The sequence below is a fragment of the Pelecanus crispus genome, chromosome 5 (assembly GCF_030463565.1).
Source record: "Pelecanus crispus isolate bPelCri1 chromosome 5, bPelCri1.pri, whole genome shotgun sequence".
Taxonomy (NCBI): domain Eukaryota; kingdom Metazoa; phylum Chordata; class Aves; order Pelecaniformes; family Pelecanidae; genus Pelecanus; species Pelecanus crispus.
In genome coordinates this window covers 60,225,462-60,295,542 of record NC_134647.1, presented here as the reverse complement: position 1 = coordinate 60,295,542, position 70,081 = coordinate 60,225,462, and the positions used below count along the sequence as shown (strand labels likewise).

Below are 70,081 nucleotides of genomic sequence, written 5' to 3'. Positions count from 1 at the left end.
TCGGGAAGCTGGCAGCTCACGGCTTGGACAGGCATACTCTTCGCTGGGTAAAGAACTGGTTGGGTGGCCGAGCCCAGAGAGTTGTGGTAAATGGTGTTAAGTCCAGTTGGCAGCCGGTCACGAGCGGTGTTCCCCAGGGCTCTGTTTTAGGGCCAGTCTTGTTCAATATCTTTATCAATGATCAGGATGAGGGGATCGAGTGTGCCCTCAGTAAGTTTGCAGACGACACCAAATTGGGTGGGAGTGTCGATCTGCTCGAGGGTAGGATGGCCCTGCAGAGGGACCTGGACAGGCTGGATCGATGGGCCGTGGCCAACTGTATGAGGTTCAACAAGGCCAAGTGCCGGGTCCTGCACTTCGGTCACAACAACCCCATGCAACGCTACAAGCTTGGGGAGGAGTGGTTGGAAAGCTGCCTGGCCAAAAAGGATCTGGGGGTGTTGGTAGATAGCTGGCTGAACATGAGCCAGCAGTGTGCCCAGGTGACCAAGAAGGCCAACAGCATCCTGGCTTGTATCAGGAATGCTGTGACCACCAGGAGCAGGGAGGTGATCGTCCCCCTGTACTCGGCGCTGGTGAGGCCGCACCTGGAATACTGTGTCCAGTTTTGGGCCCCTCACTACAAGAAAGACATTGAGGTGCTGGAGCGTGTTCAGAGACGGGCAACAAGGCTGGTGAAGGGTCTGGAGAACAAGTCTTATGAGGAGCGGCTGAGGGAACTGGGGTTGTTTAGCCTGGAGAAGAGGAGGCTGAGGGGAGACCTTATCGCTCTCTACAACTACCTGAAAGGAGGTGGTAGTGAGGTGGGTGTTGGTCTCTTCTCCCATGTGGTTAAGATAGGACGAGAGGAAATGGGCTCAAGCTGCACCAGGGGAGGTTTAGGTTGGAAATTAGGAAAAATTTCTTCACGGAAAGGGCTGTCAAGCATTGGAACAGGCTGCCCAGAGAGGTGGTGGAGTCACCATCCCTGGAAGTGTTCAAAAAACGGGTAGATGTGGCACTTTGGGATATGGTTTAGTCTAGTCTACCCTTGATTGGTTTAGTGTGGACTTGGTAGTGTAGGTTAATGGTTGGACTGGATGATCTTAAAGGTCTTTTCCAACCTAAACGATTCTATGATTCTATGCATTAGTGTAGTCCAAGGTAACAACAACTTGCCCTGAAGCTCTGAAATGATAACAGATGCATTTTTACTTTCATCTTTTCAAATTATTAATGCTCAAGATGAAAGTGCAGCATTCCTTGTGGACATTCACTTCGTTAAAGAATAGATGCACACCACCAAAAAAGACCCAAGCCTCAAGCAGATTAGCAGAGAAAGATGCTAGAGCAGAACTTATGACAGGGACACTTGCCATCAACAAATAAGCTTTTCAGTTTAGGGATCTTCAGTGTAACACATGATGCCTAGGAGTTAGGCTGATATGGTGAGAACTGTTGCTGCCGGTTGATGGTGAGTCTCTGCAGGCGGATGGTTCGTGCTGTCAGCTGCTTTCTTCAAAGCTGCCACTGCTGCTGCAGGAATGAAACCTCATGGTGCTCATGGGATCCGACACGTAGCCTGCAAGATGCAGAGAGAAGTTCATGTGTGGGTCAATGTAACAGCAGTTCTCCCCCACATTTCCCTGCAGTGACAATGTCAACAAAATAATGCGCATATCATTTTGAGATAAATGGGCACAGATCATGCTGATACCTTTTTGCTGTCTGCAAATCTCCATTCAATATCATCTGCTGAGGAAAAATTTAGATAGGAAGTAAACAGACCCTGTCATTCATGCAACGAATTCTCAATAATCAAGCACAAAGAGTCTTTGGGGACTGACATAAAAACATGAATCTCAATGTTTTAATAACACAGTGGAAGTCTGCCATTAAAGAACACTTTTTGCCCTTTCAACTAGAGCTTCAGAGGGATCAAAATGAGCATTTTGGTAAGTGTTTTTAAAATATTTTAATTCTTGACACTACAAAACAGAAAGCAACTGCTCTTGCCAGCACTGCATTGCCAATGAGCTGCTCCAACAATGCCAAAGAAATCGTTTCTCCCTTTACATGGTGTCATTGGTCAGCTGGTCCCACGTTTCTTATTTTACTGTACTAACATGAAAAATCCAGTGGAGCCAACTCAAATTGCTTGATAACTAGGCACTATACAGAGATACTCAGATGCTCGGGAAACAAGAGAGCAGAGAAACTAGAACACGAAAACTTTCTGGGGTGCAGGGTGGGGTGGGAGAAGGGTTAGAAAACATTGCTAAGGCTCCTGTGTGCCAAATTCCTATTGCCAAACATAACAGACACACAGATGCACAAAATTAAGACTCTGGTGATTACAACAGTACTGACCACGGCATCCCTAAGCTGTAATCCCTAAGCTGTAATCCACAAGCAACCTTGGTTTATCTCCTAATCATGACACACTATGCTTTGGAAGCTGGCAGCAAAGCTTTCCTTAAGGGAATCTCACTCATATCTTAAATATGCTGGGCCTCAATGCTGCAACTGTTCTGGCACATGCTGAACATGCCCTGTGAGGTGAAGGCAGCGTGTGTCATTGCTGAAGCCAGAGCCATGGTGCGTCACTACGTATGTGAGAGGCAACGGTCTGCAATGGGGCACGTGACAAGAGGAGGACATCCTTTTGAGAACCTCTCCAGCTGTGGTGACAATACTTTGCACTGTGCCATGGTACACTGATCACGCTGGGTGGGAGACTGTCCACATGCTCCACCATCGCTTCCATCTGCCTTACTGCTGCTACAGAGTGGAGAACCTTCGCTTTGATAAATGCTTTCATGTTTCCAGCCCCCTTGACCATATCCTATGTTTCTTTCTTTTCCTTGTAGTGCCTGTGAGTTTCATACCAGCCAGGATTAAGGCCACGAGGATGCTTGGCTTGCCTCACTCCCAGGGGCCCCTTCTTGCCTGCCAGTGATGCGTCTCTTCTCAGATGGATGGTGCCCTTTCCAAGTGCCAAGAGAGATGATGCTATGCTACGCCACGCCACAGCCTGGGCTTGCACTGTCGCGTAACTACTCGGTGAGTGCATGCACTTCTGTGTGTTGCAGGACAGCGGCTGTGCTGCAAGCCTTGCCAGGGCCGCCTTTGCAGTTGGGAAACTTTTGTGACTGGTGCAGCAGCATCGTGAGCTTGTCTGCCAGCGTCTGAGAGCTGGAGTGAGCAAGGAGAAGCCAAAGTCAAAGTTAAACTCCATGTTTACACCTATCTTAAATTTTAGAGGATATAGTTTTCTTTGGGCATTGTGTATCGCCTTGTGTAATTTCACTGCTTTCAACGCACTGTTTAACTCACAATTTGTGAAACTTTCCATGAAGAGCAGGTCCTTTGCTTTCACTGAAGAAGTCAGGGCTGTGTTTATTGGTAGAGTTCCTATTTTCAAATACACTCAATGAAGAAAATTGTTCAGTCAGAAAGGCTCTTGCAGGAATGGGAGCAGGGTGTTTTGGGGGCTTTTATTGAGAAAGGAAAACAGTGAATGTATTCTTTGTTGTTTATAGACTGCAAGTGCAAATGAGGATAATGGAAAACATTAGGCAAAAAGCAAATAGAAAGAAAAAAGATCAAAATGGACATCAGGTCTTTCTGAATGGCTAAGTTTGTAATTTGTGCACCAGATTTTAAAAAATGCCCGAGTAACCACAGCTGTGCTAAAGCTGATGAGAAACAGAAACAATCAACATTGCATAATGCAGTGTTGTACAGAAATACCTAAGCTAACTTATTTAGCATTTGCTTGGGCCTGGAAATGAGTTGCGTTGATACAGTGCTCCACTGAGGTGAATTCACCCTGCCTGAGAGTGTGCTAGCACGGTCAAACAGCTTCCTTATCCAAAGCTGGGCTCTGCAGAGTTCTGCTGGGCTCTGTGGTTTCTCTCCGCAGCACAGCACAAGGCTGGCTGTGTACACTCCTGAGGCCCCTGCATTGTGTAGTGTCTGCCTGGGCTGTGCTGATTTCAGCAGGAATACAAATACATGCAGCAGTCGGCATTCACAGTGTGTAACACAGGCCAGGACCTGCCATGGATGCGTGTGTTCCCTTTTCCGGCACGTTTCCATGATCCCTTTTCAGACGCTTTCCCATGTTTGAGAACTCTGTTCCAGCCATCTGAGCAATACAGTGTCCTGCTTCAGCAAAATGATCGGCATCCATTGTGGTTGGAAGCCAAGTTAGACTTGTCTCAGACAAGTCTAACAGAGAACACGTTATTAGCTGTGATCAGCATGTGTGATATTGGTAAGAGTATTTTTAAGGGTTTCTGTTTCTCTGAAAAGGATAAGTAATTTAGCAGATACTCTAGAGGTAGCTTTTCAGCAAGAATACAACTAGCTAAGAAAGACACATTGACAGAAATCATCTATGCATGTTAGCACTGCCCCAAAGCTGTCTTACAACACTTGCCTCCTCAAAAAGCTTATTAATGGAACAAAGTATTTTCAGTAAAGGTTTTTTATTATCTTACTGCATCTAAATATTTCATTTCCTGCAAACTCAATTTAATAGGGAAATACTGAAAGTAATTTTCTATTAAGTCTATGAAGTCTGAGGCCCTGATTTGCTCCCAGTGAAGCTGATGGGAAAACACCCAATGGGAATAGGACTAGGCCCTTCATCTCTAAAGAGTCAAAGTCTAATTGCTGTCATGACATGACAGAAAGTACCTGTCGGTGATATGTAAAAAACCTCCCACAAATGAAAACCCCTCTATTCCGAACACAGGAGCAATTGCTAAAGTGATATGAAGCAGAAAACAACTGACTGCATTTAATGAGTGACCACAGCAGCACATTTAGAGTAACGCAGAACTTTGTTCTAAAAAGAGCGTACGGCAAACGCCTTCACTGCAGCACCGCACAGCTGCAGTCACATTACTGGCTTGGGCAGAAGTTACAGTCTGACAAGGGCAGCACATAGCCTGCTGCATTCAGCAAAACCTGCTCACGAGAAAGGGACGAGATGACATCTCGCTCGTGAGAGATGCTGTGCTGACACTCAAGCTAGACCTCTGGAAGGTTTGTCTGCAATATGCAAAACCAGCAGCTGACAGCACACCTTACAGGTCTGTCCATACAGTCATGTGGACAAAACTATGTGTGCCTAGGTCCTGGTAGAAGCAAATGCTCTGCACACGCACATCTTAGAGTATTAAACAGCAGCTGGCCAAATTCTGGTGTCCATACATCCAAAAATCCAAAGTTGAAGGTGGTCGAGATTCACACCAATAGTGCGTCAAGGGAAAAAGTACACCATTTCAGTTTTACACTATTGTGTAATTATGAGATTATATTTGTGTCATATCAATAACCTTGTAAGAGGTACTTTGTAATACATCATCCTTTTTCTCGAAGGATTGGGAGGATAAAGGGATAAAAATAAATTACAAAACAAATATCCTATGTTCATGTTGCTGAGGTTAATCTACATAGCGAGGTCAAATGATCTAACAGCCGAAAAGCACAACATACAAGATTCTGACTTCCCTTCTCATTTCTTAAATACTGTACTAGCAAAGCTTTATCATGCATTTGAGTATAGCAGTTTAAAAATTAATCACAGACATTTTTCTTACACTTGCAATTCATGCATTAAAAAAAAAAAAACCCCGTCTACCTGTTAAAGGGAACAGGAAAAATTAGAGTATTTCCTCTCATAAGAGTCAGCAACAACCCACTGTGTCCTGCTTGGCCTGAAATTTGCTGATGGAAATTTCAGCAAGCTCTGCTTTGCTAAAACAAATACTAACAAAGACAAATATTTTGGAAGAGATTTTTTTGTGCATGTGTGAGAATGTATGCATATAGTAAACTGAGCTATGAATTCAGTTATAGAATTTTGACCCTGTAACCACTTCTTTTTTGGGACAGACAAAGCAAAGAGATGTATGCAGAGAGCAGACTATTTTGAAAGCATGCTAGAAAAAAAATCCCACTATATATATTTTTTCACATTTCAGGGGATTTTAAGATATTAAATTAAAAATGCAGTATAAGAGATTCACTGTTACACTGGTTTCAGGTGTCTGTAAATGAAAGGCTGTTAGCACAGCAAGCTGGGCTCAAGGCAGTTTTAAATTCAAGACAGTTTTTTTAAGTCAAGACAGTTTTAACTGTCTTGAAGGAGTTATTACATACAAAATGAACCTGCTCACTGGCATGTTTACCTGAACACATCTACATTTAATGGAAACAAAGGAATTCATTTTGGTTGCTTCTGAATTGCTGACCAAAACAAAGCAAGAATGGCCATAGCTTATGAAACAGTTAATGAGGACAACACAAAATATTTGTTAATCACAACTGACCCATTCTGAAAGAGGTATTACAATTAGTGCATTAACGTGTATGTCGGGCTCTAACTGTTGAAGAATGGGATAAAGACCACATTATCTTGCATCTGTGTCCTGCAGGAATGTTGCTGCTTGAGTAAGCATAATCTCAGCTGCTGCCTGACACAGAACTTTTACTAGGCAAATACCTAGCTTCATACAGTGATTGTTACTTTGGTATTAACAAGGAACATACTGTTTTCATTTAGCCCAGTGTAGTCTGCTAATGACTAGGTCATCACTGTCCAAAGACCAGCACATATTCTGCAGAAATTAAGCTTATTTTACTTCTGGATAGGAGGGCTTTTAAATCAAATCTAGTCTCCATTTGATACCTCGCTGGCAATCCAACAAGAAGGGAAAACAAAGAGCAGACAAAAAGCTGCAGAAATTAAAATACTAACAGTAATCTTTCAGGAAAGGAAGAACTTGCTTAGAAAAGCATTATTTTCACTTATTCTGAATAAGGAAAGGGCTTTGAAAAAATAAGAGTCACTGTATCTTAGATTTTCAGAAATTGCTTTTTGAAAGACAGTCTTCTGCTACAGAAGCAACAGTAATTACTGACTTCCTGTTGGGCTATTGTGATGTGGCGATTATGTGACTCCAGACAGTAAGAAATTATTCAAGCTTCATATTAGCTGCATTTACAACGACACAGAGAATTTGGTATTAAGCTTAAAAGCTTTCTCTTCAAAACATGTCTTAAGAATTTAGTGAGCAGAGAAAAGTTTATTTTGAAATGAGAGTGTCAATTCATCTCAGTAACGGGAATAAAACCACTACAAATTTCTTCCTATTTTACATAATATGTTTTCTGTGACATTAAGAACACTACATTAAATAAATGTAAAAGTTACATTGTATTGTCCTCTTACCACATCATCCTTGATACACATTTCGTGTGTTACCATGAGCCACGTGCAGTTTTTCTTCTGGATCTCACAGCTGTTTGTATCCTAGTAATGAAGAAAAATGATTAAACTAGCACTACAGATGGGTGATGTTTGATCTTGTGCTTGTATAAAAAAAGGGTCCTTCAGAAGAAGTAGCATCGCTTTTGAAAAAGCATGTTTTCTTAGCGTACGAAAATATATTTCCATAGGACGAGTTTCAAGCTGACTTACCTATGCTTATGTATGTTCGCAGTCAGAGAAAGCTGTAAGACTGAGGTCTAGCATTAGCAAGATTTATGTCCCAGCAAGTGACATGAAAAACTGGAGTAGCGACAGCGAACTGCTGAAGGCTGCCTTCAGCACCAGCAGCCTTCTACCGTACCGCCTCCCAAAGCCTTCCACACGTCAAATGGATTTGCTTTCGGAGCTGCCACGCCGCCCCCCCCGCACACTCCCGAGGGGAGCGGGGCACGGCACGGCGTCGAGGGTCTGCGCCGCAGGAGCGGGAAGAGTCACGAGCTTCCCTCGCCTCACCGAAGCGGCCGTGAGCAGGCAGAACCCGCCGCCCTGACGGCTGCTGAGGGGCACGGCGGGAGCGCGGCGTGCCCGCAGCCCCGGAGAGGCACCGCCGGAGCCGCTGGCAGCCGCCCCCGCCTCGGCCCGGCCAGCTGCAAGGGCCCCGAGAGCCGAGGCTTCGGCCGGGGTCCCCCAGAGCTCTGCCGCCGCGACGGGACGAGCGGGATCTCCGGGACCCCCAGCCCCGCGGCGGCGGCGGGGCGGCCGCGGCACTCACCGCGGCGCCGCCCTGCGCCAGGACGATGCGGCCCGAGCAGGAGCTGGTGGTGCAGAACTGGGCCCGCCCGTTGAGGAGCTGCACGACGGGGGCGGCGCGCTCGTCCAGGGCGCCCTTCCTGCTGCCGTCCGCCCGCGCCAGCCGCTGCGCCTTCCGCTGCCAGAAGGCCGCCATGAGGGGGCCCCGGGCCCGCAATGGCGGCCCCCGCGCCGCACCTACGGCGGCCGCCGCGCGAGCCTGACGGGAGCCCGCGAGGGCCAAACCTCCCCAGGCGACGGCCGAGGGGCGGGCGGCCCGGGCGGGGCGTGGGACGCCCGCCCCCCGGCTGCCTCCGCCCCCGCCGCCGATCGGCCCGGGCCGGCTTTCCGCCGCGGGGGCAGGAGCGCTCCGGAGGTAGGCGGTGAGCGCCACGGCTCCCCGGCGGTCACCGAGACTCGGCTCTGCCGGGGGCGGCGGGGCGGGGCGGGGCGGGGCGGGGCTGGCGGCGGCCCCGCGCTGCCCGTGCCGGTTGTGCCCGGCGCGCGGGGCCGGGCTCGGCAGGCCGAGGCGGACACGGCCGCCGTGCTCCGGGACGGCCCTGCCAGCGGCAGCCCCGGGGCCTCCGGCGGCGGCGGCGGGGGCGGGGGCTGACCACAGGGGCGCGTCCGGGGCGGGACCTCCCCGCCGGCGCGGAGCGGGGGGGCGGCCGCGTTTCCCTGCTGAGCGGCCGGTGAGCCTGCCAGGAGCCCGATCAGGCCCCTCTCACCTGGCTGTGCGCCTGCTGGCGACGGAAGACCAGGCTCCGCTTCCCGACCGCCCCGGGGCCCGCGCTCCCGGCGGCTGCTCCGAGGCGGGGGAGGCTCTGAGCGGCTCCGGGCCGCCGCGCCCGCGCTTCCCTCCCGTCCCCTCCCCTCCCCTCCCGTCCCGTCCCGTCCCGTCCCCTCCCCTCCCCTCCCCTCCCCTCGGCTGGCCGGGCACTCGCAGAAGCCCGTCTTGGTGCCCGCTGTCCAACCCCAGCTGGCCGTGGCCTTCCCGACCCCATCCCCGCCTGCTGGGGGGTCGCCTCCCGGGTCCCCTCTCGTTGCCCACCCCGCTTTCTGTCGGGGGAGCTGCTCCTGTCGCCGGCCAGGCCTGCTTGCTGGTGTGCTTGTCCGGAGGGACCACTGAGCTCGGAGAGGTTGTCCTTTGACTCTCAGCCAGCTTCTCTGGGCCCCCCCCGACCCCTGCGGGGCTCTCCGGAATCCCGTGGGATTCCCTGGGGGGGCAGAGCCTGCCCTCCTGACCCACAGGCCGTGGTCCTGGCGTGCCCTGCTCCCTCCTCCCGGGTCCTGAACTCCACCGTCTCCTGGTTGCTGTAGCCAAGGCTGCCCCCAGCCTCCGCATCCCCCCCACTCCTTCCCTGCTTGTGGGTACGAGGGCACCTCTCCTCTCCACTCCTCCATTGCCATGCCAGGATGTTGTCACCAAGGCGCTCGGGAAGCCTCCTGGATTGCTTGTGCCCGCCTGTTGCCCCTCCAGCAGATAGCGGGGTTGCTTCCAGTTGTCTAGAGAAGGCCTCATCCTAAGGATCAGTCATCATGCAGCAGAACCGTTTATTAAAACCTACGGGTCCAGTTTTTTTCTGAGCAGAATAGAAGCCGCCTTTTAATTTGGTTTATAATCGCTATGTATAAAAGTGACCTGTACTTCAGAGACTACTTTGCGGTGTAGATTTTTGTCACGTCCCAAGGGAAACGTTAGTAGTGTATATCCTTGTGACTCATGCTCTTCCTGAATTGAACAGGTAACCAAAAATGTGAAGCCTTACAGACTTACTAGCTAGGAGAAAAAAACCAGTGATTAAGCCAGGTACTTTTAAAAGCTGTCATCATCTTTGGGAAAAAGCCTACCTCTGGCTACAGCCCTGAAGTTCTTTAGCTGGAGTTGGCCAAAAGCATGATCTCTGGGTGTCTTTAAGATTCCTGTATGCCTTTTTGTTGTCCTGTGATTATTTGCTGCGTACCCAGTAAAGCTCCTCTGTCTGAATCTATCAGCTTTCTGAAAAATTGTGTATAACTTTTCCTGTAGTAGGAGTAACTTGCTCGCGGTGTTTTGTTAGAATATTTCACAAATGAATGCAGTTGGAATAGTCACAGCTTCATGTGTTGATAAATTGTCATTGCTTCCATTAGCGCATACAAGGCTGTGAGCTGTAGCACCTGAGGGCTGTGGTTCATGGTCTCTGTCGCATACAGCTGCAGTGGGAAAATCCAGCTGGAATTAAGGGTTGGAATCTTGAATGTCTGCACTTCGGTTTTTCCTGGCTTGTTTTAATGTCCTATGTTATCTTCTGGTTTTGATAGCTGATGAGTAGTTTTTTGTTGCTTTTTTTACATACAAGTTTAATAGTAAGCCGGAGCAGTGACTGGGATGTCACTTGGCTAGATTACCCAGTCAGCCAACGTACGACAGGCTATTTTGCCAGAATATAATAGTAAATTGTCAATGTTTTTCCCCAAAGTACTGTACATCTCTGCATATGTGATAGCAGTGCAGTGCTCACAGGAGCTGCTGTAAAAATACTTCTACGGCTAAATTATTTGCATGTTATTCTCTTAGTACCCATAAAGTCTTGCAAGTGGTAGGGTTTATTGCCTGCCTTTTGCAAGATTTGGGAAAAAAACCCTAAACCAAACATTCCCCCCCCAGCTTAAATCAGGAGTGAGTCTCTTTTTAGTCAGTTGCTTGACAGGTGGTTGGTTGATTTGAAGATGCAAAATAAATTATGAAGACTATACAATAATATTGTTTTTTTTTTTTCCCCCCAGGTATTCTGATGGCTATGGCAGCCACAAGAAATGTGATGAGAGCTGTCAGAGTTTTTGAATTTGGTGGCCCTGAAGTTCTTAAACTCCAGTCAGATGTCTTAATTCCTGATCCAAAAGAAAATCAGGTGTATATGAGTTCTGTGAACTGAAATAATGATATTGAATGATAACAGGTACACTCAGAACAGGATGAAGAATACAAACCAAAACTTTTCATCTTGAGTATGTAGTCTTTCATCAGTGTATTCATACTACCTGAGACATCACGTTTAACAAATGTGGGCTTTTTGCTGTTATATGGGCTACATATTCCCTATAAAGGATTTCCTAAGACTAGCTTCAGTTCAGCACTGAATTTTGGCTAACTCTGTTTAAGAATGTAGTTGAAGTGCCATGATACTGTGCTGTGAATTCAAGTTCTAAATCTTTTTAATTATTGCTTAAGAAGCATCTTTTCTTTTAGGTGTTAATTAAAGTCCATGCCTGTGGGGTAAATCCTGTCGAGACATATATTCGTTCTGGAAATTATGCTAGAAAACCAGCTCTACCCTATACTCCTGGCTCAGATGTGGCTGGTGTAATAGAAGGTGTTGGGGAACATGTGACTGCATTCAAGGTATTTACGCATTGGGTTTTAATTCATTGTTCTTTATTGTCTCCTCTTTTGTGTGATTGCTATAGTACTGTTCCTGCTTTTATTGCTTATAATCATGTAATCTATTTGGAGGGGAAAATCACCTTCATTGACTGGTAAAGGCAAGCAGCAAGATCGTATTGGCAATCCGGTCTGCAGATTGAACTGTAGGGAAGGCTTTAATGCTGTTGACCTCCAAGAGTTAAAAGGTCTCAGAAGAGGCACTTCAGTTTGTCTGCTTAAAGCAATGATATCAGGTGTACAAAAGTTGTGGTTCAGAACCGTTTTTATGGCATTGCAGAAATATTTGAAGTTGGGTGCTTCCTGTTTGAAGTAATAATTTCATGCAGAACTGAAAAATTTTCTGTAAAGTTTTTTTGGAAATGGAAATAGCTTTTATTTTGCTGACTTATAACACCCCATAAATTGCATATTTGTTGTTAAAACTGTTCAAATACTTTATTACTCCAGTCTAGTAATTTTACTAGGATTTTTTCAGGGGACAAGTCTTGAGAGATGAGAAGGTAATTACAAGTTTGCTGAAAGATATCTATGAAATTAATTTAGTTTTTAAATCTGTTCTTCCTTTCAAGTCACTAGACCGTTGGTCTCAGACAAACATAAAAATTGTAGTTGAAAATTGTGTTGGCATTTCCTGACTTGGAATTTATGTAACTCTTGTGGGAGAGATGAGAGATTTGGTTATCTAGAGAGAAGAATCATGTTTATTCATAGTTTCTTATCAGTAGTTTGCTCTATCTGCTGTGTGGGCTTTTTGTTTCTTATGGAAATCGTGATGCTTTTTGCTTGAATGAAAGAGAGAGATGATGCGATCAGTATGTGCCACAGGCAGACATCCTGAAAATGCTGAGTAGCCAAGCTCATTCATTTGCATACTGATAATGCTTGAGAAAGCAGCTATGCTGATATGCAGCCCTCTCTGCACAGTAGTTGATACCCGATGTGTGCAAACCAAACTGATGTAGTCCACACGCTGTCTATTTATTGAGATCCACATGCAGATAGCGGAAAAATCAGAGCTCAGTAACTGCGAATGTTGACAGATACTGACTTTGTTCTGCGAGCGGGCTTGCACCAGGTTGGACGCTGACCTGGACCACAGCAGCTGGCACTGCGCTCCATCAGCAGCACTGAAGCGCCTAGGCGCGCACACACACAGCACGCTGCCAGGTGGTGCGTTTCCTGCATCGCCTACTGAATTGCTGGTTTGAGTATTCCCTGTTGAAGAACAGCAGCAGTATTTAGTTACCTTAGGGTATATTAAGAGTGTATCTTTTTTCCCACATTTAAACAAAAATAATTGAGAAATGTTTCTTTTGTGTTTGTAAAAGCTTTTGAGGTTTTGCATTTGGAATCTGTGTTTTTGCATTTGGAATTCTTTAGTGTTCGGGTTCATTAAGGTTAATATTAATGAGACAGTAGGTTTGTGTGTTACACTGTAGAGCCGGGGTTATAATTATGACACTTAAATCTAAGTATATGAAATTATATGGTTTGTATTGCATTGATTGTATGTATTAGCATTTATCAAAATCTTCTCTGTGACAAATATAACTGGTTATTTTTAATAGGAGAGCTGTTAGAAATAGCCTAGACTTCTGTGAACTGGTTCTTAATGTCTATTAAGGAAAAAATAAGGGAGATGATTAATTTCTCTATTTTCTTTCCTTTCTTTCTCTCTAGAAAGGTGACAGGGTTTTTACCATTGGTACCATCTCTGGAGGATACGCAGATTATGCAGTTGCTGCAGCTAACAGAGTCTTTCCTTTGTCGGATAAATTGGACTTTAGGCAAGGAGCAGCGATTGGAATACCCTACTTCACTGCTTATCGCGCTCTTTTCCAAAAGTAAGGTGCCAAATCTAAGTTTGTGCATTTCGCTTTTGCATATTGAAAATACAGAACCCCATATTTTCATTGTCCTGTAAAATGGGGTGACATCAATGAGTCGGAAATGTTTAAAACACTTGTTAAATTTGTTACACTGATGGAATTGTCAGATCCTTGTTACCTACAAGCTAGTGACTGTATTTTCCTGTGAAGTATTTCTTCTTAAGAGAACAGACCTGGAAAGGCTTCTTCGATAAGTATCATGTAATAAAATGTGTAACTCTCTTTCAGTACTCGCTGGTATTTTAGCTAGGGAAGAAAACCAGGAATAGTTCCAATTTCTTAATTAAACAGACAATGTGCCGTAGAGCAGACCCACCTCTTTTCTTCATGAGCTTCTCTGCCAGAGAGACTCTGCCTACAGTCCTGTCTGTTGCCATAGGACAGTATAATGAGTAAAAGCCAGACTTCTGTGTCAGCTAAGTGAGAGCTTAGGACTGGAAATCTGGTTTAGCTTGATAGAACGCATGATTAGAACTAGCGTGGTTTATTTTAAGATCCGTAAAAGGTGAAGATCTTGAACTGAGGTTCAGTACCAGACTGCATGTTGCGTGTTGACGTAATTGCATAGTACTTAAATTCATAAATGATACGGTTTATTTTGCTTCCTTGTTTTCCCAAAGAGGCTGATTATACCTGTTTAGCCATAACATAAATTGGAAGACGGTGTGAAAGATGAGATTTGATGTCAGTATATGCAATCTGATGCTTAATGATTATGTACTGCAATCATAATGCCAATATTTTCTGTTTTTCCATTCAGAGGGCGTGCCAAAGCAGGGGAAAGTGTGCTAGTGCATGGTGCGAGTGGGGGAGTAAGTATTTGGAGAAGGCAAGTTATAAGAAATGCTGCTTTCTGTCCTTGTATCGCCTTTTGTCTGTGATATGATTTATGGTCACATATCAATTAATGGATTAACAAAACTAGGTTTTTATTTCAGACACTTTAGGATACTTTTTTCTTAGAGCAAATCCCGTTATTCCAAATAACTATGAAACTGCATACTAGGATTGTGTAAGGCCCCTAATACAGAGAGTCACATAATAAACACATTGCTGCAGTCAGAAGTTGGTCTGGAAGCTTTGTAACCAGTCTTCCTGAGATAAAAATAATAGCAGAAAGCTGTAATTTTAAAATATGTACAAGTTGTTCTCGGTTCTCTGAGTAGTAATCACTGGTGCCTAGCAACTATGCATTTCTGGGATATTTTTACCTGTTAACTAACAGCTAGCTGCACAAGGAGAGATACTAGGATCTATAAGTTCATGACCGAATACTATGTGAAATTGAACATATAGTTTTCTTTGGTTTTACATGCAAGCTAACTTTAGATCTCTTTCACACAGCATTCTACTTTAATTTATCCCCCATACTCTGCACTTCATTGCTCAGCTTCTGCTGATACACCAAACGGCTGCTATAAACAGACAAAGTTTCCTTAATTATTTGGTAGACAGCAAAAAGGTGATTATGACAGTCTCATATGAGGAGGAATTCAGATCTCATTCTACGATGCTAGAATGACATTCAGCATCGTAGCCTCTTTTTTTTTCCCCCTTAAACTAAATGGAGTGTTTCTATTCTTACTTATTTTCTGTTTCTTGAAAAGATACATTGCCTTTGGTTTGCAGAAGCATAGAATGCAAGTCTTGTTCGGTGGACTTGTAACCTTTGTAATAGGGATACTTGTAAAAGCAGTGATGCTGACTTCCATAATGATTCTTAAAAATGTGCCTCCTTTTGAATTTTTCTCTGAAAATCAGTCTGGTCATGATGTATTTTAATTAATGGTATTTGTTGTTTCATTTAGTTGAAAACTGATGATCTGCTGTTGAGAAAACAAGGTCTCATTCGGCAAAGAGTTTGGGTAGATCCTGGCCAGACAGATAGATGGTCATGGTAGATTTTTTCAAGAAGCCCTGTCCATTTATTTTGTGTGTTATTCATACGTACAAATTTAATTAGCAGAGCCACAGAATGGAGTTTTTATGGTCATCTTTGTTTGTGTATCTGTTTGTTTGTTTGTGTGTTTCCCCCCAAAATAAAAATGTGCATACCTTAACATATCCTGGAGGAGGTATCCAGCTGTATGGTTGATACAGTGGGCTGCCAAATCTGTAGCCTCTGGAAGCTGATCAGCTGGGACTGAATCCCAGGGAGGCATTGTATGTGTCAGCTGTTCCCTTGTTTTGCTTTCGCATTCTGTTGCTGTGACACAAAGCAAAATCAAGAGATGCCATTGGTATGCCTCATGTGATCATTGGCTCCAACATCAGGTTTTTATGAAGGCAACCCTCACCTCTAAACATCCTGTGGAGTGCAAAGCTCATATGAGACGCTGAGAATTTGGTTTCTAAAGATATCATTTAAGCTCTTTGTGAAAGGTGCAAAAGTAGCGTTAATAAAATTGGTGATTGCAGATTTTCTTTGCAATATATAATGCTGGTATCAATAGCAGGTGATTCTGTGAAGAGAAGAATTTTTTTGGCCTTGTAGTAAATATACATGGCCCAACTTTAACAGATAGAAAACATTCGATGTGGATTTATACTAAATGCTGATAGCTATTAAAAAATCCACAAAGCTTTACTATGCCTCTGTAAATATCTTTTCTTTTTTTAAAGATGATTTGGCTATCTTTAAGATCCAAATTACTTACTATGGCAAAAAGAAGTTAGCAGGCCAAATTTTTAAATGTGTAAGTTTCAAGTTGCTGCTAGAATATATAAAATTTAAAATGCTAAGAAAGAAAGAAAAAAAAAAAGACTTTTTTTTTCTTTTTCTTCTTTTCTTTTTTTTTTCACCCTCAGGTGGGAATAGCAACATGTCAGATTGCTAGAGCTTGTGGTTTAAAGGTTTTGGGTACAGCAGGAACTGAGGAAGGCATGAGCATGGTTCTGAGAAATGGCGCTCACCAGGCATTTAATCACAGAGAAGCTAATTACATTGATAAAATTAAGGTGAGCATGTATCAGGGCTAAGTGATGCAGCTTGTATTTTTCTTACTAACAAAATGTGAACATTTGTTGGCAGAAGTTTTTTAAAGTAGATTTATGTAGGAGAACTAGCGTGCTGCCTTTTTCATTTCTGCACACGGAAAAACTTTTCCAGGCTGGAAAAGCTGAGCTTTCTTCACAGACAATGGCATTTAGAAACTCTTGCGTTCCAGCAAATTCCAATATGGTAGTATGTCATAATTCAGGATATCAAAATATGCTAAAATTAAACTTATTAGCGGCCAGCCTTAATAGAAAGGCTGTATTTAAATTTTAAACAATAAACTGTAAAATGTATGTTAGCCGTAGCATATGAAATAAACAGTGGTACCCAAGCACTAACTGGAGTGATTTAAATAATGTATTATGTCCTGTATAGGAATACACAGGGATGGAAGGAGTTGATCTAATAATAGAAATGCTCTCTAACATCAATCTTGCTACTGACTTGCAACTGTTGTCCTGTGCAGGAAGGGTAATGGTAAGTATTTTTTGTCACTGACTTTAGTTTGTGCATTTAGCAGTGGAATTCAACAGTTATAACTTGAACTATCTTTTAACTTGTTTGTGACAGGTTGTGGGCTGTAGAGGTCCTGTTGAGATAAACCCAAGAGACACTATGAGTAAAGAATCTAGCATAATTGGAGTTAGTCTGTTTCTTGCAACTGAGGTAAGAAACATTTTTATTTTAAAGAATGTTTTGTTGGCTTATTCCAACACCTCTCTCTTTCCAGTTAAAATAGTTTGTAGGGATGAAAGCCTAATTTCCCTGCAGGTAACTTGCTTGTTCACTCCTTCACATTTTGATTTAATCTCAGAACATCATAAAATATTTTTGGGTTGTGAAATTTGGTTTAACACTTGCATAAATAGTCAATACTTTTCTAAAATGTAAACACCTTGTGGTAAATGCTGTCTGTATTACATGCAGGAGGAGAGGCATGAATGTGCAACAGCACTCCTGGATGGTATAGAAGCTGGCTGGCTGAAACCAATTGTAGGCTCTGAATATCCCTTGGAGAAAGTAGCTAAGGCTCATGAAGACATTATTCATAGCAGTGGTGCTCGAGGAAAGATGGTGCTCCTTCCATAAAGTATTTTTCCATTTCTTTTGTAGCTGTTCTAACTGCACCTTTGCTTACATGATTCATTGAAAGTATGTTATAAACCAAACTTTTGGTCAGGTTTGACAGTAACAGCACATGCTAACTTACATTCATTAATTACATTAATTAATTAACAGTCTATTTTCTTTTTGTAATAAGCAGAGTTGTGTATACTTTAAAGTAATTTTTGTAGCTTTTTTGGCCGCTGTGGAAATAATACCTTTTCTCTGCTGGTGTGGCCATGTGATGCAGGGGAAACTAATACCTAAGACAGAATTTGCTATCATGCTCTATGTGAAGTTATAGTGAAGCCACTGTAGGCAGTGCAAAATGGAAGCCTGCTTTTTAAGCAGGTACACAAATGGATGTAACTAATTATATGCATATAATTAGGACTCTAAATTCTTTAGCCACAAAATTTGTCTTCTGTCACAGAATTTACTTGGAATAAAAGCTTTTACTGCCAAAATAGTTCACTTTCCAGCTCAAAAGATGGCCAAAGAATCTCTCAGATATGAACTGTTCAGAAGCAGAGGCAGTTTCATTTTGCTACGGCTGACTTAGTGTCTGAGGTGAAAGTGTCCCACTTAATCCAAAGGGACCATAACTCTGAAGCTGTATGCTAGTATTTGCTACTTTGCAACTGATCATATTGGCAGAAGCAGCTGCCGGTTCCTTCTAAATGGCTAGGTAGCAAGGATTTCAATTCTTCCTGTGACCTTTATTAAATTTAAAGTCACCTGAATCCCTGGGTACAATGAGGAGAAAAGAGAGGCTGCACTGCTTTCCTGGGTACTGAGAATTCATGTTATTTCATAAATGAATGTGTATACATTGTTGACTTGTTCCAAACGCAGTCCAATTAAGGAAGGACAATTTCTTTGATATGTTGACAGTTTTTACGCTCAAAATACTGTTTGGTATTACAGGCACTTCCTTTTAATGATAGAATTCTCTAATGAGCAGTGAAGTCATCCCTTGCAGAAGAGTATTCTCAACTTCACAGATGAGCTTTTCTGTTCCTTTGAGGAAAAGTGAGTCCTTACTAAACAGAAAGTTTTTAGAAGTGTTTTTGTCTGTGAAGGTTACTTGCTTTTTAACATTTGGTCCGGATTCATTTGGTGTCATCCTAGCACAAACCAGCACACGTTCTCTGAATCCATGTCCAGTTTCCTCAGGGTGGTAGCTTCATTGCACTACCATTTTCTAAGATGTGATTTTTTTTTCTGAACAGGCATTCATTTCTACTGACATTTTGCTTAATCTAAACTCGGAAAATAATTGGTAAAATCTTTTGAAATGTCTGGGCTTCTCCTCTGTGCTTGTGATCCCTTGCTAAAATATTGAGGTAAGAGGGCCCCACAATCTGTCTCTTTATAAGCCTCTCGATCAGATCGTAACATTTTGTTTTAGTGCTTGATAGACCCCAATTGTTCTGTGTGTGGTTGGGAGGAGTCAAGTCCTGACACACTACTTGCCTCTAGAGCCTGAAATTGATTAGTTATTTTACCTGTGTGTCCTCTAGGAACAATTGCTTCCTTTCAGAAAATTGGACAGTATTTGTGTTGAATTCTTGCTGACATTCAAGTGTCTTCATTGTACTTGGCAGACATGTTTAAAACAAAACAAAGCAGCAACCTATGCCTGTTTTTGCACGGTGGTTTTTTGGGTTGGTTTGTTGTTTGTTTGTTTGTTTATTAGAGTAGTTGGCATTGAAGTATTTTCCAAGCTTGCAGGTGTGTTAGCATACAAATACTAGGTATGCTAAAAAAAGTGGTAGAAAATTGTCGACTTATTTACACAGAAAATGTTGCAGGTGATAGCATCTGTCACCTGTAAGATCCTCCTTCTTGCCAAGTGACTTCCCCTTGGAGGAGACCGGGAATAGCTGGATCATTAGAACTGATGCAGTGCCAGCTTGTTTAAAATCTGTCTCAGAAAATACCCAGTCTTTCTGCTTGATTTTTCTCTTGTGCATAGCTATGCAAAGAGACGCAAAATGTTTGCTTGCAAATGAGAGAATATAGCTTTACTTCCTTCCACTCTCCAAGTGCAGTCTCAGTAGACCTGGAAGTGAGTCCTGGGCTTCACGTGGTCTTCTTCAACAGCCACATCCCTTTGTGGTATCACTGCGAAATGGATGAAAATATTTTGACACCTTGTTAATGGGAAGTGGATGGAAATTAAGAGGGGAATTTTATTTAGAGCTCTAGCAAAAAGACGTATTTTTGTGTCATTGTAGTTGATTTGGATAACAAGCGTTGAAGTATCATGGAATCGTAGAATGGTTTGGGTTGGAAGGGACCTGTAAAGATTATCTAGTCCAACCCTCCTGCCATGGACAGGGACATCCTTCACTAGATCAGGTTGCACTAAGCCACATCCAACCTGATCTTGAGCACTTTCAATGATGGGGCATTCACAACTTCTCTGGATAACCTGTTCCAGCGTCTCACCACCCTCACCATAAAACGTTCTGCCTCAGGTCCAACCTAAACCTACTCTCTTTCAGTTTAAAACCACTGGCCCTTGTCCTGTCAATACAGGCCTTGGTAAAAAGTCTTTCTCCATCTTCCTTATAAACCCCCTTTATATATTGAAAGGCCACAATAAGGTCTCCCTGGAGCCTTCTCTTCTCCAGGCTGAATAACCCCAACTCTCTCAGCTTCTCTTCATAGGAGAGGTGATTGTTGAGTACATCAGCCTTCTCCATGTCAGTTGTCACCAGCTCTCCTGTCTTATTTACTGGAGGTGGTACATCTTCTGTAATCTTCCTTTTGTGGCCAACGTATGTGTAAAGGCTCTTCTTACTGTTCTTTGCAGCCCTCACCAAATTCAGCTCCACCTGTGCCTTAGCTTTCCTCATCCCATCCCTACACATCTGGGCAGCATCCTTGTATTCTTCCCAGGATACCCATGGAAGTATGTGTGCTCATGCTACTTCAAATATAGCTAGCATAGTTAATGAGACTGTTGGGAACTGTTCTTTGCCCAGTTGCATGTTGTTAGTTTCTAATTTGAGAGAATGTCAGAGAAATAATAAACATTGATACTTTTCTAAATAACTGACTATAGGTATTAATCTTTTTCATATTCTCCGTTTTTACAATTAATTCTAATGCTCACACTCACTTTTGGGTTAGCAATCAATGCTAGGAAAGACTGGTATCAGATGGAAGATGGGTGGCATCTGTCCTTCAGTTACACCTAGATTAGTGTTTTCTTTTTATTAAAGGCACTAGTAAGGTCTCATTGGGTAGTATTTTCATCATTTCTCTAAGCTGGGAACTGAGGGTCAGGTCTGAGACAGGTGACATCCTGGAGGTAAATATTGCTGTGCAAACTGTAGTGTGTTGGGGGAGGAAATTAGTATGGTTTTCAAGAATATGAACTTGTGAGCAATAACCAGGCACATACCACAAAAAAGGAAAGAAGATCTTTATGGTGAGGCTTACGAAACGAATTCAATTGATACTGATGATAAAAGAGCAAGGTGTTAGGGTCAAATAGGGAAGGAATGTTTTGCTAATGCAAGGTTAAGTAATGTAAGGAACACTGTCCAGCACCAAGTTGGTCCCTGTGGAAGTGCATCTCCTATGTTTTCGATTAACTCGTTAGTAGATAGGAGACCACTCTAAGTTCAAGTTTCAGGTTTGCAATGTCAGGCTTTTTAATTTTATTTGGGACTGCTATTCAAGTGCCAATTTGAACTTACAAGTGAATAATTTTTTTAACATACCATAAGTAGATGCACATCTCTACAAAGAATGCATCCTTTTCCCAACACTGTTAATTCGGCAGGATTTAAGTATTTGTATTTCTGGTGGGGGTGGATGATGTTAAGATATTATAGCTGTAATCCTCATTACTAAACACAGGACTAAAGGAATGTGCTGCATCGCTGAGTTAAGTCCTCATTTCTTTCAAGCAGTTTGTCATATAATTGGTTTTGCGAACTTCTTGAGCTTCATCTTCTAATGTAGGTAGACCACAGTACTGTTTCTTCTGTGCAAATGTAAATGTGAGGTCGTTTTGCTATTATACTGAGTCATTTAATTGTTTCTTGTTCTTATAAACCTTATAAACCATTCCATCAACCAGATTGTTTTGCCAGGGAAGAAGACTGAGTGTTTCTGGAGCTAATGATTTCAAACTAATATTCCAGTAAGTGCTTTTGAAAATAGTTGCTAGGGAAGAGAAGGATTAGGCAGACTCGGCTGTAGTAATGTGCTAACGCGGTACCCTGCCTCCTAGTCCGCCCAGGTGCCGTAGGATACTTCATACCTGGGGGCTGTGCAGATGCCCCAATAGATAGCAGCCGTTTTCCTTGTATGTTGCACTTCCCGTAGGAGGAGGGAGCTGCATTTCTACTTAGTCTGAATTTGAAGGTTTAGGAATGATTAACCCTAGTGTAAGTGATGTGGGTAGGTAGTTTTTCAGCTGATTATTCAGGTAAAAGATGCTGATTATTCCTATTCATTCGGGCAGAATGCAGTCTGAGGCAGTGAGGGCATGTAGGGAATCCGTGATTCTACTCGACAACAGTGTTAGAAAAAGTAAAACCTCTCTCAATATTAAGGTACTAAATAGCAGGTTAAGACTAACAGTTAACAACGGATAAGATTATGGAGATGATGTGCATATAAAAATATACGTTCTCTTTATACATTGTATGTTTTAAAATACCTAGTTCTTTTTAATTTGGCCTTTGGTCAGAGGGTATTATGTGACTGAGAGGCTTATGATTTACGATGACTCCTTTCTTGCTTAGTGCTGCCTCTGCATTGTAGCTAATGCTTGGAGATGAAATTCAGAGCAGAGTTTTCTTGTCTGTGTATGCATCGCTGCTGTTAAGGGTAGTGTTCGTTATGGGGTTTCTCACCAGAAGGTGTCAGAGTAGTTCTTCTCTTTTTATTACATTGCAGGCTTCTCTCTACAAAAGTAACCTAGCAGAATAAGACAGCATAACATAGACAGACCGCTTTGTAAGGAAATGTAATATAACATTTAATTCTTTTGTCCATTTTTGATGTTATCATACAAATGGCAGGAGTTGTTTTAATTTTGGAAGAAGTAGTGTGGATAAAAGTAATGATGTACCACTGAAGGCAAAAATGCAGGAAGGAGTGAGGACACTGTAGGGGGTGCGTTCAGGCTGCAGGCAGGGGATACATACTTGAGAGACCCGGGTTGTATTGCTGGTATTGTTGCAGAAATAAGGTTGGGCTCCAGCTGGTGGGTGTAGTTGTAGGAGCGTAAGATCTTGTCACCGCTGTCATGCTGAAGGTGGGGTGGCATCGGTTGCCCATGACTCAGTGACAGTAGTCTGAGCCTTGCCTATTAGTGCAAACCCATCTTCACTGTGATCTGCAAGGGGGAATGGTTGAGATGTTCGTGGGTGTTCCAGGCTGCTTTCTCTGTTAGAGAGACATTAATGTCCAGTGGAGGGAAGGTCATGTTGGCTAGGTAACTTCTTCAGCTGCTGCAGCTGAATTTCTTAGAGCCGTTATTTGTCATATTTCTGGCTAATCTTTCAGGTGTGTCTGATCTGTGCAAGCCACCCACCCAGAGCATCTGTCGACCTAGAGAGTCCTTGGTTCAGCTCTCCTTTTAGGACATGCTGTCCCCTTGGCAGAGTCTGCAGAGAAGGATGGAGGAAGAGGGTGAGGATCATAGACAACTGAATTAGGCAGCATCATTCTGTCAGATTGTTTATTTTTGAGTAACTTGTCCTGATTTAACCAGATGGGGTTCCTAAAGCAGTGGTTCCCAGCGGTAGTCTGCTTGGTGCTGCTGTGGGTGGTGGGAAAGGTTGCACAGGCTCTCACTTTTGTGCTGGCCTTTGCATACGCAGGCAAGGTTTGGGGTTCAAAGTATGCAGTTACGTATACATGCCACGGTCTGGAAACTGCTGCTATACATGTTTCTGAAACAGGTAAGAGTGGAACTGTTGTGGAAAGCAGCTGCTATTTGTTAATCTCATTGTGCCCCAAATGAATGCTGCCTACGCTTTCTAGTCATTAAAAGTATGCCCTCTCCATTGGAATCATGTGGTCGGTCCCCTGTGAGTATTCCTGACTTCTTCGTGTGCGTGATAGGGTAAATTAATGAGACTTTAATTACAGGGTTGGGACGGTAAAAAATCAAGAGGATATTGATGTTCTTGATAGTTGCTTCCTTTGCAAAAGACAATTAAATACTAAGTGTGGGTAGATCATGCCACAGAAGACCTGAGGACTGCAGAAGTTCTTTCACATTTTGGAGCAAGTGCATCAGGGAGGGAAGGCTGTCCCTATGCTTCGTCGCCTTGCGGATCTGCATTCCATTCAGTCGTACTGTGGCCCCTGAAAGCATTACCTGTGTGTTTGTGCTTCAGCTTGAACTCACAAGAAGTAAGTGAAGGCAGAAGGGAAAACTAGGAGCATGGAAGGGTGATTATGTGTCCTTTGTTTGAGTAAATCTAGAGATCATTGAAATGCATACGTTGGAGCTTTCCCGTCATTTGTACTGAAAGAATGGCAATCGGGATGGATATTGGAAATGATTGTGCATCCTGTCACCTCCTGCTGTATTTTTAAGTTCATGGGTCTGTGTTGTATCGAAATGCCTTCTCCATCCTCTCCTTTTCCTTCCCCTTCCCTTCCCTTCCCTTCCCGTTCCCTGAAAGTTTGGAGTCACTGCGGGGCAAAAACTGCCTCGCAGCCTCTTCTGCCAGCTCGGAGCTCAGGCCGTGTCAGCCCAGGGCTGCGGCTGTGCGGCGGCAGGGCTGCCGCAGGGCCCGGCGCTGCGCCGGGGGTGCTTCCCCCCGACATGTTCCTGCGGCCAGGAGGGGTCTGCGGTGCCTCGGCTCCAAGCGGGCGCTGACCGAGGTGCGGTGAAGGAGCGGCTCGGGGGTGCCGGCGGAGGCCCCCGGGCCGAGGGACCCGCCGGGGGCTCGGGCCGGGCCGCGCGGCGCTGCCGTCACTGGCGGCGGGTTGCCCCGCCCGCCCCCGCGAACTCCAGCCGTGTCCTAGCGACGACCGGGGACGCGACCGGCAGCGTCGGGGCTACGGGCGCTGACAGGCATTTCGCGGTCTCCCCTCGGCTCCGCCGCCCGCACGTCGGCGCTATGAGCGGTCCGCAGCCGGGGTGAGTGGGGGAGGGCGCAGGGCCGGGGGGCGGCGGGGGCCAGCGGGGCTCGGCGGCGCGGGGCGCCCGGGGCCGGGCCGGTCCCTTCCCCGCGGCGCTGCCCCGCGTCCCTCGCTGTCCGGCCGCCTCCGGGGTGAGCGGCGCCCCGGGCCCAGGCAGCGCCCTGCCACCCCCCGCGCTGTCCCGGCAGGCTGGCCCTCTGCTGCGGCGGGGGGCGGCGGCGGGTGGTCGGGGGGCTGCAGCGCAAGGGGCTCACCCCTCCTGTGCGGGGGAGCTCCCGCACCCGCCAGCAGCCCCGCAGCCTACCGGAATAACGGGAACTGGGCGGCTGCTCTTTGTTAATGGTCATTTGCCTTTTTAATTCTGTAAGAACGATGACATAGAATTAAGTGCCTCAAACAACTTGCAAGACCCTAAAAGTGTTTGCTGGTACTCCAGCATGGGCAAAACGGTGGGGTTTGGATGTTACGCTTGTGTGGAGTCAGGCTGCTCTGACCTTTGCGACTTGGGAAGCTGGGAGGTGTTTGCCAGCCTGTGCGGAGCTGAGCGCTTTTTCACCCAGGTCCTCTCTGGATCTCAGAGGCCTCCGCCAAGGCAGTTACCTTATTCTGTGAACGGTAAATGGAGTCACGGGGAATGGGGCCACTGACTACAGGCGTTCCCCTTTGTTGTTGCCCAACTTCAGACCTGCAGGTTGTGAGTTTCAGAGTATCCAGACTTCCCCAGGAAAACGTGAAGTACAGGTACTGAGGACCTCTGCAGATCTCCATCTCCATGACAAAATTTGACACATCCTGTGTTAGTGGGCGATGCTCTGAGTAAAGAAGTAATGACATAACTTGCTCACGGTCATACAACCAGTCAGTAGCAAACAGGAGTCTTTTGGCTCCCGTTTCCATAGAATCGTAGAATCGTAGAATGTTTGGGGTTGGGAGGGACCTTTAGAGACCATCTAGCCCAACCCCCCTGCAGGGAGCAGGGACAGCTTTAACCAGATCAGGTCGCTCAGAGCCCCGTCCAACCTGACCTGGAATGTTTCCAGGGTTGGGGCCCTCCACTAACCTCTCTGGGCAACCCCTTCCAGTGCTTGACCACCCTCATTACAAACCATTTATTTCTTATGTCTAGTCTAAATCTACCCTCCTTTAGCTTAAAACCATTACTCCTTGTCCTGTCACAACAGGCCTTGCTAAAAAGATTGCCCCCATCCTTCCTGTAGGCCCCCTTTAAGTACTGGAAGGCCACAATAAGCTCTCCCCGCAGCCTTCTCTTCTCCAGGCTGAACAACCCCAACTCTCTCAGCCTGGCCTCGTAGGAGAGGTGCTCCAGCCCTCGGATCGTTTTTGTGGCCCTCCTCTGGACCTGCTCCAACAGGTGCATGTCCCTCTTGTGCTGAGGGCTCCATGTCTGGTTGCGTTCAAGACTGGAACCTGTAGCACGAGCTGATTATTTGAAAACCTTTGAAAAGTGTTGGGCATGAAAATCTCTCTTGCGAAGAAACACACAGAACTCCAAACAAACTACTTAAAACCTTGTTCTTGGAAGATTGTTTCACTCTAGTTACCACGTAAGGCACTTCATTTTTCCTGGAAAATGGCGAAAATTGCAGAGCTGTGACTTACAAAGCGCTTGCTGAAGTGAATAGGGAGAGGCCAACACATGTGGGGTTTGCCCCTGCTCCTCACAGACTGGATGTAAGCCATTTCCCTTCTGGAAGCCATCAAACAGTGCTAGCCTAGTACAGCAGCCAAGCGAGTCGTGTAGGATCACAAAATAATTCACTCTGGAAGAGACCGTGGGAGGTCTCTAGTCCAGTCTCCTGCTCACAGAGTCAGCTGTGAGATCAGACCAGGTTACTTTATCCAGACTGGTGCCGAAAACCGCCGAGGGTGGGAACAGCACATCCCCCTGGGTGCCTCCTCCACTGCCTCGCCCTCCTCATGAGGAAAAATGTTTTCATGAGACCCACCTCAGCCCCTCTTCTTTCAGCTTGTATCGGTTGTCACTCCTCTGGCTCCATCTTCTCCACCCCGCCCTCCCCAGGCCCTGGCAGGCTGCTGTGGGACCCCGGCGCTGCCCCTGCTCAGGTTGTGCAGGCTCCTCCGGGTATCTGGGAAGTCTCCTAAGAGTAGTCTTTTCCGCCAAATGGAACATGCTGGGCAGGTGCCCCTGCCTTGTGGGATGTTGAACTTGCTGTTTGTGTTTGACAGCCTGTGCTTAGATTTGTTCTGTCTGAAAGCTAGACAAGCCTTTCTTGTTTATGTCCCCAGCAGACACAGTGCAAGATCCAGCAGCGTGTTAGAGTGAGGAACGGTCTCCATCAGGGCAGCACTCTTTCTTTGACTGGAGTGGCAATAAACTCCAGATGTAACATGGGGGCTGTAATTCCCTGTGACTCTACCAATGAATAACTAAAGCTTTGGTGCTCTCTCAGATTATTTCTTTGGTGAGCAGTCACTGGTTTAATTGCACCGTGAATTATTAGCAGTGAAGACTTGCTTTACAAAACTAACGTAGGACGCCTACCTGTGACTTTGCCCTGATCGCCCTTCAAACGAGTAAGAATGGTCTTCAAAAATCATTGTGATGCACAGCACTGGCTCTGCATACAGTGCATTGTGCACTGCAAGCTGATAAAAAAGAGATACTGTTAATAAATAATAGTGGCAACGATAATGCAATGAAAATCCTGTAGAATACAGAGTTCCAAGTGGACAGTTCCTTAATTTACTAAAAGCCTAGTCATCAGCTCTAGTATGCTTTGGGTTTTGTGTACTCTGTCATCTGCACAGCTGGTCTGTGCCTGCTGGACTCAGCCAGGAATCCGGCTCCAAATGTTGTATGGCGTGATACTGACCTGCCGAGGGTCAGTTTATTATCTGAGGAGGCTGTTGCAGGAGCTGGTCTTGGAGGAGACTTTCAGGGCTCTGCTGTGTTGGACCCTGCGCCTTGGTGGTGGTATGCCGTTCGATGCCGAGCTGCTGTATCTTAGGTAGAAGTCCCTTGTTTCTGATACAAATCTTCTGGAGGCAGTAAGCTGTTGCTTTTACGTGATCTAATGGGCATTTATCTGACAAAATGCTGGGCGTGATTCATCAAGAGAGCATTTTGTGCAGCAAACTATCGGGTAAGTCTTTATAACTTAAGTTGTAATAATTTGGCTGTCAAGGGGATTATATGCATTTGTATTGATTTTATTTCAGATTTCTTGCGAGCTACAATAGCCTTACAGACAAACACCTGGTTGGCTATTTCAGCAATACCAGGATAAGACGCCATCTTCAGAGATCAGGACTGGTAAGATTGAAAAGTTTCCTTTTGTGAGAAAAAAGAAAAAGATTATTTGTTTCTTTTAATATTGCGTAAGTCAAACCACTGATGGTTCTGTCGTTTAGTTGTTAAAGGTATGTGTTGTCATTGGTAAGAATTCGGCCAGCTAGCCAAACATGTGAAATCATGCTGTGTCAGATGAAAGCCACACGATCGCACTGAGACTGAGGGCAGGTTTGTTTAATCCAAGCGTTTCCCACTGGATTATTATCTACTGTTGGTCAGCTAGATATCGCAGGGACACAGGGCGGTGGTGTGCAAGGCTCCGCTACTGAAATCAGAATGACAGAAAGACAAGTAGCACAGAGCTCAGAGCTTAGCTCTGTGCGCTGAGTGGTTTTGAAGACACTAGTGCCAGCTGAGGAAATACTGTAGCTGGCATTGAGCACGTTTCAGGACGTCAAGGTCCAAGGGCCACCTGGGGCATGGGGGCTGCTGGTGGATGATGACTCCACACTAGAAGTGATGTGCTAACAGTCAATATGGAGGCCATACTCCATAGAATATCAAGCTTACACTTCCACTACACCTTCTGTAATGCAACAGTCATAATGCTTATCTGTGTGAAACTGGGAACAGTGGCTGACATGGACTGATGATGTATGTAAATACTGGAGAGCCTTGGCTTAGCCCTGAGCTTCTGCTCAGTAATGCAGTTTCAGTAAGTTGTTACATATGGCACTGTATTACTGCACAATTACGGTGATGTGAGAATGTTTGTCAATCTGCTTGTATTTCACATCCAGGCAGAAGAAGATATTTCATGGAGACGTTTTGATAAATTCAGAATGTTTTAATGGTTTTGCTCCATATTTCTTTTTGCTCATTGGAGTTTGCCTCTGCAAAATCTTTCAGTTTGCAAATATACAAAATCATTTTGATTCTCTTAGGTTTTTTAAACTGTGAAATCTAAGTGTCTTTGACTCTACTAGCTGTTTAAATAGCTTCAGTGTTATTTTTCAAAAGTGTTTAATGGAAAACTGAACGATTTGCTAAAGGTGAGTATGCTGAATATTTTAAAAAATACTTACGCACTCCTAAGCGTGACTCTGTTTAGCACAGGTAGATGCAACCCTTACACAGTAGGAAGGCAAGTATTTAATTCCCCTCCGCTGACTTGGGCAATGGCCCATGAAGAGTAAGGCTGAGCCCTCAACTGTTAGAAAATGTGTCTGCTGCTCTCCTGCTCTCTTCATTTAGCTGATGGGTTCCATGGGGTCAAAGAAACTACAGTTCTGTGCTGGGAAGGTGAGTTCCAGCACCATGGCAGAAGCAGAGGTGGTAGCTAACCAGGAAGAGAAAGTAGTCTTTCTGGGAAATTGCACTCTGTTGAAAAACATACTTTATTCTGTCATCTTCTTTTCAGTTACACTTTATTTGTTTGTGACAGATCTCAAGGAGTGGCAGAATAATACCTGAGAAAGAATACCAGCTAAATACTATGAAGAGGGATCACCAGAAATACGTACAGGAGCGCCTGACTCAGGCCATATGTCATAAGGTTCTTGACATACAGGTATGCATTTACTAGTGATGTGTAAACCTTTTCAGATACTTCCCTACTGACAGCCAGTGGCTGTTAACTCGTACTGGACTGGTTTCCGTAGCTGTGCCCTCAAGTCCCCCTGAAAGGCTCTGTCCTGCTGGAAGAAAGGACAATCTTTGTGCTTGACGTCCCTCACATGAAATCTCCATTGGCCTCTAGTTGTTAAACCATACTGTCATTAGAACATACACTGTCCTGGCTCACTTACTGCACTTTGGCAGTCATCAGATTATGGGATGATATTCACAGGGCTAGTTTGCTTAAAAAAATTCTAATTAAAACAAAATAGTTGGAACATGGTTATATATCTTATCCGAGTACAAAATTTGGGCACATTCCTGTTACGTATCAAGAATGGAGTTGGTCCCTACAACTTTACAAATGCTCAGTTGTCCCCTTGCCAAGTTAATGTATGCAGGTGTAATGCAAATGGATTGAATCAATAGTAGTTTCATAGTAGGGCTCAATGAAGGTAATGACCAGGGAGGAGGCAAGTGATAAGCAGAACAGAAGCAAGTGTTCTGACATTCATTGACATCTCATAATGTCCATTAATGAGATTTCTCTTTCTCTGACATTCATAGCATCGTCATCAGCTGGAAACAAAAAAGAACCTTGAAAATTCTGCGAGGAAGGAGAGGGTGCAGAAAATCGGGGTAAGGCTTGAACGTTACTGAGTACTGATGGGACATGGCAGTTTTGCCCTGTGTTAAATAACAGCTGTGAGTCAGGCCAGAGATTCATTGAGTCAAGTGTCCTGTCTCTGATGTTTTTGGAAAAAGTAGAAGAAACAGGCAAGTAGAGGATGATCCTGCCCCAGCTAACATCTCCTTCTTCCTCTATCCAGCAGTTCAGGAACTTCCATTCATGCACATGATTCCTTTTGAATCTACTTATTATTTTGGTTCTGCAGTGTTCTTGGTTGTGGAATTTAATTATGAGTTGTATGAAATGGTACTTCCTTGCATTTCTGCACAATAATTAATGTATCTGCTGTCTGATAATTCTGTTTGATGCTCCATTGTTCTTGTTATGAAAAAAGTTAATAACTGCTCCCCTTTTCCAAGGCATTTGTGGTTTTACATACAATTTTCATATTCCTTCTCAGTGTTCCAAGCTGAAGACCCTCAGTCTATTGAATCTTCCATACACGAGCCATTCCAGGCTTCTTATTACTGTTGCCATTTTTTTACCTTTTCTAGTTCTACTAGTTCTGTTTTGAAATGGGGAACCAGAACTGGATGAATAATTTAAGACGCACGTTGCAGTTCTCTTCGTAATTCTAGACACTATCTACTTTTGACTGCTGCTGAGCACTGAGCTCACATTTTCAGTCGTTTGCCTCTCCACATGATGTTTAGCACAACCAGATGTAAGTAATGAAAAGAGGTTTCAGGAGTCTTCACTCTGGTGTCATGTAGGTAGGGCTTGATCCTGTAGTTAGAGTCATGGAAATCCTACAGAAGCCAATGGTTCTTCTCCCCATGAAGTCACTTGGACTCATATGGGAAAAGTGGTTGTCATTTTGGCTGAAATATGCTCAACATCTTATTTCTTTATTCGGAGCCTGCATACATTGAGAAGAATGCATTGAGAAGCTAGCTGCTTCTTTGACCAGTTGAAGAAAAACGTCAAATCTTTTTAATTTTAAATAATACATTTCTGAGCAATTATTCAGGTAAAGAAAGGAGGAGATTGTAATGAAAAACACTGATCACTATGGTAATGCAAAGGCATTATTTACTGACTGAACTGCTGCTGGTAGAAAGTCACCGCAGCGGAAGCAACGACTAAGGCACCCTGTCAAGGGATTGTGGACTTGGATAATTTTGGAACATAAACCAAAACTGCTTCCCTCAGTGAGAAGCGTAAGGGAGATGCCTCCAGATACGGGATCTGTACCTTTGCTGTGATGCCACACTGGGACACAGGAACCTGGCTGGAATTAGCAGTGTAATGTATTTCTCACCTCATACATCAGTGAATTTGGCTGAGTAGCTAATCTAAAAGGAAAGGAGAAAGACAGATGGCTGAGCAAGGGAGGATGAGAGACATAGCTATCTATTTCCAGATGGGTAGTCAGCCCAGTGTGGAGCTTTTGAGAAGGAAAGGTAGGGAGGGACAGCAGTCAGAGCAAGGAAGTGGCAGACGCACTCAAATTTAAAAAAGAAAGGGACCTTCAACCAACCCAAGAATTGGGAGATACAGAGAAACAGGCAGATGAATTGAACTGGGGGGGATCTGCAGCTGGAGAGGGCTGCAGGGAAATGAACCAGAGATGGGAACAAGTCTCTTCCCCCCATCCCTCTCTCATTCTCCCCTTGATTTCCTTTCCTTCCTTAACCAGGTGTTCCATTGTGTCTAGGCAATTTGATCGTCATAGCTGTCCAATGAAAGACAGACAGAAGGCAAGCTCAAAGATTGCTGTGAAGAGTATTTAGTACCTCAGAGATGTAAATTTCTATTCTTTTAGGTGGAACAATCCAGAAGAGCAGTGGAAGGTGCTAGCCTTAAGCACTGCCCGCATCCACCACTTGGTCCAAGAAATCATTACAGGCTCTGTCCTTTAGTGGCTGGAGAAGCAGCTGGTCACTCACAACGGGTGAGTTTCACCAAATACTCCATATGCTATAATGTAAGCACACATGGCCGAAGGCATGCATGTATACCTATGACATCTGTGCTTAGTCTAGAGCATTGACTGCCCTGATTGTTGCAGATTAGGGCCTCATTCTTCATCACTTGAGGCTGATTTCCTCTTTGCGGGATTGTGTCATTAGAGAGAAATTTCGAGAGGCCCGTGTTGCAGGAATGGCACTTCAGAACTTAGAAAAAAACAGCTTTGCTTGTGATAAATCTGCTTTAATCTTTCCCTTTTGTCTACCTTATCACCCAAGTTAGGCCAGTGTCAGTACATTAAGTATTGTCAATGACTACTGTGGATGTTGTCAATGAATACTGTGGATGTAGGCAAGTTTACAGATGTTGTAAAATCCTGCAAGCAATGGATCTCTTTTAGAAAACAGAGTTGAAGGGGTGCGGTAAGACTAAAGCTCTTTCCAGAAGGCCATGCTTTCGAGTTCTGGCTCAGAAGCCTCTTACGCTCTGTTAACAGGCAGAGAAGGAATGTTAATATACTCTTGAAGTATGACACTAAAGTCTAAGGTCAAAGGTCAAATATGTAGTCCAGTTTTAACTGGTTCTCCATTTCAATAATGGTAATTGGTGCAGATTGAAGAGACGCTTTCAGTCCTGAATGACCTTTTCCTCTTCATCGCATACAGAGGGCACCTGGACCTGTAGTTGATTATGAAGGTGGACGTCCTTCTCATCAACAGCGATCCAAGGAGCCTGCCTTTCCTAAGATCGTGAGTTAACTCAGTTAAACAGTTTTTTTAGGTTTTAACATTTTAATGTTGTATTCTGAAGGGTTTACAAGGAAAAGATGAAATAAAGTCAGAAAAATGCTGAGTATTGAACAAAAATAGGCATGCCTTTGTCACGCATTCTCTCAGTGTCCATGCGCTGAAGTCACCAGAACACAGCACACTGCTACAGCTGCTATGAGTTTATTATGTTTGCTTCAAGGCTGCACTGTGAAGAGACAGCATCAAAGCCTAGCTTTATGCCCAAGAGTTATTTTGGATGCTCCAGTTTTTGGATGCCCAGTTAGAGATGCCTAAAGGGGTCTGACTCTTCAGAGGCAGACTAGAAAATTTTGTTTCCTTGAAGGTACATGAGAATCACTCATCACCTCCAAATATCTTGATCAGTGCTATTTTTTTTTCTTTATGATGCTGCTCTGCACTGGAAACTATACACTGAGATTTTGTAGCTGTTTGCTTTCTCCTTTTCTAGGCTTCCTGCCAACCAAATACAGCTCCAGGAAATGCGCAGCAGCCGCATCGCCTCCAGCCACGTCGCAGCTGTGTTGGAGCAGGATCTGTACCAAAGACTTCAAGCTCTAAACGAGAGTGCTGTGCACTTGAAAATGATGAGCAGTCTGCCAGTGGGGTGAGGCCATATTTCATTCTGAAAATAATATAATTTTAGGGACAGCTTTATGGTACTGCTTTAGTACTGTAGTTCCCAGAACTGTATACTGCAGGCAACATGCCTACCAAATGGTTATCAGCTTTTCTTTAAACTCTCCTTTTTAACCTCCCCTTAATTTTCAAGACATTTTCTTACTGGTCTAATGCCCAGTTCTTGATCACAGCCAGGAAAAATGTGGTGACTTCTCTTTCATGGTGTAAAATCTCTCTCCATGCAAAATTTTCTGCGTCTACATAGATTTTCTGTTATGTAGAGAGGGAGGCAGCCACTCAGTTAACGTTAATAACTCAGGAATATTTTCACACAGTCTTTTAAGTTTTCATCTTCATCGACAGCTGGAAAGTAGCAAAAAACTCACTTCTTTTTTTTACCGTTCCTCCTACTAGGTCATACTAGCGCGTTTGGAGAGTGAGAGCTTTCTGGAGTAGCCAAACATAATCTTGATATATATGCAGTTACTTTCAGGCGAGATTTGGACTTGTCTTCTGTTCTAGAAAAACATTTTGTAATTCGCTTTGTGTTCGGAGTTCCATGGGACTGGAGGGTTTTGGAATGGGACTTTGACCTGCTACCCCTGACTGGCAGACACTGTATGAATAGCTCCCTTCTGCTATGCAGTTCCTCTGTATTGTGATGGTCACTATCCTTTCTCCAATAATTTGCTGGCATTATCTATGTCTACTCCAATTATGGGCGATATAATTGGTTTCTTTAATGCTCGCCACTGACAAAACAGCTAAATCAGATCCAGAGCATGCAATGCTTGCAGAGGTTGTTCTCTAGAGATGTCTTGCTTTTCAGGGCCCTGGTTCTCTGCCTTTCATCCTGAAGGAGGACTAAACCTCCACTACAAATGGGAAAGAAGCATTTTGAACCACGTCTTGTATAATTGATGCCAAATGATGTTACTGTTGGAAGATTCTGGTTGCTTTGGAATTTGCTTGCCAGCTGAGAGAATGCAGCAGTGTTGTGGGGTTGTGCAGTATTCTGTCTGCTTGTGAGCAGAACTCTGCATGGTTACAAGTAGTACGTGGTTTAGAATGTTGTATATCTATGAGGGTGACATTTTCAAGCAATCTGCCTGTTGCTTTGCAAATTAAAAGAAAAGGTTTTAGCACAGAAATGTTTTCATGAACAAAATTGCAAGCACCAAGTTAAGGAATTGTTCTAGAAGTATGTGAGTTACTAAATGTAAAAAGCAGTCAAACCACAGTTAGTTCAATATGCTTGGTAACTATTTTTCATAACCTGTTTATCCTGGTTAAAATGTTTTTGCAGGGAGAGAGGAGTGGGTTAGGACTTAAGAATTGGATGGAATATGAGTCTGGTGTACCCCCATGTCAACTCCCCATCATTAACAGTTATTTCATACCGGTGCCACCTCCCGCTGTGCAAAAAGGAGACAAGAACGTAAATGCAGTGAGAAGTGGGACGTTCAGAGGCAGACGATATCGTCCCATCACTGCGCCAAATGGCTTAGAGCAACTTTTAACAAAGGTAAGTTATCTCTGCCTACTTCTCAGCTTACGTATAGGTATATTACCTTCCTTGTTGACGTATTCGCCTAATGTTGAAAGATGTATATACCTAGTTTGTACAAAGATCCACTGAATTTTTGAACAAAAGAAAATTTGTAACTATTAAAATATATAACTGCCACCCATCTCTCTATATACTAAAACGCTTGATGTTTTTCATCAGTTGGGGGAAAAAAAGGTGCTTGGACAGAAAAAAACATAGCAACTCTTATTGAAAGCCTTCCATCTTAGTCAATCTGATCCTGTCTCTGACCATATCTAGTACCAGAACTTCAGAGGGATATATGAAATGCCTTTGAGTATATGAAAACTTCATCTGTTACGCTACAGCTCCAGCCAGTTTTGACTCCTGTAGAGGAAATTGTAGGAACACAGGACTGGGAGGGGCGATATGGGTCATTAAACCTAGTCCCTGCAATTTTGAGCAATTCAGTGCAATGGATTTTCAGTCCAAAATATTTTCCTGCCCTTCTGCACGTTACAAAACACTTTCCAATTTCAGCAGCTCAAGGCCTATCTTAAAAGACTGGAAGTCTCAAGTGTATGCCGCACATACATGATCTGTGTGTTCACCTTTTGTTAGAGTTGGAAGCTGAATGCATTTTTTGTGTATTTCCTGCTGCAGAATTCTGGAGGATTCCCTAAGCCCTCGTTACACAGCAACGCGTTTGTTACCATGGTCTTTCTAGGGAAAAGTGTGCATTTATCTCGCAATAATGCTGATTACAGAGATGAAATCAACATCTATCAGCAGCATTGCGGAGGGGAAAACCTTTGCGTCTACAAAGGCAAGCTATTGCCAGGAGGTAAGAGAGTCAAAGAGTTCATACTGATTCTGGCAATATCTTTTTTTTTTTTTTTGGCTAAAATATTGATTTGATATCAAAATTATTTCATCTGAGCTCAGTCAAGATGCATCCAGGGATTTTTATACCCTCTGCCTCCACGCTAAATCTGGACCTACTGTTTCATGACTGAAAGTGAAGTTACAATTGCTTTTGCAAATTGTGGTAGAATGAATTTAGAGAACTGATTTAGCAAAATACATCTCTATACAAAATTAATCTAAGCTACAGTATGGTTAATAAAGTAGTTGTAGCAGTAAACTATCCTTAAATAGGAGTTATCTGTTTCTGACATGCTGTAATACATCAATGCATGTTGCTTACTATGCATGTTGCTTATTAAGTACACAGTGGGAGCCCAATTCCCATCTCTTTTATGTGTGTGTGATTCCGTCACACCAGTAAAAGGTGAATTGTGTTCTGGGAAATTGGGAAGAGGAAACTACTGTGAGATTTTCTCTTATGAGGAAGAGTGATTCCACAGATCACACCCCTCATTCCAGCTCACAGAACCCATTGTGTTTGCATTTGTGTTGTCACTGGATATGGGAAGATGGTGCGGAGATCCCCGCACTTAAGCCTGTCCCCTAAGGTTATGGGTGCATTGCAGTGTGCCCACAGATCTGCTTAGGGCGTTTGTCACAGCTGTGTCCCAGCTGTGCGGAAGGTGTCCCTTGTGTGTGCTCCTGTTGTCCCGAGCCCCATTCACACTTACTAGGGAACCTGCTGGAGTGCAGTGTGGCTTCCTCCCTGCTGGTGTGTGCTCAGTTTACTTTGGACGGATACTATGACTTGTGGGTTAAGAGAGTACGACCCGGTCCCCCCACCCAGCATGGAGTAGCATAGCAGCCTCAGTGCCCTTAAGGCCTGGATGCCGAAAAATACCTTTGCAGAGTAGCCTGAAATGGCTCCAGAAACAGTGTCTTTCAGCTGTTCAGTGTTGCTCTGAGTACGACTGTATTATTGCAGGCCCAGAGCCACTAATATTGCAGCCGTGCTGATCTGGAACCTGGTCGCGCTCTGCAATGTGCTGCACTGAGGAACGTGTGCATTACACTGCAGGAGCTCTAACATACTGCTGCACTACGCCATGTAGACACATGCCAGGAATCCTAAACTTTCTGTGCATAATGTATGCTCCTGTAAGGCAAGTGGCAGAGTTAAGTTTTTTGAGACGGGAGGCTCTGGTCTCTGTTCTGCTGTAGCAGTGAGCAGCCAAACTGAATATGTATTCGCTTGTCACAGGTGTGTCCAGCTTGGTACTCCTGGCTCGGCAAGAGACAAGGCTGTTGTCGGGGGAGGAGTTTTACCGACTACTTAATAAAGCCAAGAACCAAAGTACCTGACCTGAGAGGGCTGGGTGCTTTGGTGGTGATGCAGATGAGATACAACGATTGCAATAGGCTGACAGTAAAGCATAACCTTTTTCTTTGAACCCTTTCCTTTCTATAATTACAGAGACCTTTCAGTTTGTCTCAAAAAGGCACCATGGTTTCCCATTCAGCCTCACCTTTTTTCTCAATGGGATACAAGTGGACAGGTTGAGCTGTTGCTGTGAGTACAAACATCAGAAGCGTTCCAGGCTGGGAGGCAGAAACGGATACTTTGGGTTTCTCAATGTGGAGGGAGCATCTCCTTGCTACAGGTATGGAGAAGAATACACTTTGCTCACAAGGACTTAGCAGCCCAGTTTTTAGAGAGCGTATCACTTGTTTCCTTCTTTTAAATCTTTCTGGCACCCCGCAGCTCTGTAGAACCTCATCTGTTTCTGAGTGCCCCTTGAAATGTACACAATTGAGCTCATCCCTCAGGGTCCCACATCCAAGGATACCATCAAAGTCAGCTACTTTTGTGCTGCCTCTTCAGTCACTCTGTGGAGTACACACAGCAGTGGACAATTTTGCACTGGATCTATCAGCTTGTCAGGAGGCAGACAGCACTTCCTCAATAGTTGAGTGTGGAGGAATAGGTGTGGGGTGGTATATGTATGCCACTTGCATGTTTCTGGTGGAAGTGATAGTGAAATAAATATCAAGAGTGCTGCTGAGTTAACTGTAGTTTTCAGGGTTTTCTTTGTGATTGTGGGAACAAGATAATTTATTTTTAAACAGCTCTGCCTCTAAGGTGGGATTCTGCTGTAATACCCCTGGCTGCAGAATAAGACAGTATTGAACGTTAGCCATGGTTCAGACAACATATCTGTGCAGAAGATTCTTGGCTTTGGGCACAAGTCAATGCTGTGAGCAACAGCTGTGGTTTTGCTAAGAAGCTTTCATTTTAATAAAATCTTCCTTTTGTGTGATTGTTAAGTTGTGCCAGACAAGTAAACTTCTGCACACGCAGATCGTTTAAAAACTTTTTTGTTCTTTTTGTAAGTAATTTTTAGAAGAGCAACAAGCAGTTGGAAGAACAGAACCTCCACAGAGCTATACTCTATTTTTTAGATAAGGACCAAATTATAAGAAAAAAAAATTCAACTTTATTGTACTGTATTTTTTCTACTCAAATCTAACATTGAACAGGATTTATGTAATTATATTACTTAGTATGTTCAAAGTAGTGAAAAGCGTCTGAATTCAGAATGGATATAGTGGCTACAGAGTTTAGGAAATGCTGAAATCTCGGCTTTTTGTGATTTTTAGAAAGATTTGAAGTGAATTTTCTGAATTCATATAGTCTCCAGAAATTGGTTAATTTCTTCGTGAGTCACCCCCACCTTCTGTCCACCTTCCCCTGTTATTCTCAGTGATACCTCTGTTTTCCTGTCTCTTGTCAGTCCAGCCAACCTTACCTGGTGGCTAAAAAGCATCTCCATTAACCAGATTCTCTCCATAAATGACAACTATTTTCACATCTACTTCAGGTCAAATGCAGTCGCAGTTTTTAACTGGTTTGAGTATGACACCACATCCGCACATTAAATACCCACTCTGATTCTCAGTAAAGATCCCCGTTGATTTTCCCTGTTGGGTTAAGGCTTTGGTTCACAAAGAGGTGACGCTGCAGTGATTTCTACACCAATGCTGCGATCCCTGCACAGGGAGTTTTCTGCTGGCCTAGGTCCAGCATTTCAGTACAGTAGAAGTGCTTCAATACCTCAAAGGTCCCTGGAAAAAATACCATGAACAAATAGTTGAAAGGTAGGACTCTTCTCAGAAATTGTCACATTTCCATTTTATGCCTGCAAAACTGAAGGATTTCTATACTGAATGACTCTAGGATATTTCACAGTAGTTTGTAAACAGCTGGAATGTGAGGGGAACTGCAATCAAGCCTTACAGAAAAAAAGCAGTTTTGGTGGAGGAAAAGCTTTTAAGACATAGCTGTCTGTGAAGAAAATACGGGTTTCCAGAGAGACTTGTGATTAGCTAGAGTGAAAATTCAGTTTCATCCTCTGCTTGCAGATTGGAATCAACGTACTGCATACAGCACAATGTCCTGACACTCATAGGTGGTGTAGGGTGACTCTTCATTTCTGCAGTTAATGTTAATCAGGAGTAGGAACTCTGGTCTTACATGAGCCTCCTGACCGTAACATAGAGAGGCTGTCACTCCATTTTATACAAGAGGAGCATTCTCAACAAGTCATTCAAAAACCTTTGTTTTCCAACTGTTTGGGTTTCTGTTAGGTAGGAAAACCAGAACAAAACCAGAAAATAATTCAATTTCAGTCTCACTCTTCCCCCGCAGTTATTAGACCCAGCAGACAATTTTGAAACAAAAAAAGTCTTATCCACAAAACCTGAGTTTTCACTTCACTGGGTGTTAAAGCAGGATCTGGATCAAGCACACCTCCGACTTGGAGCTTGTCTGCCTTTCTCAGTGATTATATCTTCACAGATCATGCTTGGTGTAGCTTGAAATTAATGGACCCTTATGATAATTCTGATTTTCATCTGTTTATACTTCAATTGTCACCTTTAAGCACAGACAGTGTTACTCTCCTTCAAGGAGGAACTGCATTTGTGCTTGTGGAGCACTTGAGGATTTTAGGGTGCTTCTCCAAGTCAGTCATTAATCAGTAACCTTGTCTGAGTGGCAAAGCAGAGGCAGATAGGTACCTGGTTTTACTGTTGATAATGAGCTAGATAGCTCCCTGTGTCTGCTTCCTTCCTTCCTTCCCTTCCATTGCTCACAGAAAGAAAAACGTGATACTTTCCAACTCACCTTGGTTTTTTTATAGGTGCCTTATTACAATGGGTCTGGACAAAATCCCGTCCCCTCCGAAGAGGAAGTTGGAGGACCACGAGGAAAAGCGTGTGGTTTCCTGGAGAGATCGAGTCCGCAGTGAGCCAAGTAAAAGCAGTGTTGAGCGGAAATCAAGCAAAGGTTCAGTGTTAGTCAACTTACCAAGTTGTGAAGTGAGAACTCACTTGAGGCCACTTAATATTGAGAACAAAATGCAGACTGGACAGGAGTACAGAAAAGAAGAAAGGAAAAAACTATCTGATCGTGAGAATGAAGATAGTCAGGAAGACACCAGTAAAAATGGTACAGTATTCCAAAACACAAGCAGGGGATGAAAAATGGGAGAGGATGATTCTGGAGAAGGTAGGGGATTGTGGGCCTCCAGCTTCGCCTGGAGCATCGTCTCTTAGGACACCTCATGTGCGAGAAAAATGGTGATGCCTGTGTCTGGGCAATAAAATTAGTGGGGCTCCTTTCAGCCAAGCAATAGGATGAGAGGGTTTTGCAAGAGCCAAGAAAGTGAGCAAGGAAGGTCTGAGAGGCTGAAAGAGGAGCGTGGGGAGGTGGGAAAGCAGGAGGAAGGTGGGGCAGAGTGAAGGGACAACAGTGAAGAAGGAAAATGGGAGCAGGTGGAGGACAAGTCGAGCAGAAGGAAGAAATGGGACTGGGTGTGGGTAGGGAGACAGTGAGTCTGAGGTGAGCTCCTAAGGGAGACGGGACATCAGCATAAGGTGAATGGAGAGAGGATGGTGGCCATAGGGGCAGGAGGTGGAAAAGTCTCCTGCTGCCTGATGCGAGGGAGGGAGGGATGGGATGGGATGGGATGGGATGGGATGGGATGGGATGGGATGGGATGGGATGGGACGGGGGGCGAACTGTGAGGGGGAGGAGGCTGAATGCTGGGTGCAGAAGGGGAGGGAAGGTGGGAGGAGCACATAGCAGCAAAATGGCAGCAAGATTTAGCACCAGATGAACTATTTTGGTCTTTTCTCCTGTCTGTTGCCAGTGGGAGTGCAATGCTTTGTTCACGGAAGGCTCTTTCCAGTCCCTTCTCCACCACACTGCCCTAGGCACTGCTTACCTGACACCTGCCCAAACCTTCAGCTTCCTTTCTTGTCTGAGCATTTGTTCCCTCTACTCCAGGCCTACCAGCTCACCTTTCTTGCCTTCTCTGCTCTGACCCCGCTGGGGCTATCATTCTTTCCCTTTACTGAACGCTCCCGTAGCTGGCTGGCCTTGCCCCTTTTGCTTGAGTCCCATCTCATTTCTGTTGACAGAGATTTAAAAAGAAAGACGGGAGAGAAGCTGCCCTTGCTGAAAGTTTGCCCAAGGGGTGTTTCTTGTGGCAGACAAAGATAATATTTGTGGTATAAAAACGATGCATGGCAGCTCCAACTGCATGCTCAGAATGTGCCATTTCCCCAGTGCCACCTAAGGCCAGTCCCTGTTGCCATCAGCCTGCTTACAGCTCTGCCTGCCCCTATGGGAAGAGATGGTGAGCTCAGCCTGTGCCTTCACACACTCCTTATTATAAAGACTTTTTCAGAGTAAGTCAAATTTAGAGAGAGATTTTAATTCCTACTTCCTATTCCTATTTTTACTTTCATAATTCTGCAGTGCTACTGCTCAGCTTCCTTGTCGGTCCCTGTGGATGTGTGCTTGTGATTAATCAAGCCTTTTTCCTTCCAGAAGGTGGGCACATTTCTGACAGTTACCTAAGGAGGCCTCACTTCCAGCAATGCAGTTGGAATCTCAATTGATTTTTAATACAGAAAATGAATCTCCTTATTCCCTTAATTCTCTTTCTCTGGGTAATTGTTTATTTGCCTAATTGGTTCTGCATCAGATATTCTTCATTTCTGTCCTTGGCATTCTGTCACTTCAGTACTTTAGAAGCACTGATGGAAAGAAAAAGAGGTGAGCAATAAGATCTGAAAGGGGAGAAATTATGGCCACGAGGAAAGCTGGTGTGCCAGCAGTGACAGCTCTCCTTCACAATTTAGGTTTGTTGCCTCTCTGCTGCATGTGCAGTGAACTAGTGGTAGCAGTGGAATTACTGAATTTTCAATGGAAATCACTGACATCACTGTGCATGCTGGTGCCTGGGATTTTAAATAGCGCAGCCTTGGCTGGAAAGGCAAGGATTCTTTAATGCATATGCATGAAGACAGTCTTTACCTATGGATCTCAGCAAAGTTATCTATCAAATGTTACAACTTGTCAAGCTAGTAGCCTGGGATGAAATCCAGACCATGTTGCTGTAAGAATGGTAATTCTGCTGTAAGCTTCGTTTGTACCAGGATTTCACCTGGGACCTGAATGAGCATATTAGAACAGTGTGATAACAGAATGTTCCTCTGCAGCACCCCTTGGCTGGATTTAATGAATTCATTTAGTTTGTAAGCCACTTCTTTGCTAATTAGCCACGTCAATCCACATTTATCGTACTTTGCCCTACGATATATTACCTTTCTCCAGCTTTCTCTATTGCTTGTGGTTTTTTTCATCACAACAAGTTTTTCTCCTGTAATGAGACTGTCTTGCATTTTAGTTCTGTTTGCCCAGCTCTTAATCTTTCTAGTCCTTTCAGTGGCTAATCATTTTGTTTGTTTTGCTGTTAATGTATTAATCATACTTGATGCATCATTCAGTAGCTTTGTTGCATTTTTGCTACTCTGTCTATGAAGAACGTGATGGTTTTTTATGATAATGTGCTCTTATGAGTCCTATCTGTGGTCTTAGATTCTCTCATGGCTTTAAAAAGACTGAGCAAATGCAAAGGCAAAAGGAGATTAATGAAGTTAACCTCTGTCTGCTTAAAAAGAACTTTATTAGTTGTGAATTCCATTTCCTGTCTCACAGTATGATTCTTTTATTTTAGAGTATGATGAAGATTTTGAAGTATATGAAGAAGTTAATGAAGAGGGACAGGCTGGTGATCACATGAATGGAATGTCAAAGTCATCTGACGGCAAGGAAGATGAAAGAGATGGCGATTCTGAGAGTGACTCAGAGGATGAGGAACAAGGTTAGGTTTTTTCATAATGAGGCTTAGAGAAGTTAACCTGATGCATGTTTTACATTTTGTGCGTGTCCAGTACGTATGTTGAGTCTGCTTAGGAAAAACCACGCAATTCCTACTGAATTGGTAAAATACAGCTATTTTCTCTGTTCTTATTAATTCTACCATCTGTCACTGAAATACAGCCAAACCCACTGGCAATGTAAGCGTGTGTCAGCTCACAGTAGACATTGCTGAGCTATTTAGTTGCAGAAATGGAGAGGGAGCCAGTCAGCAAATTAGCATGAAATATTTGGGGCAGATCAGCACTTCATGTCAGTGGTCACCGACGTCCAAGAAGCTATGACCGCTTACACCTGCCGAGGATACTCACTTTTATCTGAGAAGTCACCAGGAAACCCAGCATGCCACCTTGTATTTCAGAAGTGCTGTCTTTAGCGGCCCTGAATAATCAGAACCTCAGCTTTGTCCTCTGGTACATCACTGACTCTGTCCTGGCTCAGGGAGGAAACGCCATCAGCTCAGCTGCCCGTGCTACTTGCAGCGGTTACGCGGTTTGTGAGAGTCCTTGTTCAAGTCTGGCTGTGAATGAGTGAGAGTCCGAGTCAGTGAGATAGTTTGTGATTCTTGATCCAAATGTAGGTACAAAAGTGTGCAGTGAGGTGTCCAAGACCATTATTATTATTAATTCAGAAAGATTAAACTGTTCTGGAGTAATTTTTTGTAGAATAAGTAGCATTTTCTGTCATTCGGTTTTTTGGATCAGCACTTTTAATGTCTAGTGTTTTAACTGTGTGCCTTCATGCCATCCAAGCCATGCATCTTCATAAATAATCCCACAGAAAACTTGTGGGCAATTTCCCATTTATTAGACGAACACTAGAATTCCATCCACCACGTGGTGAATAAGCCAAAAGTGAATTGCCTCTTCCTTCTGGCACAGTGTTTTATTTCTCTCTAACGTTGCTCGTCTATGGCTTTGTTAGATCCTGAGCTGACTTATATGCTTCTTGCTTGTCATAATGTACCAGGATTTCTCCATTTACTGCTGTGTTCCTTACACTTGACAGTCCTATTGTGCAAGCGGTTCCTCAAGTTAAAGGGAAACATTACTTTCACATTTGTATTTCTAGGTGAATTAAACAAAGGTGATACAGCTGTTTGTGAAAAGGTTGCAGCTGCAAGAAAGGTGCAGTCTTTTTATAGAAAGTATAAAATCCAACAAACTCAAATCGGGTTTGAAACTTCCTTGCTTATAAAATCATTGCAGTGATCAAAAAGAATCTTAATTTTTATTTCCTCGTGATAATCAGAAATAGCTTGTGATTCATGAATAATCAGTACAATTAAGCATTCTTTTCTGCATTCTCTTGTTAGTGTATGGCATTACAAAGTGTTTTGGTGGCTTTAATCAGCTGCTTTTCAAGCTCTAGCAGTGCGTGATGATCAAGTGAAAGTGTGTGGATGCATAGGTGTGCATAGGTGGAAAGGAACAGGTAACGGTAAGGGCCTTTCATGGCTACCTATGCATTAAGGCCTTTGTTAAGGGCCACCCTTTTTCACCTTTTTTTGTACTGGGATGCAGTACTGCTGCATGCACCAAAACTCACTAGTTCAATACAGATTTTTCTGTGATGAGGAGAAAAGACTGTTGGGAAGCCACCAAATCTTGAAATATGGCTCTTTAACATCAGCAACTAATAGTGTAAAACAGCTAGCCATCTAGGCAGGGGCTCCCTACTGATCAGCTGGCAGGCACTGCTAATGTTTTTCAGTATGTGTTTGCCATGGCTTGCTTTGTTCTCCTTTACTGCAGCAGCTCAGGACATATGCGTTTAAATCATTTACATTCTCTGTGGTTTTAAATAAGACAGGTTTAATCTTCTTTCTTAGCAGCCTGATTTGCTGCTTCTGTCTTTTACGTCAGCACACTAATAGAGTGTTCATCAGTTATGACTTGCATCTCATTTGGCAATCAGCAGTAGGCCATGGGGGTGTGGTGCTGAGCAGCCTTGCCTCCGTGGAAATGAGGGAAGCTGTTTTCAAAGGGGCTTCTTGAGAATCTCACAACTTGGAGTCACTTTTCTCTTTGGCCCACATGAGCTGTGGCCTCTTAACATTTTCTCCATGACTTTTGGTGAGAGGAGGCAGAGAAGCTGGCTTTACTGAATTTTCCCTGTTGTGTTTGCTGAGGAGGTAAGAAAGAGACGGATAATACTCTAATTTGACATTGGGTATTTTAGTGTGAGGAGTGGTTACCCAAATACTGGATGGGGGCCTCGAGGGGTTTTTAGAAGTCTAAATATGTAAATACAGTAAATAATGGAAGAGGCATGGATTAGGAGCTAGGGATACTGGTGGAAAAGCCTTTTTTGTGACCGCTGGTTCTATTGTGAACGCATGTGTTCTGTGCTCTGAGCTGTTTGCTCCCCATATGTGTAAATGACTGTCAACAAGAGGAGCAGTGCTTCCAACATTTATCTTCTTGGGGCAGGAAGCCTGAAGGAGTTCTGCAGTCCTTATTTAGTGCTAGTAAGTGGTAGACTGTAACACTAGATAAGGATGTTTCAAGGTTACCTCTAGCTTTGGGTGACATTTCAGATCACTGGGATTTTGGATTTCTAGGGACTTTCATTTAAGTTTGAAAGTCAGGATGATCTTTTTGTTCTGGCTGTAGTGATTAATCTTCAAAAAGGTTTCTGCGCTCAGGGTGGTAGAAGCATTCAGAAACCCGTTGGTATCTACTCCTTTGCGCTTGCACAGAATGTGTTTACAAACAGTAAACAGCGGAACCCGAACTGGTGCAGGGCATTTCCTTCTGCATGAATAGGAAGTTTGTTGTGGGAAGGGTTTGTCATCTTCCAAATGTCTATTTACTGTTTACCTGATGGCATTGGAGTCCTCATCTAGTTTTATCCAGGTTTGGTTTTAATCCTTTAAAGGAAATGATAACTTTTTTTGCATTGTTTTTATTAACCACTCTAGGCCTTGATACATTGAACACAAAATGCCTGTGATTTTTTTATTCCTGTTTCCTATTTGTTGCTTTTTGATATTTTCCCCTTTGTAATGAAATCTTCTACTTTTTTTTTCACCACTGAACAGAAGAGGTGGAGAGAAGGGGTAAAAAAGATGTGGGCTTTTCCCAACCGAGATGTAATAATAAATTTATGAAAAACAATAATTCACTGGTAATTTTGAGGACAAGAAGAGCTTTCTGTTTGAATGAAGGCTGCTTGCTCTCTGAAAATAGTCTGTGTGGAAGCACTTCAAGCAACTTTAGTAGCAACTACTAGTTCTATTTTTTAGGAGATTATTAAAGTGCCTAATAGGTCTCAACAGTGGAATATTTTTCTGGATATTCATTATTACAAAGATTTTTCTTTAATTTAACTCCATTGCTTTTAGTTTTGCCTTTTTGCACATCCTGAAGCAGTTCTTTTCCCTTCTTTATGTTTACATTTACAAATTCTCCAAGACAGCGTATCCCCTGCCTGAGTCATCATGTTGCCAAATCCTACGTAGTTTTTCTCTTATAACTGAATCCGTATACCTCTTTAATATCCACCTCTTTTCCACTCAACCTGGATTGCCGCTTCCCTAATATATCTAGTTGTGACAGATCTAGACATTAATATATTGCCTCAGGGGAAATGTCTGTAAATGACCTCCCTTCCTCAGCCCCTCGAATTTTCTAGTGGTACTCTGAGTGGGATTCTTTACACTGTGGTTGTAGGATTTCTTTGTACAAAACGTTTTTCTGAACGTGCTATTCTGCATGGCTTACAGGCCTGGCATATGGATGGGCACATGAGTGGAAGTCACAGTTAGAGAAGGAATTCTCCCTCTTCTCCCTTCCACATGAGTGCCTATCTTGTGTGAAATTCTGTGGCTGTATGTTTTTCAATACTGAATGCAAGGCCCCACTGAGGTGTAAAGTTCAATGCTCCACAGGGCACCTTGCAGAGTCTTGTATTGGTGACAGGGCTAGCATAAATAGGGTGTTACTACATTAGCAATATAGTCCACAAGATTAGTTCATTTTAGGTGCAGGTTTGTTTTGCCTCTACTCATGGAGTCAAGCACAGCACACAAAAATGCACCACTGATGTCCGCAATGCTCTTTTCTGTGTGACAGAATCAAGGCTGAGGCCCCCTTGCAGGGTGCCTGCAAGATCCTCCAGTGTCTAATGCTATGCACACAGAGCGTGTGCCAAGGGCTGGGAACTAGCATGAACTTCATCTCCAGCTGAGATAGAATGTGGATGTGTGATCCTGGAGTTGTAACACATTGCAGCAAATCAAACCTTGGTCCTTCCCTCTTTGGTAGTGTAGGTGTACTTGTAGTGTGCATTCACAGTAGCCATACTGCCATCTATATATACTGTTTCTGGCTCTCATCTTTATTAAATAATGTTGGGCCCATGAAAACTGTTCTGGGAGTTACTTAGCTATTCTATCTCTTAGCCCAAAGGTATGCCCCATTTCCCCTTGCTTTAAAACTGTGTTGCCTTCTGGACTGGCAAGGCTTACAACTGAGTGTGAGTTGTCAAGCCCTCAGGTATACAAACACCCTGTGACTTGATCTCTGCAGTTAGAGATGTCAAGGTTAAAACTGTGAATCTGTTATTCACATGTCTCCTGGAGTCAATCAACATGGACGTTTACTAGTTTGATCTGTTAAAATGGGTCTTTGTGGGAAGCCTTACTGGGGCATCATGCTAGTGATAGTAACTCATTTTCTCTTGGCTTGCAGAAGATAACAGAGCTGTGCTGGTTTTTAGATCTGTTACCTACAGCTCAGCTCTTTAATTTGTCTTTCGGCACATAAGTAAGTGATTTAATTTACAAAGTTATTGAACACCTGTGGCTGCTGTTAATTTCCATGGCTGCTCAGACCCCTGAAATCGCTCTGCTCCTGTGGTATGTACATACACAGCTAGGTGGCCAGCAGAACGTGTTCAGCTAAAACGTTTAGGAAAGTCCCACTTCCAGCCTTGTTATTTTTTTCTTCTATTGTTGTTGTTGTTGTTGTTGTTGTTGTTTGGTGGCTTTTTGAAGCATAGGTGAATTTTTGTACTGTATGAAATTTCTTTTGATACAGATTGTCCCGACCTTGCAGTGGTGTGTTGGTGACTGGTAGTACAAGCTTCCTTTCTGTCAGGCTCCTAGAGGCAAACATAAACCTGTGACCACCTGGAGATTACCCACACCATGTGTTTCTGCGTAATTTAACTTTAATTGTTACTAGCTTCAACTTTCATCTCCTTGTGACCTGAAATTCCATGTGCTCCGTACATTTACTGTGCCTTGAATTCATCTGCTGAGCTTTGGACCTGTAATTTTTTCGAAGCACTCGCTTTCAGTTAAGCATGTGTGTTAGTGTTGGTAGACCAAGATTTTGGATAGCAAGCTTTGGGGCATAGACACTATGTTTTTGTGTTTCAGTCATCAGTACACTAATCCACTTGTAGAACTAACACACGACCAGTGAGGGGATCTGGATTTTTATGAGTACATGCTGTGGACAGCTTTTGTCTCATCTTAGTTCAGTATACCATTACACTTGTTTAAGAGTGTCTGAATTCATTAGGCCCCTTGGGTCAGTTCAGTCAGCATATAGAGTTTTAGAATAATATCCAGATAACTGAGGTGCCGAAGATGTTACTTTCGCATACATTATTATGAATCAGACATAAATAAAGAGCATATAAGAGAGACCTTGGCATTCAAATCCTTGTGCCCCATAAGCCTGTGAATAAATTGGAAAGAATCACTGGCAATTCCCACAGTACAATATGTAAACTGCATACTTGAGTTGTTCTGTCTCTGAACTTGCTTGTTTATATTGTTGTAAGCGTCTTTAGGAATGATGACGTTTTCTGGGAGTTTAACTATACCTACCGTTAGAACACAGGTGCAAGTCTGATGAAGACTGGAAGTGACTGAGAGTCATTACCAGGTGGTGACTGTCCAGTAATTTGTGCCTGAAATCCATTGCAGTAGAATCCTAGAGGATGGCCGCCTACCTCACATTTGGTACCACACATTAGCCTTGCTGCCAATCTCTGTGAAGGTGTCAAAGTTAGAATGAATGTACGCCTGGGTAACTTCCTCAGAGATACAGACAGCTTCCTTACCCCACTACTAAAGCGTGTTGGGAGGTGGAGTTGCACTCTCTTCCTTTCCTTTGCTACTTTTAAGGAAAATTGAGGAGTTTTCTTGAATTGATAGTCTGGCATCTATACAAGGCAGTTCATTAATTTAGAATTGCAGTTCCCATTCAAACACACCTTCTTTGTTTTTGTTTTAAAATTAATGGGAGTAGTTGACATATTTTAGGGAAGTTTTAGCTTCCGTATTTGAGGTTGTTTTAAAAGCAGTCTTGCAAAGTTTTTGTAGTACATTGCAGATGCAAAGGATAATTTAAAATATTACAAAAAATTGCAATGAGCCTTCCTCAGATCCACAGAGGAAGAAGAGGCAGAGAGGCTTCTGGAAGACTGGGGCTGCAGGAAGAAGCAGCATAGATTGGCTCCTGTGGCTCTGAGAATAGCTGTTCAGGGACAGACCATGGGTCCAAATTCTACCTCTGGCCTTTGGCCAGCAGCAGATGCCTAGGAAAAATGTAAGAAAAGGGCAAGACTACTGTGCTGCTTCCCCACTGTAATTGGCTAGTGTCAAGGGTGGTCCCTTTTACTTATTAGGCCTAACTGGATTTTTCTTCCTTGAGTTGGACTAATCTCTTCTTGAACCCATGTGAGCTTTGGACACCAGCAATGCTGTGTAGCAGTAAGCTCTACTATTCAGCTAAATGTTAGATGAAGAATTGTTGCTTCCCCCCGCCAGTTTTTCCATTTATGAATTTCATATGATGGTCCCTGTATGTTTTTTTAGAGGAGACAGTGAACTTCATCTGCAGTTCATCTTGGATGGTTTACACATGATTTTGGAGATCTTTATCATATTCACTGAGATAATAGGAGTGCACTAAAGGACTGTTGCTATGGTTGAAATCTTTTATCAAATGAAGCTCAAGAAACTATTCTAAAACCTGAGTCATATTTAGAGGTGCTTTTGGAGGTGTATTTCTGTGTGATTGATGGAGCTAATCTGGTTCATTTCCATTATCAGAAAAAATATGTTAAATGGCTTTGATTTTAACACTCTGATACATCTGGACAATGTTCTTCTATTACACTTACTGGAATTTTGTCACGATATCCTCAGATGATGTAATTCAGAGATTGATATCAGATGAGCATCTGCTATGCACAAAGGGAACTAGTGGCCAATGAATGCAGATGTTTTAGTGACAAATACTAAAACAAAATTGTGTTTGCTATTTACAGATAGGAGGCCTGCACACGCTCTCTCATGCATCAGTACTCAGCACAGCAGTGAAGATGGCTTAGAATTTGTCTGTAGACATCTAGAAACTGGAACTTGGAACAAGTGTCTCTGCAGCACTTGCACTGCATAGATGAAGCTGACCAGTGTACTGCTTCATGTCACATACAGTGATAAGATCTAGAAATGTTGTGATTGTCTCCTTTATGATCTGAAAGTTATGCTTAAGTATCGAGTACAAGCAATTGACTGAGTTACCCCCTCTTAGTCAAAGACTTGATTGTTCCAAGCTGCAGAGGAGGAGTCTGAAACACATGGCCACTGGCACCATCCAAGCAGCAACCAGAATTAATCAAGTCTCACACTGACAGTCATGACATAAACAAAAGTGGACAGCTGTTTCAGAGATGTACCTGAAGGTCTGTGGTTCCTAATGGGCACAGCATACTGGCAGTAGAGGCCATCTGGCTGTAAAACCAAGTGCGAGATTTGACTTTATGCTGTCAATCCATACCCATGGCAAACTAGCAAGCTCTTTATGTAAAAGACTAAGCCAATAAATGCCACAGAAAAGGAAGGATATAGAAAACTGATAGAACTTGAAGGGAGAAGCCTGGGTTACCAGAGGGAAGAGCTCTCAGAGGAGGTGCTGAAGGGATCACACTGTGGACGTAGCTGGAATACTGCTCATAAAGAGGTTGTTTAGTATTACTAGCTTGAAAGCCATTCACGTAATCATCCATCATGTCATAAAGCAAAAATGGAATTGATAGCACAATCGTAACAATAATGTCAAATGTATGACTTGACTGTGAAGCATCACAATCATTGCATTTACAGAGTAGAAAATACTTCCTCACTTACTTGTAGATAAGCACAGGTCTTCAGTCACTTAATTTGGGGAACTGGGGAATCATCAGGACTATAGTTGGGAGCTTAACATAGAATTTTTTTTAAAAGTATTCCTAGAACAATGAAAATATTAAGTCTATAAAACAGTGTTGTTGCTTGTATGTTGAACCCCCCTCAGACTGACTGACAAAAGCAATCTCACTGTTTTGTGAAAATGTTGTGGAATATTGCCGCTTTATGTTTCAGTAGATGGTCTTGCATGAATTTTCCTTGGGTTTTTAATGGTTGTCTCCATTTGGTTTTAATCTACTTAAAAAAATTATTGCTGGTGAAGATTTACATGGCTCCAATCGGCTCTGTCCTAACATTTCAAATTTTAAACCAGGCTGAGATAGCTGGATGACTTCTACTCCCCTTCTGGCTTTTAACAGTTTCTCTTTCTTGCTTCCTCTTTTTGTAACTTTGTGATAGTTTTTGAAGATTGCAAACCAGTCCAGGAGGAAATAGCAAAGGCAATTGGAAATGATCATCACGTGAGTTCTTATTAATCTGAAGTCTTTTTATAGAAGTGTTTGCCCTTTCCCTTTCCTTTCTAGGCTATCAAACCCTCCTTGTGCTCTTTTCTTTCCTAACTTGTATAAAATTGGGTGATGACTGGCTGGCTTCTGTAGTCATGTATAATTAATGCTTTTTTGGCAGTTATAAGGCCCTAGATAAAGAATCCAGGCCATGAAAAAAATGGCTTCCAGTCAAGAAAATAGCTGTGGAAATCAGGAATCCATTGAGTTTCCCTGTGCTTCCAGGTAGCGAATAGCGGTAGGTTTGCTTCCTGGAATCTCCTAGTTGTTAACTTCTCAGGTTCGCATGGTGCTTGATTTTGAATACTTTAATTCTGAAACAACTTCACAGTTGCTGTTACCATTCCTGCCCAATGCAAGACCTCACTTTACAGAAGGGAATACTTTGTAAGCAGCAGCCAGAGTAAATTAACTCCTCTCTCTGCTAATGAAGCAGGTAAACATGTAGACTATACCACGCACAACACCCCATTTGGTTTCTTTCAGACAAAGTGAACAAAGCATCTATTTTACAGGGACTGGCAAAATCCATTCCATTAGACTCAGACCAATATTAGCAGCTGGACAGTTCAGACACTGTACTTTTGTGGAGACAGTAATATTTAATTCTGAGTTGGCATGACAGTTTGGGATGTTTTATTTCATTTTGTACCAAAACTTCCATTAGAGGTTTTTTAAATGATTACATGTTCCTGATTTTGATAGTGGGCCTGAGCTCTCCCAGATTCAGGAGGTAGGATTTTCAGTGTGAGTGCTGTAAAAATAGGATAGTGATTGATAACTGATTAATATGTATGTATAAAATGAGAAAAATTTTAAAATATAAGAAGGGACAGAAAGCTAGTTGTAAACGTAAGCAACAAACGTGGTGCAAGATATGTCTTGGATGAAGGCATGATTTCTCATATTGCAAAAGGTAGAGCTTTTAATTTTCAAGTCTGGTCTACTGTTCAGGCAATGTGTGGTCTGGTGGGAGGAAACAACCTGCTGTGCTCTCTCCTCTCCTACCACAACCTTAATTCTCTCTCTGGAAACTCTCTTCTCAGCCTGTCCTTTCTTCTTCTGGCTCCTTGACTGTCTGCAGCTGCTTGAGCTGCCTTGTGCACCTTCTGCTTTCCTCTGCAGCAGACCTGCCCCGTGACAAGTCCAGTGCTGAAGGACTGGAAGGGCAGAGTGGCAGTGGGGAGCAGCGAGGAGGAGGAGGACGAGGAGAAGGAGCAGCTGCTGCTGGCTGGTGGGAGGGAGGGCTGAGGGTATGCTGTATATATTTCTGTAGGTATGTATTTTGTTAAGAAGTTAAGTTATTTAATGTTATTTAATATATGTTAAGAAGTTAAGTTATTTTGTTAAGAAGAAGTTTGTTAAGAAGAAGTTTGTTAAGAAGAAGTTTGTTAAGAAGAAGTTTGTTAAGAAGAAGTTTGTTAAGAAGAAGTTTGTTAAGAAGAAGTTTGTTAAGAAGAAGTTTGTTAAGAAGAAGTTTGTTAAGAAGAAGTTTGTTAAGAAGAAGTTTGTTAAGAAGAAGTTTGTTAAGAAGTTTGTTAAGAAGAAGTTTGTTAAGTTTGTTAAGAAGAAGTATGTTAAGAAGAAGTTTGTTAAGAAGTTTGTTAAGAAGTAGTTTGTTAAGAAGAAGTTTAAGAAGTTTGTTAAGAAGAAGTTTGTTAAGAAGAAGTTTGTTAAGAAGAAGTTTGTTAAGAAGAAGTTTGTTAAGAAGAAGTTTGTTAAGAAGAAGTTTGTTAAGAAGAAGTTTGTTAAGAAGAAGTTTGTTAAGAAGAAGTTTGTTAAGAAGAAGTTTGTTAAGAAGAAGTTTGTTAAGAAGAAGTTTGTTAAGAAGAAGTTTGTTAAGAAGAAGTTTGTTAAGAAGAAGTTTGTTAAGAAGAAGTTTGTTAAGAAGAAGTTTGTTAAGAAGAAGTTTGTTAAGAAGAAGTTTGTTAAGAAGAAGTTTGTTAAGAAGAAGTTTGTTAAGAAGAAGTTTGTTAAGAAGAAGTTTGTTAAGAAGAAGTTTGTTAAGAAGAAGTTTGTTAAGAAGAAGTTTGTTAAGAAGAAGTTTGTTAAGAAGAAGTTTGTTAAGAAGAAGTTTGTTAAGAAGAAGTTTGTTAAGAAGAAGTTTGTTAAGAAGAAGTTTGTTAAGAAGAAGTTTGTTAAGAAGAAGTTTGTTAAGAAGAAGTTTGTTAAGAAGAAGTTTGTTAAGAAGAAGTTTGTTAAGAAGAAGTTTGTTAAGAAGAAGTTTGTTAAGAAGAAGTTTGTTAAGAAGAAGTTTGTTAAGAAGAAGTTTGTTAAGAAGAAGTTTGTTAAGAAGAAGTTTGTTAAGAAGAAGTTTGTTAAGAAGAAGTTTGTTAAGAAGAAGTTTGTTTATACAGAGTGTTCATGTTTGATTGTATCTGTTTTCATGTTCTGATTAAATTTTCCTGCGTTCATTTGCCTTTCTGAACTGCAGACTCTTCATTGTGAGTCGGGGTTGTGTCTTCATTGCTGTGCATAGGGCACTTGCACACATGAGTGCTTTGAGAAGAGCATCTGGGGGTGTTCAGCAGAGATGTGGAATGGCAGGATCACAAGGGGAATGGTGGCCTCACACAGGGTTTTTTAGCTTAGGGGGCTGCCTCCACCCCACGTTACAGACAAGCGAGGCCTCCAGCGTGCACGGGTGCCCCGTGCTGCGGGACGGGTAGCATGCGGGGGGGCTGCTCTCTCCTTGGAGATCCAGGCTTCTTGCTGGCCACACTTCAGGGCATTCTTGGGACTTTGAAATGTTGAAAATTGTTAAATCAGAACAATTCTAACTCATAAATCATAGAATCATAGAATTGTTTAGGTTGGAAAAGATCTTTAAGATCATCCAGTCCAACCATTAACCTACACTACCAAGTCCACACTAAACCAATCAAGGGTAGACTAGACTAAACCAGGTCCCAAAGTGCCCATAAGCACTCGACCTTGTCATCACCGCTGTCAGGCTCTATACAGTCAAAACACTCCCTAACATACAGAGCCACCCCACCACCTCTCCTTCCTTGCCTCTCCCTTCTGAAGAGCTTATAGCCCTCCAGTGCAGCACTCCAGTCATGAGAGTCGTCCCACCACGTTTCTGTGATGGCGACTATGTCATAGCCATCCTGCTGCACACGGGCTTCCAGCTCCTCCTGTTTGTTGCCCATGCTACGTGCATTGGTGTAGATGCACTTGAGCTGGGCTATTGATTTCGCCCCCAATGTTACCATGCTGCCCCTGGGCTCCTCACTAGCGGGCCCGTTTATATCCCCTCCCCCCCTTCAAACCTAGTTCAAAGCCCTCTCAATGAGTCCCGCCAACTCATGGGCGAGAATCCTTTTCCCCTTTGGAGACAGCCGATCTCCATCAGCCGCCAGCAGGCTGCTGTAGGAGCAAGAACATCTGAGACAGGCGAGGCATCAGAGGTAGAAGGGAGCTCTCTCCTGAGCGCAGAGGATGCAGTGGAGGAGTCTGTGGAGCCTGGCAAGGCTCCTGTGTTGCAAGTAACACCTGAATTAGAGGCACTGGTGGATGCTGGAGGGGATTCCATAAGTGAAGGGTCATCTCAGTTGGAGGACACCACAACAGAAGAGGAGGAGGAGGGGGACGAGGAGGAGGAGGGGGACGAGGAGGAGGAGGGGGACGAGGAGGAGGAGGGCTCAGCAGAAGCACTTTTGAGTGGAAGCCCATCCCTTGGCAGCAAAGCAGAGACAGAGTGCAATGGAAGAAAAACCTGATGGAGGGGTGATGGGAGAATCTGCGGAGATAGCCAGAGCGGAGTCAGGAGGTGGAGAGGAGTTCACGGGTGGAGCAGCAGGTCCAAGGGAGCTGGCGGCTGGGATGGAGGGATCTCTGGAGTGTGCTGAAGAGAGAGGGAAGGAGAGGTCTCCTGGTGAGGGGGTGGTGCCTGCCCCAGGGCTGAGTGTGAGCAGGGCGGGGGAGGCAGGGGTGGTGGCTGGTGCTGTGGCGGGCAGTCAGGCAGGGCCAGGGGCTCTGGATGAGGGAGCAGCAGGGGAGGCGACGGGGGAGGCAGCGGGGCAGGAGGTGGTGGTGGCTGGGGATGGTGGGATGGGCGACGGGGCAGTGGCACAGGAGGGGGTGACAGGACCAGCGTTGGGGGGACAGAGCTGGATGGGGGCAGCAGCATCAGAGGGGGTGTCAGCCGAGGGAAGGGGGGCAGCCAGCGAGTCTGGGAGGGACAGGGAAGGGGTGGCTGATGGAGCTGTGGCCTGTGGGCAAGGGGTGAACCAGGAGGCAGTGCTGGGGTGCGAGGGAAGGGGGCCAGAGCTGGCGGGGGCCGAGGGCCAGGACGAGGTGGAGTGGGAATGTCTCGAGTCCCCATGGCATGGAGAACCATGTGGAGCGATGTTCCTTGAGGAGCAGCCAATTGCAGAAACCTCCCAGAGCACCCCTGCGCATGAGGATGGGGGACCGGAGCCAAGGGGGAGAGGGTCCACAGGAGGTGAGGGGCTGTGCCTGGGCACCCTGCCACAGCTGGCACCTCCCGGGACAGGGGCAGTGGAGGGCAAGGACGGGCTGCCGGAGGGGACAGAGCAGGCAGGAGTGAAAGCTGAGGGGGAACAGCCAGGCCTCTGTGAAAACACGAGAGAGAGAGAGGTAGTGGGTGTCTTGGAGCATGGATGGTGCGCTTCTGGCGTCAGGGAGCAGAGGGAGATCAGTCCTGTTGGAGGGAGCCCAGACGCCCTGGGAGCTGCTGACGTGGACGTGGACGAGAGCAGCCACAGTCCCCTAGAGGTGAGTCCTGCGTGGGTCGGCCACTGCCCCCTGTGCCCATTTGAGTCCCCAGACTGATCCCTGTCAGAAGCAGAGGATGCACCACTTTGTCCCATTTCTTATACTCTCCTTAAGTATCTGCTGCTGGTAGCTGGGCTAAGGGATGAGAAATCCTTTTGGGTAGCAGCTTCTGCATTCTTTCCTCTTCCTGAAACCTCGTTCCAAGTATCTTTGCTCTGGCGCTAACGCTCGCAGCCCCTCAGTCAAGTATAAACACCTCCGGCCGTGCAGAGCAGCTCCCACTGCCCAGTGTGCCGCTCCTCAGCCTGGCGCTAGTGGCAGCGGGTGAGCCTCGGCAGCACCCGCTGGCTCTGACGCTCCAGGTCAACGGCAGCACTCGGCTTCTCTGGTTACTCTGGCAGCTGCCTGTAGGAAATCTGTTAGAGCGTCATCTCAGTAGCTCAAAGCTTAGCACGTTTTCTGTAAAGCTAATGTTTTTCTTGTTTCGTAGGATGTTGTAAACCCAGACGAGGTTGTCGTGTCCCCGGTACAGCTCCAGGATGGGGAAGAAACTCTCCTCTAAGCTTTTTCTGCAGCTCCTTCAGTGCTGCGTCCTGCAACAGTTACACAGATCACTTTGAAAAAATAAGAGCTTTGAAAAAATAAGAGTCACTGTATCTTAGATTTTCAGAAATTGCTTTTTGAAAGACAGTCTTCTGCTACAGAAGCAACAGTAATTACTGACTTCCTGTTGGGCTATTGTGATGTGGCGATTATGTGACTCCAGACAGTAAGAAATTATTCAAGCTTCATATTAGCTGCATTTACAACGACACAGAGAATTTGGTATTAAGCTTAAAAGCATTCTCTTCAAAACATGTCTTAAGAATTTAGTGAGCAGAGAAAAGTTTATTTTGAAATGAGAGTGTCAATTCATCTCAGTAACGGGAATAAAACCACTACAAATTTCTTCCTATTTTACATAATATGTTTTCTGTGACATTAAGAACACTACATTAAATAAATGTAAAAGTTACATTGTATTGTCCTCTTACCACATCATCCTTGATACACATTTCGTGTGTTACCATGAGCCACGTGCAGTTTTTCTTCTGGATCTCACAGCTGTTTGTATCCTAGTAATGAAGAAAAATGATTAAACTAGCACTACAGATGGGTGATGTTTGATCTTGTGCTTGTATAAAAAAAGGGTCCTTCAGAAGAAGTAGCATCGCTTTTGAAAAAGCATGTTTTCTTAGCGTACGAAAATATATTTCCATAGGACGAGTTTCAAGCTGACTTACCTATGCTTATGTATGTTCGCAGTCAGAGAAAGCTGTAAGACTGAGGTCTAGCATTAGCAAGATTTATGTCCCAGCAAGTGACATGAAAAACTGGAGTAGCGACAGCGAACTGCTGAAGGCTGCCTTCAGCACCAGCAGCCTTCTACCGTACCGCCTCCCAAAGCCTTCCACACGTCAAATGGATTTGCTTTCGGAGCTGCCACGCCGCCCCCCCCGCACACTCCCGAGGGGAGCGGGGCACGGCACGGCGTCGAGGGTCTGCGCCGCAGGAGCGGGAAGAGTCACGAGCTTCCCTCGCCTCACCGAAGCGGCCGTGAGCAGGCAGAACCCGCCGCCCTGACGGCTGCTGAGGGGCACGGCGGGAGCGCGGCGTGCCCGCAGCCCCGGAGAGGCACCGCCGGAGCCGCTGGCAGCCGCCCCCGCCTCGGCCCGGCCAGCTGCAAGGGCCCCGAGAGCCGAGGCTTCGGCCGGGGTCCCCCAGAGCTCTGCCGCCGCGACGGGACGAGCGGGATCTCCGGGACCCCCAGCCCCGCGGCGGCGGCGGGGCGGCCGCGGCACTCACCGCGGCGCCGCCCTGCGCCAGGACGATGCGGCCCGAGCAGGAGCTGGTGGTGCAGAACTGGGCCCGCCCGTTGAGGAGCTGCACGACGGGGGCGGCGCGCTCGTCCAGGGCGCCCTTCCTGCTGCCGTCCGCCCGCGCCAGCCGCTGCGCCTTCCGCTGCCAGAAGGCCGCCATGAGGGGGCCCCGGGCCCGCAATGGCGGCCCCCGCGCCGCACCTACGGCGGCCGCCGCGCGAGCCTGACGGGAGCCCGCGAGGGCCAAACCTCCCCAGGCGACGGCCGAGGGGCGGGCGGCCCGGGCGGGGCGTGGGACGCCCGCCCCCCGGCTGCCTCCGCCCCCGCCGCCGATCGGCCCGGGCCGGCTTTCCGCCGCGGGGGCAGGAGCGCTCCGGAGGTAGGCGGTGAGCGCCACGGCTCCCCGGCGGTCACCGAGACTCGGCTCTGCCGGGGGCGGCGGGGCGGGGCGGGGCGGGGCGGGGCTGGCGGCGGCCCCGCGCTGCCCGTGCCGGTTGTGCCCGGCGCGCGGGGCCGGGCTCGGCAGGCCGAGGCGGACACGGCCGCCGTGCTCCGGGACGGCCCTGCCAGCGGCAGCCCCGGGGCCTCCGGCGGCGGCGGCGGGGGCGGGGGCTGACCACAGGGGCGCGTCCGGGGCGGGACCTCCCCGCCGGCGCGGAGCGGGGGGGCGGCCGCGTTTCCCTGCTGAGCGGCCGGTGAGCCTGCCAGGAGCCCGATCAGGCCCCTCTCACCTGGCTGTGCGCCTGCTGGCGACGGAAGACCAGGCTCCGCTTCCCGACCGCCCCGGGGCCCGCGCTCCCGGCGGCTGCTCCGAGGCGGGGGAGGCTCTGAGCGGCTCCGGGCCGCCGCGCCCGCGCTTCCCTCCCGTCCCGTCCCGTCCCGTCCCCTCCCCTCCCCTCCCGTCCCGTCCCCTCCCCTCCCCTCCCGTCCCGTCCCGTCCCGTCCCGTCCCCTCCCCTCCCCTCCCCTCCCCTCCCCTCCCCTCCCCTCGGCTGGCCGGGCACTCGCAGAAGCCCGTCTTGGTGCCCGCTGTCCAACCCCAGCTGGCCGTGGCCTTCCCGACCCCATCCCCGCCTGCTGGGGGGTCGCCTCCCGGGTCCCCTCTCGTTGCCCACCCCGCTTTCTGTCGGGGGAGCTGCTCCTGTCGCCGGCCAGGCCTGCTTGCTGGTGTGCTTGTCCGGAGGGACCACTGAGCTCGGAGAGGTTGTCCTTTGACTCTCAGCCAGCTTCTCTGGGCCCCCCCCGACCCCTGCGGGGCTCTCCGGAATCCCGTGGGATTCCCTGGGGGGGCAGAGCCTGCCCTCCTGACCCACAGGCCGTGGTCCTGGCGTGCCCTGCTCCCTCCTCCCGGGTCCTGAACTCCACCGTCTCCTGGTTGCTGTAGCCAAGGCTGCCCCCAGCCTCCGCATCCCCCCCACTCCTTCCCTGCTTGTGGGTACGAGGGCACCTCTCCTCTCCACTCCTCCATTGCCATGCCAGGATGTTGTCACCAAGGCGCTCGGGAAGCCTCCTGGATTGCTTGTGCCCGCCTGTTGCCCCTCCAGCAGATAGCGGGGTTGCTTCCAGTTGTCTAGAGAAGGCCTCATCCTAAGGATCAGTCATCATGCGGCAGAACCGTTTATTAAAACCTACGGGTCCAGTTTTTTTCTGAGCAGAATAGAAGCCGCCTTTTAATTTGGTTTATAATCGCTATGTATAAAAGTGACCTGTACTTCAGAGACTACTTTGCGGTGTAGATTTTTGTCACGTCCCAAGGGAAACGTTAGTAGTGTATATCCTTGTGACTCATGCTCTTCCTGAATTGAACAGGTAACCAAAAATGTGAAGCCTTACAGACTTACTAGCTAGGAGAAAAAAACCAGTGATTAAGCCAGGTACTTTTAAAAGCTGTCATCATCTTTGGGAAAAAGCCTACCTCTGGCTACAGCCCTGAAGTTCTTTAGCTGGAGTTGGCCAAAAGCATGATCTCTGGGTGTCTTTAAGATTCCTGTATGCCTTTTTGTTGTCCTGTGATTATTTGCTGCGTACCCAGTAAAGCTCCTCTGTCTGAATCTATCAGCTTTCTGAAAAATTGTGTATAACTTTTCCTGTAGTAGGAGTAACTTGCTCGCGGTGTTTTGTTAGAATATTTCACAAATGAATGCAGTTGGAATAGTCACAGCTTCATGTGTTGATAAATTGTCATTGCTTCCATTAGCGCATACAAGGCTGTGAGCTGTAGCACCTGAGGGCTGTGGTTCATGGTCTCTGTCGCATACAGCTGCAGTGGGAAAATCCAGCTGGAATTAAGGGTTGGAATCTTGAATGTCTGCACTTCGGTTTTTCCTGGCTTGTTTTAATGTCCTATGTTATCTTCTGGTTTTGATAGCTGATGAGTAGTTTTTTGTTGCTTTTTTTACATACAAGTTTAATAGTAAGCCGGAGCAGTGACTGGGATGTCACTTGGCTAGATTACCCAGTCAGCCAACGTACGACAGGCTATTTTGCCAGAATATAATAGTAAATTGTCAATGTTTTTCCCCAAAGTACTGTACATCTCTGCATATGTGATAGCAGTGCAGTGCTCACAGGAGCTGCTGTAAAAATACTTCTACGGCTAAATTATTTGCATGTTATTCTCTTAGTACCCATAAAGTCTTGCAAGTGGTAGGGTTTATTGCCTGCCTTTTGCAAGATTTGGGAAAAAAACCCCAAACCAAACATTCCCCCCCCAGCTTAAATCAGGAGTGAGTCTCTTTTTAGTCAGTTGCTTGACAGGTGGTTGGTTGATTTGAAGATGCAAAATAAATTATGAAGACTATACAATAATATTGTTTTTTTTTTTTTCCCCCCAGGTATTCTGATGGCTATGGCAGCCACAAGAAATGTGATGAGAGCTGTCAGAGTTTTTGAATTTGGTGGCCCTGAAGTTCTTAAACTCCAGTCAGATGTCTTAATTCCTGATCCAAAAGAAAATCAGGTGTATATGAGTTCTGTGAACTGAAATAATGATATTGAATGATAACAGGTACACTCAGAACAGGATGAAGAATACAAACCAAAACTTTTCATCTTGAGTATGTAGTCTTTCATCAGTGTATTCATACTACCTGAGACATCACGTTTAACAAATGTGGGCTTTTTGCTGTTATATGGGCTACATATTCCCTATAAAGGATTTCCTAAGACTAGCTTCAGTTCAGCACTGAATTTTGGCTAACTCTGTTTAAGAATGTAGTTGAAGTGCCATGATACTGTGCTGTGAATTCAAGTTCTAAATCTTTTTAATTATTGCTTAAGAAGCATCTTTTCTTTTAGGTGTTAATTAAAGTCCATGCCTGTGGGGTAAATCCTGTCGAGACATATATTCGTTCTGGAAATTATGCTAGAAAACCAGCTCTACCCTATACTCCTGGCTCAGATGTGGCTGGTGTAATAGAAGGTGTTGGGGAACATGTGACTGCATTCAAGGTATTTACGCATTGGGTTTTAATTCATTGTTCTTTATTGTCTCCTCTTTTGTGTGATTGCTATAGTACTGTTCCTGCTTTTATTGCTTATAATCATGTAATCTATTTGGAGGGGAAAATCACCTTCATTGACTGGTAAAGGCAAGCAGCAAGATCGTATTGGCAATCCGGTCTGCAGATTGAACTGTAGGGAAGGCTTTAATGCTGTTGACCTCCAAGAGTTAAAAGGTCTCAGAAGAGGCACTTCAGTTTGTCTGCTTAAAGCAATGATATCAGGTGTACAAAAGTTGTGGTTCAGAACCGTTTTTATGGCATTGCAGAAATATTTGAAGTTGGGTGCTTCCTGTTTGAAGTAATAATTTCATGCAGAACTGAAAAATTTTCTGTAAAGTTTTTTTGGAAATGGAAATAGCTTTTATTTTGCTGACTTATAACACCCCATAAATTGCATATTTGTTGTTAAAACTGTTCAAATACTTTATTACTCCAGTCTAGTAATTTTACTAGGATTTTTTCAGGGGACAAGTCTTGAGAGATGAGAAGGTAATTACAAGTTTGCTGAAAGATATCTATGAAATTAATTTAGTTTTTAAATCTGTTCTTCCTTTCAAGTCACTAGACCGTTGGTCTCAGACAAACATAAAAATTGTAGTTGAAAATTGTGTTGGCATTTCCTGACTTGGAATTTATGTAACTCTTGTGGGAGAGATGAGAGATTTGGTTATCTAGAGAGAAGAATCATGTTTATTCATAGTTTCTTATCAGTAGTTTGCTCTATCTGCTGTGTGGGCTTTTTGTTTCTTATGGAAATCGTGATGCTTTTTGCTTGAATGAAAGAGAGAGATGATGCGATCAGTATGTGCCACAGGCAGACATCCTGAAAATGCTGAGTAGCCAAGCTCATTCATTTGCATACTGATAATGCTTGAGAAAGCAGCTATGCTGATATGCAGCCCTCTCTGCACAGTAGTTGATACCCGATGTGTGCAAACCAAACTGATGTAGTCCACACGCTGTCTATTTATTGAGATCCACATGCAGATAGCGGAAAAATCAGAGCTCAGTAACTGCGAATGTTGACAGATACTGACTTTGTTCTGCGAGCGGGCTTGCACCAGGTTGGACGCTGACCTGGACCACAGCAGCTGGCACTGCGCTCCATCAGCAGCACTGAAGCGCCTAGGCGCGCACACACACAGCACGCTGCCAGGTGGTGCGTTTCCTGCATCGCCTACTGAATTGCTGGTTTGAGTATTCCCTGTTGAAGAACAGCAGCAGTATTTAGTTACCTTAGGGTATATTAAGAGTGTATCTTTTTTCCCACATTTAAACAAAAATAATTGAGAAATGTTTCTTTTGTGTTTGTAAAAGCTTTTGAGGTTTTGCATTTGGAATCTGTGTTTTTGCATTTGGAATTCTTTAGTGTTCGGGTTCATTAAGGTTAATATTAATGAGACAGTAGGTTTGTGTGTTACACTGTAGAGCCGGGGTTATAATTATGACACTTAAATCTAAGTATATGAAATTATATGGTTTGTATTGCATTGATTGTATGTATTAGCATTTATCAAAATCTTCTCTGTGACAAATATAACTGGTTATTTTTAATAGGAGAGCTGTTAGAAATAGCCTAGACTTCTGTGAACTGGTTCTTAATGTCTATTAAGGAAAAAATAAGGGAGATGATTAATTTCTCTATTTTCTTTCCTTTCTTTCTCTCTAGAAAGGTGACAGGGTTTTTACCATTGGTACCATCTCTGGAGGATACGCAGATTATGCAGTTGCTGCAGCTAACAGAGTCTTTCCTTTGTCGGATAAATTGGACTTTAGGCAAGGAGCAGCGATTGGAATACCCTACTTCACTGCTTATCGCGCTCTTTTCCAAAAGTAAGGTGCCAAATCTAAGTTTGTGCATTTCGCTTTTGCATATTGAAAATACAGAACCCCATATTTTCATTGTCCTGTAAAATGGGGTGACATCAATGAGTCGGAAATGTTTAAAACACTTGTTAAATTTGTTACACTGATGGAATTGTCAGATCCTTGTTACCTACAAGCTAGTGACTGTATTTTCCTGTGAAGTATTTCTTCTTAAGAGAACAGACCTGGAAAGGCTTCTTCGATAAGTATCATGTAATAAAATGTGTAACTCTCTTTCAGTACTCGCTGGTATTTTAGCTAGGGAAGAAAACCAGGAATAGTTCCAATTTCTTAATTAAACAGACAATGTGCCGTAGAGCAGACCCACCTCTTTTCTTCATGAGCTTCTCTGCCAGAGAGACTCTGCCTACAGTCCTGTCTGTTGCCATAGGACAGTATAATGAGTAAAAGCCAGACTTCTGTGTCAGCTAAGTGAGAGCTTAGGACTGGAAATCTGGTTTAGCTTGATAGAACGCATGATTAGAACTAGCGTGGTTTATTTTAAGATCCGTAAAAGGTGAAGATCTTGAACTGAGGTTCAGTACCAGACTGCATGTTGCGTGTTGACGTAATTGCATAGTACTTAAATTCATAAATGATACGGTTTATTTTGCTTCCTTGTTTTCCCAAAGAGGCTGATTATACCTGTTTAGCCATAACATAAATTGGAAGACGGTGTGAAAGATGAGATTTGATGTCAGTATATGCAATCTGATGCTTAATGATTATGTACTGCAATCATAATGCCAATATTTTCTGTTTTTCCATTCAGAGGGCGTGCCAAAGCAGGGGAAAGTGTGCTAGTGCATGGTGCGAGTGGGGGAGTAAGTATTTGGAGAAGGCAAGTTATAAGAAATGCTGCTTTCTGTCCTTGTATCGCCTTTTGTCTGTGATATGATTTATGGTCACATATCAATTAATGGATTAACAAAACTAGGTTTTTATTTCAGACACTTTAGGATACTTTTTTCTTAGAGCAAATCCCGTTATTCCAAATAACTATGAAACTGCATACTAGGATTGTGTAAGGCCCCTAATACAGAGAGTCACATAATAAACACATTGCTGCAGTCAGAAGTTGGTCTGGAAGCTTTGTAACCAGTCTTCCTGAGATAAAAATAATAGCAGAAAGCTGTAATTTTAAAATATGTACAAGTTGTTCTCGGTTCTCTGAGTAGTAATCACTGGTGCCTAGCAACTATGCATTTCTGGGATATTTTTACCTGTTAACTAACAGCTAGCTGCACAAGGAGAGATACTAGGATCTATAAGTTCATGACCGAATACTATGTGAAATTGAACATATAGTTTTCTTTGGTTTTACATGCAAGCTAACTTTAGATCTCTTTCACACAGCATTCTACTTTAATTTATCCCCCATACTCTGCACTTCATTGCTCAGCTTCTGCTGATACACCAAACGGCTGCTATAAACAGACAAAGTTTCCTTAATTATTTGGTAGACAGCAAAAAGGTGATTATGACAGTCTCATATGAGGAGGAATTCAGATCTCATTCTACGATGCTAGAATGACATTCAGCATCGTAGCCTCTTTTTTTTTCCCCCTTAAACTAAATGGAGTGTTTCTATTCTTACTTATTTTCTGTTTCTTGAAAAGATACATTGCCTTTGGTTTGCAGAAGCATAGAATGCAAGTCTTGTTCGGTGGACTTGTAACCTTTGTAATAGGGATACTTGTAAAAGCAGTGATGCTGACTTCCATAATGATTCTTAAAAATGTGCCTCCTTTTGAATTTTTCTCTGAAAATCAGTCTGGTCATGATGTATTTTAATTAATGGTATTTGTTGTTTCATTTAGTTGAAAACTGATGATCTGCTATTGAGAAAACAAGGTCTCATTCGGCAAAGAGTTTGGGTAGATCCTGGCCAGACAGATAGATGGTCATGGTAGATTTTTTCAAGAAGCCCTGTCCATTTATTTTGTGTGTTATTCATACGTACAAATTTAATTAGCAGAGCCACAGAATGGAGTTTTTATGGTCATCTTTGTTTGTGTATCTGTTTGTTTGTTTGTGTGTTTCCCCCCAAAATAAAAAAGTGCATACCTTAACATATCCTGGAGGAGGTATCCAGCTGTATGGTTGATACAGTGGGCTGCCAAATCTGTAGCCTCTGGAAGCTGATCAGCTGGGACTGAATCCCAGGGAGGCATTGTATGTGTCAGCTGTTCCCTCGTTTTGCTTTCGCATTCTGTTGCTGTGACACAAAGCAAAATCAAGAGATGCCATTGGTATGCCTCATGTGATCATTGGCTCCAACATCAGGTTTTTATGAAGGCAACCCTCACCTCTAAACATCCTGTGGAGTGCAAAGCTCATATGAGACGCTGAGAATTTGGTTTCTAAAGATATCATTTAAGCTCTTTGTGAAAGGTGCAAAAGTAGCGTTAATAAAATTGGTGATTGCAGATTTTCTTTGCAATATATAATGCTGGTATCAATAGCAGGTGATTCTGTGAAGAGAAGAATTTTTTTGGCCTTGTATCAAATATACATGGCCCAACTTTAACAGATAGAAAACATTCGATGTGGATTTATACCAAATGCTGATAGCTATTAAAAAATCCACAAAGCTTTACTATGCCTCTGTAAATATCTTTTCTTTTTTTAAAGATGATTTGGCTATCTTTAAGATCCAAATTACTTACTATGGCAAAAAGAAGTTAGCAGGCCAAATTTTTAAATGTGTAAGTTTCAAGTTGCTGCTAGAATATATAAAATTTAAAATGCTAAGAAAGAAAGAAAAAAAAAAAGACTTTTTTTTTCTTTTTCTTCTTTTCTTTTTTTTTTCACCCTCAGGTGGGAATAGCAACATGTCAGATTGCTAGAGCTTGTGGTTTAAAGGTTTTGGGTACAGCAGGAACTGAGGAAGGCATGAGCATGGTTCTGAGAAATGGCGCTCACCAGGCATTTAATCACAGAGAAGCTAATTACATTGATAAAATTAAGGTGAGCATGTATCAGGGCTAAGTGATGCAGCTTGTATTTTTCTTACTAACAAAATGTGAACATTTGTTGGCAGAAGTTTTTTAAAGTAGATTTATGTAGGAGAACTAGCGTGCTGCCTTTTTCATTTCTGCACACGGAAAAACTTTTCCAGGCTGGAAAAGCTGAGCTTTCTTCACAGACAATGGCATTTAGAAACTCTTGCGTTCCAGCAAATTCCAATATGGTAGTATGTCATAATTCAGGATATCAAAATATGCTAAAATTAAACTTATTAGCGGCCAGCCTTAATAGAAAGGCTGTATTTAAATTTTAAACAATAAACTGTAAAATGTATGTTAGCCGTAGCATATGAAATAAACAGTGGTACCCAAGCACTAACTGGAGTGATTTAAATAATGTATTATGTCCTGTATAGGAATACACAGGGATGGAAGGAGTTGATCTAATAATAGAAATGCTCTCTAACATCAATCTTGCTACTGACTTGCAACTGTTGTCCTGTGCAGGAAGGGTAATGGTAAGTATTTTTTGTCACTGACTTTAGTTTGTGCATTTAGCAGTGGAATTCAACAGTTATAACTTGAACTATCTTTTAACTTGTTTGTGACAGGTTGTGGGCTGTAGAGGTCCTATTGAGATAAACCCAAGAGACACTATGAGTAAAGAATCTAGCATAATTGGAGTTAGTCTGTTTCTTGCAACTGAGGTAAGAAACATTTTTATTTTAAAGAATGTTTTGTTGGCTTATTCCAACACCTCTCTCTTTCCAGTTAAAATAGTTTGTAGGGATGAAAGCCTAATTTCCCTGCAGGTAACTTGCTTGTTCACTCCTTCACATTTTGATTTAATCTCAGAACATCATAAAATATTTTTGGGTTGTGAAATTTGGTTTAACACTTGCATAAATAGTCAATACTTTTCTAAAATGTAAACACCTTGTGGTAAATGCTGTCTGTATTACATGCAGGAGGAGAGGCATGAATGTGCAACAGCACTCCTGGATGGTATAGAAGCTGGCTGGCTGAAACCAATTGTAGGCTCTGAATATCCCTTGGAGAAAGTAGCTAAGGCTCATGAAGACATTATTCATAGCAGTGGTGCTCGAGGAAAGATGGTGCTCCTTCCATAAAGTATTTTTCCATTTCTTTTGTAGCTGTTCTAACTGCACCTTTGCTTACATGATTCATTGAAAGTATGTTATAAACCAAACTTTTGGTCAGGTTTGACAGTAACAGCACATGCTAACTTACATTCATTAATTACATTAATTAATTAACAGTCTATTTTCTTTTTGTAATAAGCAGAGTTGTGTATACTTTAAAGTAATTTTTGTAGCTTTTTTGGCCGCTGTGGAAATAATACCTTTTCTCTGCTGGTGTGGCCATGTGATGCAGGGGAAACTAATACCTAAGACAGAATTTGCTATCATGCTCTATGTGAAGTTATAGTGAAGCCACTGTAGGCAGTGCAAAATGGAAGCCTGCTTTTTAAGCAGGTACACAAATGGATGTAACTAATTATATGCATATAATTAGGACTCTAAATTCTTTAGCCACAAAATTTGTCTTCTGTCACAGAATTTACTTGGAATAAAAGCTTTTACTGCCAAAATAGTTCACTTTCCAGCTCAAAAGATGGCCAAAGAATCTCTCAGATATGAACTGTTCAGAAGCAGAGGCAGTTTCATTTTGCTACGGCTGACTTAGTGTCTGAGGTGAAAGTGTCCCACTTAATCCAAAGGGACCATAACTCTGAAGCTGTATGCTAGTATTTGCTACTTTGCAACTGATCATATTGGCAGAAGCAGCTGCCGGTTCCTTCTAAATGGCTAGGTAGCAAGGATTTCAATTCTTCCTGTGACCTTTATTAAATTTAAAGTCACCTGAATCCCTGGGTACAATGAGGAGAAAAGAGAGGCTGCACTGCTTTCCTGGGTACTGAGAATTCATGTTATTTCATAAATGAATGTGTATACATTGTTGACTTGTTCCAAACGCAGTCCAATTAAGGAAGGACAATTTCTTTGATATGTTGACAGTTTTTACGCTCAAAATACTGTTTGGTATTACAGGCACTTCCTTTTAATGATAGAATTCTCTAATGAGCAGTGAAGTCATCCCTTGCAGAAGAGTATTCTCAACTTCACAGATGAGCTTTTCTGTTCCTTTGAGGAAAAGTGAGTCCTTACTAAACAGAAAGTTTTTAGAAGTGTTTTTGTCTGTGAAGGTTACTTGCTTTTTAACATTTGGTCCGGATTCATTTGGTGTCATCCTAGCACAAACCAGCACACGTTCTCTGAATCCATGTCCAGTTTCCTCAGGGTGGTAGCTTCATTGCACTACCATTTTCTAAGATGTGATTTTTTTTTCTGAACAGGCATTCATTTCTACTGACATTTTGCTTAATCTAAACTCGGAAAATAATTGGTAAAATCTTTTGAAATGTCTGGGCTTCTCCTCTGTGCTTGTGATCCCTTGCTAAAATATTGAGGTAAGAGGGCCCCACAATCTGTCTCTTTATAAGCCTCTCGATCAGATCGTAACATTTTGTTTTAGTGCTTGATAGACCCCAATTGTTCTGTGTGTGGTTGGGAGGAGTCAAGTCCTGACACACTACTTGCCTCTAGAGCCTGAAATTGATTAGTTATTTTACCTGTGTGTCCTCTAGGAACAATTGCTTCCTTTCAGAAAATTGGACAGTATTTGTGTTGAATTCTTGCTGACATTCAAGTGTCTTCATTGTACTTGGCAGACATGTTTAAAACAAAACAAAGCAGCAACCTATGCCTGTTTTTGCACGGTGGTTTTTTGGGTTGGTTTGTTGTTTGTTTGTTTGTTTATTAGAGTAGTTGGCATTGAAGTATTTTCCAAGCTTGCAGGTGTGTTAGCATACAAATACTAGGTATGCTAAAAAAAGTGGTAGAAAATTGTCGACTTATTTACACAGAAAATGTTGCAGGTGATAGCATCTGTCACCTGTAAGATCCTCCTTCTTGCCAAGTGACTTCCCCTTGGAGGAGACCGGGAATAGCTGGATCATTAGAACTGATGCAGTGCCAGCTTGTTTAAAATCTGTCTCAGAAAATACCCAGTCTTTCTGCTTGATTTTTCTCTTGTGCATAGCTATGCAAAGAGACGCAAAATGTTTGCTTGCAAATGAGAGAATATAGCTTTACTTCCTTCCACTCTCCAAGTGCAGTCTCAGTAGACCTGGAAGTGAGTCCTGGGCTTCACGTGGTC

The 70,081-nt window shown here is 43.9% G+C and overlaps 3 protein-coding genes across 5 annotated transcripts; all 3 read left to right on the top strand.

Annotated features, from left to right (window-relative positions):
- The first annotated feature begins 10,830 nt into the window (after positions 1-10,830).
- Positions 10,831-18,172, top strand: LOC142593520 (quinone oxidoreductase-like). Of its 2 annotated transcripts, XM_075710215.1 has the most exons (8): positions 10,831-10,947; positions 11,286-11,438; positions 13,161-13,324; positions 14,130-14,181; positions 16,178-16,327; positions 16,743-16,844; positions 16,938-17,033; positions 17,295-18,172. In XM_075710215.1, the coding sequence occupies exons 1-8, from the start codon at positions 10,831-10,833 to the stop codon at positions 17,454-17,456; spliced, it is 996 nt and encodes a 331-aa protein (XP_075566330.1). In that variant the 3' UTR covers positions 17,457-18,172. The 2 variants fall into 2 exon arrangements, with proteins under 2 accessions (XP_075566330.1, XP_075566331.1); XM_075710216.1 differs by lacking the exon at positions 16,743-16,844.
- Positions 18,173-24,577: 6,405 nt separating this feature from the next.
- LOC142593567 (uncharacterized) lies at positions 24,578-57,207 on the top strand. The gene is given in 19 exon segments (XM_075711216.1): positions 24,578-24,597; positions 27,801-27,894; positions 29,318-29,443; positions 30,058-30,129; positions 31,947-32,075; positions 32,758-32,841; positions 33,332-33,487; positions 34,808-35,026; positions 35,693-35,873; positions 37,371-37,557; positions 40,096-40,403; positions 42,982-43,128; positions 44,256-44,348; positions 46,031-46,042; positions 50,475-50,577; positions 55,261-55,603; positions 55,605-55,721; positions 55,920-56,645; positions 57,136-57,207. Coding segments are annotated over 19 exon segments (3,189 nt in total).
- A 4,138-nt stretch (positions 57,208-61,345) lies between these two features.
- Positions 61,346-68,687, top strand: LOC142593519 (quinone oxidoreductase-like). 2 transcript variants are annotated; one of them, XM_075710212.1, is made up of 8 exons: positions 61,346-61,462; positions 61,801-61,953; positions 63,676-63,839; positions 64,645-64,696; positions 66,693-66,842; positions 67,258-67,359; positions 67,453-67,548; positions 67,810-68,687. In XM_075710212.1, exons 1-8 carry the CDS (start codon positions 61,346-61,348, stop codon positions 67,969-67,971), a joined length of 996 nt encoding a protein of 331 aa, XP_075566327.1. In that variant the 3' UTR covers positions 67,972-68,687. The 2 variants fall into 2 exon arrangements, with proteins under 2 accessions (XP_075566327.1, XP_075566328.1); XM_075710213.1 differs by lacking the exon at positions 67,258-67,359.
- The last annotated feature ends 1,394 nt before the right edge of the window (positions 68,688-70,081 follow it).

What these genes read in the sequence shown, in the direction of transcription:
- LOC142593520 (XM_075710215.1), top strand. Translation starts at nt 10,831, where the DNA reads ATGGCTATGGCAGCCACAAGAAATGTGATGAGAGCTGTCAGAGTTTTT. An exon ending in AACATGTGACTGCATTCAAG is followed by an intron (nt 11,439 to 13,160) that starts GTATTTACGCAT and finishes CTTTCTCTCTAG; the next exon opens with AAAGGTGACAGGGTTTTTAC. An exon ending in GTCTGTTTCTTGCAACTGAG is followed by an intron (nt 17,034 to 17,294) that starts GTAAGAAACATT and finishes TATTACATGCAG; the next exon opens with GAGGAGAGGCATGAATGTGC.
- LOC142593519 (XM_075710212.1), top strand. Translation starts at nt 61,346, where the DNA reads ATGGCTATGGCAGCCACAAGAAATGTGATGAGAGCTGTCAGAGTTTTT. An exon ending in ATTACATTGATAAAATTAAG is followed by an intron (nt 66,843 to 67,257) that starts GTGAGCATGTAT and finishes TGTCCTGTATAG; the next exon opens with GAATACACAGGGATGGAAGG. An exon ending in GTCTGTTTCTTGCAACTGAG is followed by an intron (nt 67,549 to 67,809) that starts GTAAGAAACATT and finishes TATTACATGCAG; the next exon opens with GAGGAGAGGCATGAATGTGC.